Here is a 69,117-nt window from a genome sequence, read left to right on the forward strand (position 1 = left end):
ACCACAGCTCCGTTGCGCTTTTTGGTGCTTTGCAAAGAGCTTGAGTAAATATTGAAACATGTTGATGCTCTGCGTAATTTCTATAACAATAGCTGACTGCTAATAGTGTTGTTTCCTCCTTGAGGGAGCATTATTTGAAATGAAATTGCAATGAAAATTATTAGCATTGTGTTTTCAACTGTCTCTTTAGTGGGAAATTTGCATTATTCATGATGCTTTCCAATCCACAGAAGTTGCCCGTGCAAGAAATAACTTGCAAATTCTTACTCGATTTCCAAAAATGTGGGAAAGTTTATTTATTTCTCCATGCATTCCTGATTCGCAATGTGCTCTCTAAAAATGTCGCTAAGATTTAGGCTAACCAAGCTCATGCTAAATTTAGCAACTATATTTTAAATAAACATTCTTTACGCTTTACTGAACTGGCTTTGAAGCTGGCTTAAAACAAATTGCGTTCACATGAACATTAACAATGTTTTACTTTGGACTAAGTGAACATCTGAATAAGTAATAATGTATTATTCAGTATAATCTGAAAATGAGATTTAACAGATCTAATTCAGCCAATTTAGGGAAGATTCCTGTAAGGAATACCGAACCAGACTTGTATTTATTTCTGGAAGAGTCCATTCTGTTCTCCTTGACCACACAAAACTTTCTTCTGGTGTCTTATTAGACACTGGAAGCTACGAGCCTCGGTGAAATCAGCTGTGACTTAGCACGCATTGCATTTGAGGAATCTGGCCCATTTTAAAGCACTTAATGATTTGTCTGGATAAAGCACTAAAAATATACTGTGGGGAGCAATTATGCAATGTCCAGACTGATGGATTGCATAACCCCATAGACCTTTTCCATCTGTAACTTCTCTAATTCTGTGATCTTGTCTTCTTGCTCTTTCACTTAAAATCAAATATGTGATCTGTTTAATATCCAAAATGCTGTCTCCCAGGAGATCTGTGTGCTGGGTGTGCAGGGCTATGAATCAAGTGAAGAAGCAGATCCTTCTCCCCCTCTCGCTTCAGGAATTGGCTGCTCTTCACAACAGGCTTAGGAGCAATTAGCGCAAGGCCAGTGGGTTTTGGTGTGAAAAGGGATGCTCTCCCCGTTGTGTGTCTTCCTTGGTAAAGGATAGAAAGAGAGTTACTATTAAAAAGGGGTGGGGGGGGGAAGTTAAAGCAGTTACAAAGCCCCTTAGAGTTATGTCAGGTTGAAATCAGACATGGACAGCCATGCACTTCGAGTGACAAGTCCTGAAAGTGGCTTCTGCTCACGTGTAAATACTTGATTATTTTTTTATCTGCTATGGGACCAACTTTAAGAGAACACACACTGAGCGTATTTAAAGACTGGAAGCCCCATTTATGAGAAATTAAATTCCTGTATTTTTTTAATATGCCAAATTTTCAGTTCCTCTCATAGGAAACCTGTGTTTGGAGCGAAGCTGCTCCGTGAACTGAACGACTCTGCTATGAGCCTCTTCCACTGTGTGCTCTTCTCTGCTCCTACGAGTTAAAATTGGCTGCAGACCTCGGAGACGTGAAACCTTGCTCGGTTGGGAGAGGTCATTCCTCTCCAGTGGAACGGAAAGGCATATATATCGCCCACACAAGAAGTATGCTGTTTATACTGCATCATAGGCTATTTTCTACATTTCTTCACAGTATTTCAGACTTGTGTTTATAGCCAACCCCGAGAGGTTGGGAAAGCCAGGAGGGGGGAAGATTCCAGGGATGAGTTAAATACTGGGTGGCAGTTTTGTGTTTGGCAGCTGCTTTTTTGGGTTGTGAAACAGGTGTGAAACCATTGACATCAATTATTTGCAGCTTGTCAAGTCCTTTATATCTGTATGACACGTTGTCTGTTTTGTACTGCACAGCACCAAAATTCCCATGATGTATAGAAGATGAAAGGATGCTCAGTTACATCCAAATGGCAGGTACTGGTGTATTGACATGTACACTTATTTCTCCGCACTGAAACGCTGTTGTTTTTATTGTACCATTACTTCTTCTCCTCTATATATAAACAGATGACGTGCAAAAGCCGTGTGCGGTTAGTCATTCTGCGTGTTGGCAATAAGAGCCTTTTTCTCGGTATTCATCCCCTGCAAGTTACATCGATGGCCTGATCCCAATTAATTCCAAATTACTACTCAGAACTATTCACTTGGTTCTGAGTTCATTCAAGTTAGTGTCACTTTTGTGCAGAATGGTTTAAGTCTACTAATTTTATTCTCCCAAGTGAAACCAAAATCAGGCCCAGTGTGGCTTTTAAATACTGCAGCTATACTGGGTCCCACTCCACTACAAAAAAAAAACAGAAATAAAATCAAATGTCACCGAGTGCAAAGCTTCACAAAAAATAAATTCCCATTGCATAGAAAAAGTTAAATCTCAAAAAAAGTGTGCCTGTGGTAAAAATATACATTGTGTACAGACCGAACCGCAATCCTAATGTAAGGCTTACTCCTTCAGGGGAGGGTTTTTAAAGAAGCAAAAAGGTTTTTCTAGGAATAAACCACCTTATGACTGAGAGCGTAAATAACCACTTTCTGGGGGCAAAACCCTTCCGTGGGCCAGGCTGCAAGGAGTCCAGGGATGCAGGATCCCCACCTGTGGGAACTGGCTCTAGAGCTTGATGGAGACCCAGCTTCGCACGTCCTCGGACGCAGCGTTAACCTCCCATTTCACACACGTGCTCAACTCCTAGCACGTGCCAGCAGCTGGGGGTGGAGAGATGATTTGAGGTCTCTGCCGGGCAAGAACTAAGCTGGGATTTTATTTAAATAAAGTCTGTCTTGTAAATCTATATAAAAAGCCCCTTTCTCCTTTTTTATTCTCTTTTTTTCACAGTGAGAAGCTGTAGCTCTGCCTATCCAGGGATCTGCCTATGAGCATCTTTCTTTTGGGAAACTCAACATCAGTTCCCACCTTTTGGAGGTTTTCTGTACTTCTCCACGTGAGAGCTCTTTGCCTTGTGTTGAGATGAACCCCCCTGAGCTCCTGGTCCAGATGTGAAGGCAGTTTGATGCTGGCCTTCTGCTGCAAAAGCTGAATCACAACTCACCTGAGAAATTTCCAATAGTCCGGGTGCTGATTTAAGGACAGGCTTTGCTAGTGAGACGGGCTGGGATGGAGGGAGAGGAGGGAAGGAGAAGCAGAATCATTTTGGGAAACATTATCTCAGCCACAAGGAATGGTAATTTCCCAGGCTCATGTTTTTAGCCTCTCCCACCTTTTCCCTCCTGGCAGCGCTGTGCATCATGCCATCACCAGCATATTTGCACCAGAGCTCGCTGCTGCGTCCAGCAGCAGGCTCCGCTCCTCGGCCCTCCGGCTGCACGAGCCGAGGGCTGTTTTACAACGCATGAGCCACAGTCCTGAACAAAATACTTTTATTGGATATAGGTTTGTTTCATAATGAAAATTGAGAATATAGATTTTTTTTTCCAAACGGGCATTTATCCACTAATATACAAAAAGCCTCTATTTATGGCAAAAAAAAAAAAAAAATTCCTGATTGCTTGTAACGTGTCTGGATTCTTCCTTCTTTAAGAAAAAAGAAAACTTTAGAAATATAGCTGATTTTTTTTTTTTCCTGGTAGTTGTCCGGGTTGTTAACACAGCTACTTCAAAATGCCAAGACCAGCCTCCACAACTCAGCTTCAGTCTTTTTTGGTCGAAGCAACTGATGCCAGCAAGACATGGAAACTGGCCGCATCTCCACGTTCACAACGTGTTTGCTCATCCGTACCCCTCTCTCTGGCCACATCAGTGAGACAGAAACGCTATCACGATACTCGAGAAGCACAAGTGCTAGGCAGGAAACCAGCTTGCGTTAACGCCATGAGTTATATACAGTGCTGAGTCAAAGCAAGCAGGATTGTGCAGAATGAGCCTGGATTGTTTGCTCTGCCCTTATTTCAGCTCCGGTTACCCACTCGGAGGACTGGGCCGGTAGGGCAATATCAGGAATTATTCTGTGCAGGCACCCGTGGATATTAATGGCAAAACAAAACTCAGCCTCCTCCCCCAGGGATGGAAGGGGCGGGTTTGGTTTTCAAAAGAAAACCGGAGACCCGAAGGACTCGGCAGAAACCAGGTCTGAGAAACCTGAGGGATGCAAAGACTAAAGGTGCAGAGCAAACCCGACGGGGCTCAGAGGCCAGCGTGGGACCACCCCCCCCCCCCCACGCTGCCTGCCTCTGTACCTCCACCACCCACGGGAAAAGAAAACCCTTTTACCTTTCAAAGTCGATCTGGTAGGGGTGGGAGGCAATCGCTAAAGAGAGCTCCGCAGCCAGGCCTGCCTTGAAAATGCCCTGAAATCCTGAGTCACCTTTAACATCGCTTTTTTTGGGGGGGGTTTGGTCTTTACCCTCTTGCTGAGGTCTGAGTCCGGTTTCCCCCTCCCATCGCGCCCCGGAGCAGCAACTGGGGCGGGGGGGGAGGGGGGGGGACGGGTATAATTATGGGGCAACTACTGGAAATTAAATACCGTCTCGGAGAAGTGGAGAGGAAAGCAGGAGAGGAAGGGGATGCCGATGTGGTAAAGCCTCCCGTGCACCTGGGAGTCGAGCATGAGGGAGGCATTGAGGGCCGGGCCGAAGCCACCGCTGGCGACCAGGGAGCCGCCGAGGCAACCGACGGGGCTCTCCCGGGCCGCCTTGGGGGATGCCCCGGGGGGCGGCTGCCGCAGCCCCTGGGCCAGGATGCTCTCGATGCTGAAGCTGCGGCCCCGCGGGCCACTCTTGTGCGGCGGGGCGGCGGCGGCGGCGGCGGCGGGGGGCGGTCGGGGCGCGGCGGGGGCCAGGGCGCCGCCGCAGCGGGGCGGACCCCCGGGGGGAGCCGCTTCCCCCCCGCCCGGCCTGGGGACCCCCTCGTCGCCCGAGTCCGCCGCCGCGCTGCTCCCCTTGGCCCTCTTGGGCTCGTCGGGGCGAGCGGCCGGCCCCGGTTGCCCGCCGTCGGCGGGGGCCGCGCTACCCTTCGCCTCCGGTGGCCCCGGGGCTTTGGGCTTCCTCTTCCTCCGGCGGTAGTTGCCGTTCTCGAACATGTCCAGGCAGCGGGGGTCCAGGGTCCAGTAGCTGCCCTTGCCGGGCCGTCCCTTCTCCCGCGGCACCTTGACGAAGCAGTCGTTGAGGGAGAGGTTGTGGCGGATGCTGTTCTGCCAGCCCTGCTTGTTGTCGTGATAGAAAGGGAAGCGGTCCATGATGAACTGGTAGATGCCGCTGAGGGTCACCTTCTGCTCCGGAGCTTCTTTGATGGCCATGGCGATGAGGGCGATGTAGCTGTAGGGGGGCTTCTGTGGGGGGTCCTGCCGGGAGATGGCAGCGCTAGGGGCGAAGCTGAGGGCCGCCGGGAGGTACACCATGGAGGGGCTGCCCATGGGGGAGAGGTGGCTGCCGTAGATGTGGCTCATCGCCGGCGGGCTCTGAGCTCCGGGTCTTCCCCCTCGGAGCCGAGCGAAGGGACGGGGCAGGGCAGGAACCTGGGACGAGTCCACCGGGGAGCTATTTGTGCGAGCTCAGACCTCAGCCCTGCCTGAAGGAGCTCGCTCTGCCTCTGTCCCTGCTTCATAGCTCTTAAAAAAAAAAAAAAAGGAGAAGAAAAAAAAAAAGTTAAATAATTGTTGTAAGTTTGCTATTATATGTTGACTTAGCACTGGAAAATAAATTGTCTCTGATAAACAGTCGTTTGTGTTCTCAGCCCACCCACATTAATTAAAATTTCATTGCTACAAAACTCCAAGCTCTCTCCACGTGTCTTGCTGGTACCAGCCAATGGTCTCCGGGTTATTCCTTCATTTGTTTATAGAATTAGTCTGTTGATAAGTCTGCCCACCCAAGTCGAATCAAGCTGTGTTTATTTGGAAAAATTTCCGGGCACCCAATATATAAACGCACTGATCTGATGTTTGAAATATCACGTCCACCCTTTGACGCTGTAAGCACACACAGCAGAGCAGGATGTACACTGCTGGAGCTCGGGGAGGAGCGGGCAAGGATCCCCGCAGGAAAACTGGGGCATTAAACAACAAAAAAATCGCTAAAATTGAAAAAAAAAAAAAAAAAAGGAGGAAGAAGGGGATGGATGAGAAGAGAAGGCAGCGCTACGACGGGGAGGAAGGAGAAGGGACAGTCTGGCGTCCGGAGGAAGGGGGTCCCAGGTGTGGCGGGGGTCCCCGGCCGGACCCTGCACCTCCCCGTGCGGGGACCCTGCTCGGAGCGGCGACCGGGCCCGGCCCTGTCCCCCCCCCCCGGGCCCGCGTTGCGACGGGCCACCCGGGAGCGGGCGGAGGGCGAGCCCCGGGCTCAGCCGCGGGCAGGCAGGGCTACGCCGGGGGAGACGCCCGGGGGCTGCAGCGAGCTTCGTAAAAGGGGAATTTGGCAGGCGCGGGGAGGAGGGTCAGTATTTGTGAATGCGGGCCTGTTGCTTTATATTATGTACTTTCCTGTTTATAACAAGGAGGGGGATTATAACAACTTTACAAGTGCACACAGCTGGCCGGTGCTTACATTAGGAATTTGTGATGCTCTTTTTCTGTATAAACGTCCAGGTTTGGGGCTGTGTCTTCTGTTGTTGGATTTTTTTTTTTTTAGTTTACTGATGTAACATTTTTAATCCGAGGCCCCGAGGGATTCCGATGCTGTTGGACGTGTCGGCTGTTTCCCCAGCCCCCCGCGGCTCAGACCTGCGTTAGACCCCGGGGAGACCCTGTTCCGTGGAGCATCATTTCTCCGGGGGAGGGAAGAGGAGGCCTGAGGGGGTTCCCTTTCTTCTTCAGAGAGAAATATTCCATCAGTGCAGCTCCCACGACCGTGGTGGGACTTTTACCTGTCAGGGGAAGAAGTAAAAGCTGGGCTCCGGGGTGTCCCCCAGCACCGCCCGGCCCTGGCGATGTCCCCCCGACCCGGACCTCCCTGCAAGCTCCCCTTCACTCGTGGGGTTTCTCGCCCACTTTTGCTCCCGTTCTGCCGTTCCCCCAGCAAACCATGGGGCGAAGGGGTTTCACCCCCGGGGTAAAAACTAGCGCGATAGCTGTGGAGCCGCAGATGAGTCCTAAAGGCTGCGAGCCGCCATGCGAGCCTGGGAAATACAGCCGGGGCGCGGAGGGAGGTGGCTTCTCGGGCGAGGGATCTCCCCGCTCACTGGCTGGCCCCACGCGTGGGAGGGAAACCCACCCCTCTAACACCGCCCTTGCCGGTCATGCGGCATCCCTCCCCCGCGGTGCACACACCCGCGGGCCCCCGGGAGCTGCAGGACCCATCCATAATGAGCGCCATAAATGCAATAAACCCGCAAATAAATTGAAAAAGGGGAGGCAGAGGAAGGGTTTGGGCAGGGCGGGGGTTCCCCTCGTCTCGACACTAGGGACCAGCACTCCCGGGCACCCCGCCTGTAGCATCCTCGCCGGGGAGGGGTGAGGCAGAGCCCGGCTGCTCTCACCCGCCCGACGCATCTTCAGGGCAGCCTGCCGAGGGCTGCCGCCCCCCGCTCCCCCGCACAGCCCCCTCCTCTGCCCACCTCGGGGAGTCCCCCGCTCCTTGGGACACTCCAAGCACGGATTATTAAAACAATAAATACTCGCGTGTACGGCAGGAGACAGGCACACGGGCTCCCGCTCACTCCCTGAGCTCCCTCCCCCAGTAAAATTCTTGCTTCCTCCTTGTTTTCCCCTCTTCGCGGTAGGAAGTCCTTGGAGGTGGGGATGTGGCTTTTCTCTCTGTTCCTTCTTCCCAGCTCGTGTGCTGCCTGCTGTCCCTCTCCTGCCGGCGGCATCGCTGGAGCTCGCTGCGTTATCTGCCCGGGAGCAGCCCCCCGAGCGGCTCCGACGGCTGCGGGGGGGCCGGGGAAGCGAGCGGCGCGGCCGAGAGGGGGGTGGTTGTTGTTGTTATCATCGCTCTTTCCCTGAACGGAAAAAAAAAAAACCGCGGAGCCGGCGATGGAGGCGCTCCTGGACGTGTTTCCCCTCCTCTCCAGCTGACAAGCCCCTTTTAAAGCAGCAGCGAGGAGCGCTCCCGCCCGGGGCCCCCGGGGGGAAGCGGGACGTAAATCAGTGCTCCCCATTCCTGCTGCATCCCGGCCCGAGGGGAGCGTGGCGTAAATCAGTGCTCCCCGCTCCCGCTGCATCCCGGCCCGAGGGGAGCAGGGGTGTAAATCAGTGCTCCCCACTCCCGCCGCGGCCCGGCCAGAGGGGAGCAGGGGTGTATAAATCAGCGCTCCCCACTCCCGTTGCATCCCGGCCCGAGGGGAGCAGGGGTGTAAATCAGTGCTCCCCACTCCTCAGTGCTCCCCACTCCCGCCGCGGCCCGGCCCGGGGGGAGCAGGGGTGTAGATCAGCGCTCCCCACTCCCGCCGCAGCCCGGCCTGGGCTCCCTTAGACACGACCTCCCGGAGGGGCCCGGCGTGAGCTGCCCAGCCCTCACCCCCTCGCCGTGCTCGGCGCTGTACAGTTGCGCAGTCGCTGGATACTGACGCGGGGTTTGGGGTATAGTTCCTTCTCTCCCGGCCTTTCAGCGCCTGGTACGGACTTTCTGCAAAGTCCCCTCCAAAGTGACAGAAGAGCTGGTGGCCTTCCCAAAAAACCTCTTGTCCGGCGCCTTCTCACCGCGCGTTGCCGAGATCCAGGGGAGGCGGGATGGCTTGGGGGGGACAAGACAGCTCCGTGCCTGGGTTGTGCAGAGGCCTGGGGGGCTTCCTAACGGGAGCGTGTTTTATCCGGGTCCTGCAGCACCAGGGAAACGCTCCTTTGGCCGGGCTACGGGGACACCCTGCGCGGGGATCTTCCCGGCGGGGACGAGCTGGAAAACCGCCGTCCTTTCCCCTCCCGAAACCCGGAGCTGTCTGGGCTTTCGGACAGGTTTGCAAACCCGTAGGTTAATAGCAGTGCAGCAAGAAAGAAAAAAAAAAAAAAAGAAGCCAACCCAAAAAACTCCATCCACCATCCTCATCCGCTACCCGGACCGCGCTGGGCTCCGGCCGGGTGCAACCGGCCAAGCAGCAGCTTCAGCCAGCCCCCCCTGGGGCAGAGCTTGGCCCTCCTGATCTGCTACGGGGGGGGTTTATGCTGGTCCTTCAGCTGCGAGGGCCTGCGCGGCCCGATCCGGCCGCGGCTATCTGTAGCAACTACCCTGGGCCTTCCTCCTTCCTTCCTTCCTCCCCCTCTGCTCCGGTCGGGCTGAAGTCACCTGTCGCGACAGACTCCTATCGCGTTATCGACCTCTGTATCACTGCTTTGAAATCCAGCCCCGAAAAGGTCCCCGCATCCCCACTTTGCTCTCACCTCGGCTGTGAAATAAAGGCTCCCCTTGGAAAGTCGGGGGGGGACTGGGGCTCGACGGAGAGGGGCAGATGGGGACTGACCCCCCCCCCATACCCGCCCCAGAGGAGGGGGGGCACAGCAAAGGGAGGCCGCTCTCAGCCCCTGGGAGGGGGCTGGATGCCCACCCTGCCCCGGATGCGGTTCCCGGCCGGCGGGAAGGCCTGATCCTGCCAGCTCCCGGGCCCGCACCACTCTCAGCACCTAATAGAAGGCTTTTCTTTTTCTGCCAAGCTCCTGAAATCCTGAAATCCTGAAATTCTGCCATCTCCGAAGCCGGAGTGCAGCAGGGAGGGGAGGGGGAGAGGGGCCGGGAGCAGCGCAGACCCCACGGGGGAGCGTCCCACCGGGACGGAGTGGGGAAAAAACCCACCAACAAGGGGTTGTGGGGGGTGAGGGGACCCCCAAGCCCGGCTCAAGCTGCGACCCCCCCAGGAACTGTCCAGCAACAGCGGGGAGGAGGTTGCAGAGCCCCAGGGGGACGCCCCGACCTCCAGCACCGCACCCCTCGGCATCCCTGCCCGCCGTCGAGGGGAAGGGTCCCCGCGTGCCCAGCGCCCTTAGCCGGCGTGGGGATTTCTCGACGCGTGTGGGAAAACCCACAGCAGCCACCTGACTGCAGCCACCTCCGGGAGGGCAGGCACCCACCCGGCGCTCCCCCGCCGCCGGACTCCACGCGGGGAAGTGGGCTGAGCCGGGGGGAGAATTCTTCCCCACTTTATTTTTTCTTACCCTTTTACCTTATAACTTTTTTTCACGCTTTTACCCTATTTATTTTCTTTTTACCCTTTTACCCTATTTTTTATTACCCTTTACTCTATTTATTTTCTCTCTTTAAAATAGCACTTTGGATTTTGTTGCATTAAAAAAAAAATAAAAAAAAAAAACTGAAAAACACCCTCTGAGAGCCAGGAAAAAAGGCAAGAGTTTTACAAGAATGTTCCTTAAAATCCAGATCAAGTGAGGCTCAGACATTTTTTCTCATTTAAACCGAGAATTTCAGTACTTTTTGCCAGCTTTCTAGCGCATGCAAAATTTACCCGATCAAAACCAATTTATATCATCGATTTTAACAGCCTACCACGGGTATAACCGCTTCCTAACCCAGCCAGGGCTACGAGGGATATTGGGGGGCTGCGAGGGGTGGAAGGGGGGGCACGGCCGGGAAATGTCTCCGGGAAATGTTGGACGGCTGAAGCTCTGCAGCGTCTGGGCAGCTGGGAAAGGAGCCGGGCTTGAAAAGTCCCAGAGAGCCCTCCTAAACTCTGCTTCAGGCTTTACCGGCATTTCCACGCCGTTACACTGCTATTCCCCTGCGCTTCTGCGCTAAGTTAAAGCTGCTTTAACAAGTTAGGGTTGATTTGGGGAAAAGGCACATCTGTCAGTGCCCGGCCTTGCGAATAGGAGCTTAAACAGATAAAGAGAAGGTTAAAACCAGCCAAATCTTCATACCGGAGAGGATTTTAAAGCTTGAGATGATTCTTAAATGAACTTTCCGCCTTCTTTTAGACTCCGCAGTGAGTTCGGGTTTAAACGATCGCTCTTATCACCCGCACCCACTCGTAGCCTTTCGGGTTTCCTTTAAAAAAAAAAAAAAAAGGGAAGGATTTTTGTTTGTTTTCTGTTGTGGAAAGAGCCGGCTCCGGGCGCTGAGACACACCAAGCACCGCACAAGGCCTGCGCTTGCAGGGACGGGGCAAGGGAAGCAGAAATCCTCCTCCCTGCAGCTCCTTTTTTTTTCCCCCCTTCTCCCCGTCGGAGGCCTGGGAAATTTCCCCAAATTTCCCCTGGCCAAGAATTTGGGATTGAGGGTGCTCAGACCCGGCCTCCCCCGCGGTGCCACATTCGTTTTCCCCTCGCAGTTGTATAATTTCCAGCTCTCCACGTGAACTAAACCTTTTATCAAATCATAATAATAAACCTTTAGGCTCCAGGAAAAGGACTTGGTTTTAAAAACAACCAGTTTTCCGCATGAAGGAAAGGTGAAGGGAGAAAAAACTGCAAAAACCCACGTATATACACAGACAAGCGCCAGACTTGGAGCAGAAAAAAACAGCATGGATTTATTTTAAGGTAAGTACAACAATTAGGACCACATAAGACAAACGAACTTTGAAGCAGGTTAAAGCAAATAGTCCTTAGGAATGGTCAGGGTGAAATCTATTATACAAAACATCACACGTCGTAAATAATAATAAAAAAGTATCAGATACTTTGTCTTTTTTTTTTCCTTTCAAAAAAAATCCACCGGCAAAAAATAAATTATTTCCTCGTCTTGCGAAAAGAACAGCTCTAAAACGAAAGAGACTCTATTGCATAATTGTACACAGAAGAAGAAGAAATCACTTATCATTAATTTGGAAGTTAGGACTCGTTGGGCGAGACAAAAATAATCCAGTGAACTCAACTTTAAATATTATATTAATGGCTCTGAAAATCAGCCTGATTAGAAATCCACACATTTTTTACAGCACAACAGAGAATAAAAAATACCCAGGACATATATTTATATATATATATTTATATACTTTTTTTCTTTTAAAACATATAAATGGTCGTTGTGATATTGGTCCATAACTTATTTTTCTGAGACCCCCTATACTTTAGCATATAAAATTTGCCACTTTTAGATAAACATATATATATAGAATTATTCCTTTTTTTTTTTTCCCCCCTTTTTTTTTTTTTTAGGAGAGATCCCCCTTTTCAAGTAGAATTTACTTGCCTGGAATTTAAGGAGGCCCGAAACGGGTCTTGGGATCTACAAACTCTGTGGCCCCCAGGTCCACGGGGAAGCTGTCAGATTATTATTTTTCCTGCGTCTGAAGCGTTTGGTGTGGTTTTATTCCTCCTGATTTTTTTTTTCCATAATTATTATTAATAATAATTTTTTTTTTTTTGGAATTTTTTTTTTCTGTTGGCGGATGGCCCTAAGCGGGGGGTGGCGGCTACTCAGTACTTAGTGCAGTCGTAGGAGTAGGGGGCGGCGTGGCGGTATAGGGAGGGCGCGGATCTGTAGGGGATCTGACAGGCGGAGTTGCTGCTCACCTGGTGGTCGCTGAGCGAGGCGCTCTCCATCCCCAGCCGGTGCGAGGTGAACATTTCCCGGACGTTGGGAAAAGTCTGCTGCTGAGAACCAAAAGTATGCCCGGGCAGGTGGCTCAGCTCAGCCCCGTGGTTGAGGTACCAGGAGGCGCTGGGCTGCCCTCCCGCCGCCCCACCGCCGCCGTGGGGGTGCCCGGCCCCCAGCGCACCCTCCTGCCCCGACGGCAGGCTCAGGGTGCCGAGGGGCGATGGGGCACCGGTGGGATGCTCGGCCAGACCCTCCTCCAGCGGTGCGGGGGGCACGCACATGTGGCCCGGCCTCTCGCCGCTGTAGAGGCTCATGGCCCGCATGCTGCAGTGGTAGCTCCCACTAGTGTCCAGGGCCTGGCTGCACGCCGCGCTGTAGCCCGACGGTTGCCCCGGTGGGTAGCCCAACGGCATACCGGCTCCCGTCCTGCCCGAGGCGGCACTCACCGGGCTGAGATCCCCCGCGGGGGAAGTCCGCAGGGTCATGATGCTCTCCACGCTGAAGCCCGGTAGCCCGTTGCCGGCGGGGTGATGCTCGGGCAGTGAGCCCTCGGGGGAGGCGGCGGCGGGGGGCGAGGCGGCGCTGCGGGGGCTGTCCCGCAAAGCCCCGCCGCTGGCCGGGCTCAGCGTCTCCACCTTGGTGATCACCGGTAGCTCGGGAGATGCCGTCTCGCTCTTGATCACCACCTTCTTCTCGGAGGCCGGCGCCGAGCCGGAGGAAGAGGAAGAGGAGGAGGAGGCTTCCTTCGGGAGGTCGGCGCCGGGCAGCCCGGGGGGTTTGGGCTGCTCCTTCAGCAGCCGCTCCCGGGCCTCCTCCTTCTCCTTGGAGACATCCTTCTTCTTGAAGCGTCTCCGGCGGCGCAGGAAGCTGCCGTTCTCGAACATGTTGTAGGAGTCGGGGTCCAGGGTCCAGTAGCTGCCCTTGCCCGGCTTCTTGTCGTCGCGGGGCACCTTGACGAAGCACTCGTTGAGGGAGAGGTTGTGACGGATGCTGTTCTGCCAGCCCTGCTTGTTCTCGCGGTAGAAAGGGAAGCGGTCCATGATGAACTGGTAAATCCCATTGAGCGTGATCTTCTTGTCAGGGGCGTTCTGGATGGCCATGGTGATGAGGGCGATGTAGCTGTAAGGTGGCTTCACCAGGTCCTTGGGGGCGGCGGGTTGGTGGGGGTGGTAGGGTCCGTAGGAGCGCCCCATGCCCGCCGCGTACTGCTCGGCGTGGCCCGAGTAGACGCTCATGGGGTTGCCCATGCCGCCGTACGTCCCCGCCGTCCGGTAGTAGTTCTGCTCGCTTAAATACGGCACCACTCCCAAAGCGTTGGGGTCCGAGACGGAGTAGCGAGCCTGCATCATGGAGAGGGGCTTCCCGCGGCCGGGGAGGAGAGGAAGAGGAGGAGGAGGAAGAGGGTGGAAGGGCCTCACCCCCGTCCGGGACCCCTCTGCGGAGAAGGGAGAGAGGGAGAGAGAGAAAGAGAGAGTCTCGGAGACGAGCTAAATCCCAGCGTGTCCTCTAGCAGCGGCACCGCAGCAGCATCCTCCGGGTCGCCGGGGCAGGGTGGTCTCTGGCGGCCTCTCCCTCCCTCTTTATTACTGTGATTCTTGTATACACACCTATGCCCCGCGGCGGGCACTGCTGCGGAGCGGGAGGCGGGGAGCGGGGCGGGGGAGGGGGGGGTGTCTGTTCTCGCAGGAAAAGGGAATGATATTAAAAAAAAAAAAGTAATAAAAAAGGAAAAATTAAAAAAAAAAAAAAAAGCAGCCTTTGCGGAAACCCAGTTCTTGTCACAACAACCGCCCGAAATCTTCCGGAGCCAGCGGGGCCCCGCCGGCTCCTGGCGAAGGGTGCGCGGGGGCGCAGGGTGCGCGGAGCCGCCGAGCTCCTCGGCCGCGCTGCGGAGCTTCAAAACTCGCCCCGCGCCGCCGACGCGCTTTTACTCCCCGCTGGCCCCGCCCCCCGCCGCCACCACCCGCCAATGGCGGAGCGCGCACCCGCCGCCCCAGCCAATGGGAGAGCGGCGGCGGGATGCCGTGGCGATTGCGAGCATCACACGCAGGCACACGCCACACACACACACACGCGCGCGCGCGTCCGCCTCGCCTTACTCTAAAATTATATATACACACATAAAAAATTATATACATCCCCCCTTCTATAATTTTAACGTTTTGGCCCTAAAAGGAGCCAACGCCGAGCGGCTCTGGCCGGGGGCTCTGCTCGCCCGCGGCACCTTCCCTCGCGCTTCATCAAAAACCGAAGTTTTTAAGCACTTTTTTTGAGCCAGGTTGATCTCAAGGACCGCGGGAATCGCGACAGCGCGCTCATCCCCGTATAGCCCCGCGATGCCGACGTAACGGTGCCCCTGTGCCGGGCAGGTCCTTCCTCCCCCTTTTGTAAATATATTTATTTTTTAAGTGACATAGCCCGGCGGTTCCTCGCCTGACGCCGGGAAAGGCCACCGGGTCCCGGGTGGCACCTCGCCCCGCTTTGTCCCTCGCCCCCCGACCCTGCCGTCGCTGGGGGCTGAGAGGTTCCTCGGCAGCTTTGGGGGAGTTTGAGGTTATTTTATCATTATTTTTTTTTTTTTAAAAAGAAAACAGGGAGCGCACTTAAGTGGCTATTTTTTTCGTTCCGGCCATCACGGTGGATTTTCTTGTGCATGTGAAATCCGCCCCTCTGCCTTTTCTCTAATGATTTCATTAGAGGCAATCAGAGTGGGACAATTAGGGACGCATGGTGACCAAGTGTAAACTCAGGTATTGGGAAAACTGCTGCCAGTTGCCCTGTCCCACCCGGGAGAAGCGTGGATCTGCCCAGAGAAGAAATGAAGGTGGGAAACAGCGATTTCCCCCACACTCGCTCCGCAAAAAAAAAAAAAAAAGAAAAAAGAAAAAAAAATTAATCACTGCAAAATCGAATCGAGCCCGAAGAGACCAAGATAAGGTTGAAATTAATTAGCTGTCACTTCGGCAGGGCTCCTTCCCGCTGCCTCCCCCGAGCCCGGCTGCTCCTGCTCTGATTTCTAAGCGGTGATTTTTTGGTTTCTTACACTGTAATTCTGCCTTCCCCTCCTTGCAATTTGTGTGGCTTCGTAAGGCTTTAAACAAAGATTTTTTTTTTTTCCCCCAAAGTCAGATTGTGATTTTTGCTGGCTGCCGGGGCGCAGGGTCCCTTCCCCGCTCCCAGCCGGGGCGGTGGGGACGAGACCGCAGCCGGCTCCGGCCGTGGGAACTCGGCGGTGCTTTAATTACCGGAGATTTTCTTAATAAGAAAGGAAACGATTTTATGCGATAGCCAGGGAAAAAAAAAAAAGAAAAAAAAAGAGGCAGCTCCTCTACAAGGAGGTATGGCTAAAAATTATCTACGATGGAAAAATTGTTTGGAAAGTTTCGCCGGACGCTGCGAAATTTTTGTTTAATTTTGATGGAAATAAATGTAAATGTTCTGGGACGGTTTCATCAACCGAGCAAACGTCCGGGGGACTTTTTATGAAAACCAATAGTAAATTCTGAGAGGTCTGCTGATACTTTTCAAGTAAATGTACGACTATCGAGAAAACATTTTTTTTTTTCTGGAATAATTTGAGAACGACTTCACATTTTTATCTTCGGTTTTCAAAGAAATCATTTTTCTCATAAAAACTAAGGCGTTTTCTTAGCGTACATAAGCACACAGGATTTCTTAAACAGTATAGCTTTTTAAAAGGCAGGAATTTTTAAATGCAAAAGCTTGACCAAAGCCACCCCTGCGGCGTCCTAGAGCTGTCCCTTCCTAGAAGCCTGGTACGCTCTCGAGAAATAACCTTGATTGAATCTTACCTCTCCTCGGCTGAAAACTTTACCGAGATGAATTTCTAGAGAAAACCAAGAAGCAGCAATAGGTCTTTGCTTGCTGCAGCTGGGAACTTAACAGAGACTAAATCGACGGGCTCGGGAAAGCCCGAACTTCAAATTGCAGGAAGAAAAAAAAAAACAACCATCATCATTATGAAAAATAGCCAGCTTCCAAGCGGGGGAGCGCAACGAGAGGAGTCCTTTCAAGAGAGGGGGCGGAAGGCACGGGGGACACGCTCTCTCTTCCCGGGCACGGCGGGTTCTCTCCCCCTTCCTCTGCGGGACCCCGGGAGCGGCGTTTGCCCGGGTTACAGCCCGCCGCGGGCGGGGAGGCGGCGGTTTTCCCTCCGCAGTTTTTATTTGCCTTTGGCGAGCACCCGAGAGCCACAACCTGAACCTTTCCCCTGCTCGGGGCTCTCCCCACACCGGCTGCCCGGGCCCCCGGGCGGGCGGTGCTCGGCGCGGCCGGTGCCGGCGGCCGGTGCCCGGCGGCGGGCGCAGCGCTCACCTGCCCGCCCCGGGGCTCTGCGCGGCGTGTGCTGCCACCCAGGGGACACCGAAGGGCTTGCAGGGCCGCACGGGCACCGCACCGGCCCCGCACCGGCACCGGCTGCCCGCCCCCGGTCCCCGGTTGTGCGGGAGCACCGGGCGGGGGAGGAGGAGAGGGGAGCCGGGGAGAGGGAAGGAGAGATGGGGAGAAAGGAGGCGAGGGAAAAAACGAGAGAGGGAAAACGAGACGGAGGATCACGTACAAAGGGGGCGAGGAGTGAGCCGGCAAAAAAGAAAGAGCGAGAAGCGTGTGAGAGAGAATGGAGAATGGGAACGGGAGAGAAAGAAAGCATGAAGGTGGCAGAAAGAGAGAGGGAAAGAGAGAGAGAGGGAAAGGAAGAGGGAAAGAGAGGGAAGGAAGGATGGAAAGAAGGAAAGATGAACAGAAAGAGAGGAGGAAAGAGAGAGAAAAGAAGAAAGAAAGAAGGGAAAGACGGAAAGAGGGAAAGAAAAAAAGAAAAAGAAAGAAAGAAGAAGAGAGAAAGAAAGAAAAAAAGAAGGCAGGAAGGAAGGAGAGAAAGACAAAGAAAGGAAGAAAGAAGGAAAGAGAAGGAAAGAGAGAAAAAGAGAAAGGAAGAAAGGAAGAAAGGAGGAAAGGAGAAAAGAAAGAAGGAAAGAAAGAAAGAAAGGAAGGAAAGGAAAAGCTATGTCTTGGCAATGCAAACAGTGGCATCAGTCCAGCTAAGACCCACCGACGCACACAGCTTCCTGCTCGTTCACCAGTTTTGCATCTGTACTGGTGACCACCCCAGGAGAGGGCACCCACCGCTGGCTACAGGGGGCTGACACAAACCCCACACCTATTTTCCAGCAGCAGGCGATGTGGCTGGGCTCAAACAGGTCAGCCCGGGCCAGCCCCACCTGCTCTAACGTGCCCCCCTTTGCCAGGTTACTTCGTAAGCACAAAAATTCGGTCATACATTGTTTATTCACACATGGAAATCCATTTCACAGTGGTCCGAAAGACCAGTTTCTAGTACCCGGCTAACATGCTGTATGAATGAAAACCTCATTAAAAACTGTTGCCTTTAAAATCTGTAGCTTATTCTTAATTTTCAACATTGAAAACCAAGCAGAGTGGTAGCGCTGGTTCAGCGCTCCTCTTTGGGTGCATTTCGTCTGCTTTCCGTGGCTGCCCTTGTGTGTTCAGCCTGCACTGCAGAGAAATGATTCCCGCGGCACAAGGAGCTCCTGCATTGTTCACAGGGTTTGTAATCCTGGGCTGGATTAATCTAGCACTCTTTTCCTAGGTGTTTTCACAAGTTTGGGTGTTTCAAGAAAGAGCTGCGTTTTGTCTTCTGTATGAAACACCGGGATCCTTTTTTAACCTCTTTCACTAGCGTGTTTTACTCAGTTTGGTGAAATGGGTATTAGAAGTGATTCAGGCACCTCCAATAGACTAATTCCATTTACAAGGACGTTGGTGGCCCTGTCGGCTTCCCGCTGAAAAGAGAGGCTCTCCAGCGGCATCCGTACGAGCCACATCAGGCTGCTAGAGCTAATGCTAAAGGCTGCAGTACGCGTGAATAGAAGAGACCCTGGAAAAGTAATTTGGAGCAAATTTCAGACCTGTAGAATCAAAGCAGAGAATTGAACCAGCAGAAGAGACGTCACCTATTAGTAAACTCCTCATTTTTAGGCGAAGTACCCTGATTTCTATAAAGCCAGCTCGGGCCCTCATATTTGGAAGCCAAATTCACGTAAGGAACAGCTTTACTGAGCATCTTGCATGGAGGTTGGAGGGAGATGTAGGTGGTCTGGTAGGATCTCAGCCCCCCTTGATTCTTAATGTATTAATTAACGGCACTGTTACTACCTCACTCGCTTTCCCTTCCTCAAAGGAGAGGAGGAAGAGAGCGTGTTGGAGAGGAGACAAGTCCCACGAGCTGCAGCGTGGCGATTCTGGGTGACAGCAGACAGACGGACAGCGCTGGCACTCGCAGCCCGGCAGTGCAAATCGCAACGCTGAGTTACAGAGAGGTTGTAAATTGCTCACCAAAGGCCCGATCCTGAACTCCCCGCAGAGATATCAAAATCGCCGGGAGTTTTCCGTGAGTAGGAAGTGAAGGAATGAGCTTCAAACATTTAGGCCCAGCTCCACATGGGTGGTCTATTATGCCTGGATGGATTCCCACTGACTCCAGCAGCACTCTGAGGTAGTGAAAAGGCTCTTCCTAAATGCACCCCGTTGCAGAACCAGGGCTCTAAGTACTTTCTTTGAATGCTTACGAGGGACTTTGGTGGAAAGGTGAAGCCTCAGGCTCACCGCAGCTGCTCCGCAGCGTTTAGCCCAATATGTTGATATTAATCTGAGTTCGAAAAAACACACATAGTTGGAGGGGGAAAGACTCCTGAACCCAGCGGAGTCCTGGCCTTTGATTCGCACTGTGAAAAAAACAGTTCAGCAATCAACAGCAGCCACAGAGAGAAAATGCGTTTGCATCTGCCCAGCTACATCTGTAACTATTCAGAGAAGAGCATCCGAATTTGTTCCGCTTTTTGGTTGGCAGAGCAACAGTCAGCTCTCATGGTGGATGTGTATCGGTAGCATCCAAGCCAAGCAGATTAGAAACCAAATTCAAAAGCCTTTTCCCCCCCTTCCCCGACACACTTTAAAATAAACCTCCGTTTCATTGTTCCCATGACCCTTCCATCCCACTCCGCTCAGGAATGTCGGGATTCTCAACGACCTCCCTCTTCTTGGGGTAATTGTCAAATACATTAATTCTATAAATAATAAATCACGCAAACAAACCATTTACTATCCTATTAAATGCAAGCGAGAAGCGTACTTTCTGAAAGCTGGCAGACTTGGAAGCCCACGTAAAGGCTGGTTATTGCTTTATTCACGACCGGCCAATTTTAGACGGAAAAAATAACTGATTTGGGAGTTTATTGTATGAAGAGTGGGGTGTTTTTCCCCCAGCTATAACACGTGATCGAAAGACCACGGTATTTCTATAACCTTGGGGGCACTCTCACGGTGTTAATGGTGCGGCACGCCCCTTCCTCTGTTTAACTTGAGGAAGATGGGTGATGCTGTTGCAGACTTTGGGGTGTGCGACCCCGAGCCCCGAGCCCCGGCAAGCAGAGGCCTGGCAGCCCCCTGCTGCAGGGCACCATTTTACAGCCTGCCCGCCCTCAGAGAAGGGAGCCCAGACACACGCTGTGTGAAGCGGTGTTTTCCTCAGCGCACACCCGGCCCCTCAAACCAGGCCCGACCCCCTGAGGAAAGGACCCTCCGTTAGGCCCAGGTTCCCTCACGGCCTTTACACTGCACTGACGGGGGATCACGGGCTCCCCCGTCCCCGGGGGCTCTCCTCGCCCAGGCCGCGGACCAAGAGCCGCCCTTCCCCGGCCCGGACAGCCCCACGGCCCCCATCACCGCACGCCATCCCCACTCCTCCTCCGCTTCGCCTTCTAGGCTTTTTGGCCCCTCCGCGCCGCCGTAGACGCGTGCGGGAGGGGCGGGGCTAAGGCAGAGACTCCTCCTCTCCCTGCCGCCGGTCGCGCCGCCATGGAGGGGGGCGCGGGTGAGCGGCGCGCGCGGAGGGGCGGGGCGGCGGGCTACGTCACGGCGTGGGCGGGGGTCGCGAGCGCGGCCGTTGCGGGCGACCGTTGGGCTGAGGGAGGGGGCTGGAGGGGCCGGCCCGGCCCGGCGGCGGTGGCAGCGCTCCCCCGTGAGGTGCCCGCCCGTGCCCTCAGCCCTGCCCTCCTCCAGGTGCCTCCAAGTGGGACGTCCGGGAGAAGGTGTGGGACTACCTGGAGGCCAGCGGCCTGGCCGATTTCCCGCGGCCTGTGCACCGCCGCATCCCCAACTTCAAGGTACGGCAGAGCCGGCTGCGGGTCTGGGCCGCTTCCTTACTCTTCCCCCAGCCTCGGGCCCCGCCGGGCTCCGGAGCCCAGGCCGGCAGGGCCCGCCCACCAGCTCCCCTGCCTGCTCCCCGCCTGTCGCTGCAGCCCTCCAGTAGGCAACCGGGAACCGCAGGTTCCTGCGGGCTGTGCGGGTGGTGAGGGGCGGTGGAGGGTGGCAGAGCTCTGAAAAACGCCACCATGCAAACAGCACAATATAATTTACAGCGAGTAAAGAAGTGCGCGTATCTCTGCCTGACAAGACATAGCAGCTGTGTGCTGCGTTTTAATCGGTGGATACAAAACCACTTTGTGAATGAGATAAATGTATTTATGGGTGAGGAAACTGAGGAGTTCGAAACTGGATTTCGCTCCCCAGAGCCTTCAGCAGGTCCATTGGGATGGAAACCCGTCTTGTAGGACTTAGCCTGGGAACGAACATACAGCGTGCTGCTGAATGGTGGCCAAGCTGCTGCTGGCAAAGTGTTGCTGGGCAGTGGTGGGAGAACCCTTCCTCCTGCTCCAGCTTCATTGTGTCCCTGGTTTGATGGGTGGGAGGAAGAAATAAGAGGACTTTCAAGTACTCAGTTACTTAGACCACCACTTTACCGTCTGCCTGTTTTAATCCAAGCTGAAGGTATGCAGCCACATATCTGCCATGTATTAAAGAAATGATGACCAAAATGGCATTGTGGGGATGTGTGTTGGGTGTTTTAGCCCAGGAGCAGCATTAGGAGACTGGCTTTGCTTTTACTCAAAGGACTGGCAGAAACATTCTGCCTTAGTTTTGAGCTGAGGTAAAATAGGTGCTGAAGCGGCTGGAGGAAGCTTGAGGCTTTATCACGCCCTTAAGAAGTGAATCTTCTGAGTTCAGTATAGTCTCTGTAAAGAGAGAGCCTTGTCCAGAAAGTCTTCGCCTAAAAGAGTCTCTGACTATGGCTTGTGTTTAAAGGAATCTATTTGTATTCGTTGACTAAAAAGGGAAATTGGTCTCCAGCTTTGAGTTGGGTGTGAATGAGGGTGAAGTCAGGCAAAGTGAGTGTACTTGGATCCCCTCTTTTTCTGAGGCCTGCAAGGTACTAAGTGAAGCCCTCAGCATTGGTATGTGAGAGTTTCCCATAGAAAACATCACAAAATTAATAGTATGTTCCTCATATTTAAAATCTGGGAAATCAGCCTCTCTATAGGATGAAAGACTCTAAATTTCCCATCTCTGCTGTGAACTCCTTGGTGATGCACTGATATCTTACAAAAACAGGGTGCCTCCCATGCTGCGACAAGGCTTCTGTGCTTACAGGAGTTCAAAGCTGCCAATACTGTAAAAATAAATCCCGATGCTCCCCAGAAGAACGCTCGCTTTCTAACGCTGGAAGTAAGTGAACGTGTTCTCTTCTCTCGATTCCTTTCTTCACGCAGGGGTCTCGCCAGGCTTGCTGCTCTATTAAAGAGCTGGATGTGTTCAACAGAGCAAGTGAGATTAAAGTGGATCCCGACAAACCTCTAGAAGGTGTTCGGCTGGCTGCGCTGCAGGTACCAGCACCTTTGCACCCCCGAGGAGGAGAGTGGGACAGCAGCGCAGTGCTTGGCGGCACCCCATGGCCAGCGCCTGCCATTTCTCTGGCGGGAGCGTTACGAGTCCTAAGCCTCATGAGGTTGCTCATGTAAGGATGTCTTTGCCTTTTTGGCAAATGGCAAAGGTGCAGGTAGGGTTTGGGGAAATTAGTACGTTTCTGTGGAGCAATAGCCGTTTCACCGTCATTGTATTCCTACTCCCCGAAACATGTAAGGTAGTATTGCCTCAAACTGCCTTACGTTTATCACCACATGGACGTGTGACAGACTTACCTCAGACCTATGCATGTTCACTAGCTTGTATGTGTAGCTCATTTGTGGACATGCACTTTAGATCAACCTATATCTCTTGCCATCTATTTCTTAAATAAAATCTTGTCTGGAATTTTGCTGTACTGGAGGAGATTGATCTACACAATCAACAACACTAACTACTCTAGAGCAAGTAAGGTGATTGACCACATAGAGACCTATGGGACACTAAAATTATTTCTTTAATGGCCCACCTCCTTTTAATGTAATAACTTTTTTTGTTACACAGGCGAGGAAGACTTTGTTGGTTCCCACGCCACGTCTGAGAACTGGGCTGTTCAATAAGATTGTTCCACCTTCAGGTGCAACTAAGGAGATCCTGCGAATATGCGCTACGTCTCAGGTAGGAATGAAGAATGGGGGAGGACTGAATTAACTTGTAGAAGAGTGTTGTGTGTCCAGCTAGAGGTGGCAAAACCAGATGCTACCTGAAACACTGTTCTGCTAGTATGTTATTTCTGGTTTTGTGTACACATCCACCATTAATATTTTTTTTGTTGGTACTTAAGTCATGAGGAAATTTAGTCTTTTTGCTCCATTTTATTAGCAGAATGGTATTGATATTTTGTGAACGCTTTTTAGAACATTATGAGCAACTTTCATAGGTGACTTAGATCTTTAGGTTTCTAATAAATAGTACTCCTATATTCTTCTGCAGTTCTAAGCTAGTGAACCCTATAAGGAACATCTTAGTGTTTACAGTTTTTGCATGATCTGGTCAAGAAAATATTAGTTTTTACTAGATAGGAAAGATCAGTTCTTTCAGAATCCTAAGTCTAAAGAAACATTAATTCTGTCATTTGCATCCACCGAGGTACAAAAATGTATTAACAGTTTTCTTTTGAAACATGGTATGTTGCTGCCCTCTGGTGTTAAAATACCATACTGTACAGCTGAACTAATTCAGCAGAGAAACCTGTGTTATTTTATACGTATCTTTATTTGATGTGAAAATGTAACTTGTACAAAATGAATGGGCCAGCCATGTAGGTTTTATTTCGTTCTTTATCTCCTGCTAAAGGCAATAAAGTTCTACAGTAATCCTGTGTACAACTGAGGGTTGTAAATGGATGGTAATTAGTAGCGACTTTCTTTGTTGGAACTTCTATTAAAGTCATTAACTAATTAAGCTTTTCAGGGTTGAAAAGCACTTTTGAAAGAGACCTTTCTCTTGACCTGCTTCAGGCCTCATATCTGATCTGTGATCTTACCACCATGTGTCTGGTTTTTCCCCCAACGAATAAATGCTATTAGCAGTTTATATTTACAAAGCACTGTGCAAACAATTCTTACCACGCTGCTGTGAAGTGGATAATGAGCATTATGACTGATAGTCAGCCACAAACTACTGATCTTTTTGGTTTTGTGCTCTACACAGAAAATATTTGGCTTTTTATTGTGAGGATTAACTTAGCACAAAGTTGAGCTTTTGTGAAGAGGATTTACGTTATGCTGTACATATGTATTAAGAGTGAATGAATCATAAGATATCTTTCGAAAAGTTTTAAACCTCTGATGTTTGAAAGCCCAAGTAAACACCATTTTTAATTTCTGCAGCTCTGTACAGAATTTTGTTAGGATATGTTCTTTAGAGAGGAGCCTGAAGAGAGGTGGGTGGGAATGAGGGGGAAGAGAGGGGAAGAAAAAAAGGGTGACAGGGCTATGTAAGGTTTTTCTTTCCACTTGTCAGGAAGAATGGGGTTTTCTGTTCATTAGTGTCTTAGAGGGTTACAGTAAAGATAGCTTAGCTTTGCAGTGGCACATCCTGAATGATGGTCACGCAGCAAAGTGTTGAGGAATGTAGTCTCGGGGAACACGTAGGCAGCTTTGGAAGGTGCTTTTAAAGGTAAAGGTGTGGAGAAACTGGCAGTGCGGTGGATGCGGTGCGAAATGGAGAGTGTACCTGGTTGTGCTTCAGTAAAGCGTTTTGTGTGACTTCAGACAAGCAGCTTAACATCTTTATGCTGTAGCTGTCTGTGTCTAAATTAACTTTCTGAGAATTAGTTTAAGAATTTGTAGTGCTCTGAATTCCTCATGGGCATGAATTTACATATTATGACTTTAAGTTAGTAGTAGTAGTAGTAGTAGTAGGGTAGGAACTGTCATTTGCCCTCATTTTTAGAAATGAATGTCCAATAAAGGGTTTCAAAATACGAGTTTTTGATCCTAAATAAGTAACCTTGCTTAGAAAAGTGCCCACCTCCCTTAGCTCTCCTTGAAGTGTGCCAAAATTCTTGTCACTGTAGTAGGGAATGTATTCTAGGATTCCCTAGAGGATAACTTTTCAGACATGTACAGCTTGGCTATACATGGAAGAAACACTTTGAAACGTGGGGAGTTACTTGGATTTATCAAAATATTCTGGATTTCTGCCTCACTGGTTGGAAGACTGCACTCTGCGAACCGAAAATTATGTTTTTCTTGCAGGGTATAAAAGACTACAGTGTGCCTGTAGGTCTTGATGGGAAAGCACGAGTGGATTTGGTTGTTGTAGGATCAGTGGCTGTCTCTGAAAAAGGTAAGATAAAGCCTTGTAAGCTCTTCAGGAGGAGGGTCTTAAGTCACAATTCACAACGTCAGTAGGCTACACTACGTGTTCCTTTTGGCAGACCCGAACATATCTTTGGAACTGAATTACCGTCTTGAGTTCTGTCTCTTCTGTGTGACAAGTCACTGATCCCAGTCCAACTAGGAAGAATCAATGCCTGCTTTACAACAATGCCGCCAGGACTTGGTGGGCAGACAGCAGCGTGGTTTAGAGCATGCAGGCCAGTGTTTTGGCCTTCAGTAGAACTATTCAGGCAAGCAATTTTTTTTTTTTTTCCTTTTAAAAGAATCGGAGAGCTCCCTCTTCAGAGGATCTGCTCTGCTTCACAGGGTGTGTGAAAGGACATGTGTTACAGCTGCTGATTCAGTACCTATTTGGGGATCAGATTTTGCATTTTCTAGCATTTTGAAGACCACCTGGTGGTGAAAAATTTTCCACTGACTTTATCCATTGCCTAAAAATAACATGCTCTTTGTGTGTGACCCAGACTCCTCTTTACCCACATGAAGTTAACCTATGTTTGACGTGAATAGAGGGTTCTAATTACAATGGGTAGATAGGCTTCTATGTTAACTGAATTGGACTGAGTTTGATTTATTCTGAATGGGAGGCTCCTGGGATCCCTTCGGAGTTCATTGAAACTAATGTTTTATTTTACTTTCAGTGCTGATTACAAGGAAAGTTGCATTCTGTGAGAGACGCTAATCTGAATTTTTCCCGAGTTACAACTCTGTGCTTGGTTTATCTGTTGCAGACTGCTTGGTTTAATTGCATGCTTTTGACAGTTACCGGCCTTTCCACTCTGCTTTGTGGAATCACTGTTTGCATTTGTGCGTTTTAGGCTGGAGAATTGGAAAAGGGGAAGGTTATGCAGACATGGAATATGCAATGATGGTGTCAATGGGTGCAGTGCAGGCGGATACACCTGTAATTACTATTGTGCATGACTGCCAGGTAAGTCAAAATATCCACTGTCAAGTGACGAGTCAGAACTGTGTGATAGTGAATGGTATGTCTGAAAAAGAGACTTGATGTTGATATAGCATCTTTACTTTGTTTCCACTGTCATTGACAGATTTTCGTACATTGTGAGACATCAGGAATGCTGCACAATTTCAGAGAATTTACCAAGTCTCTTGTTCCTTGTAGGTGATTGACATAGCGGAAGAGCTTCTTGATGATCATGATTTAACTGTGGATTATATACTCACTCCAACAAGAACTATCAAGACTAATTGCAAGCGACCGAAACCTCAGGGAATAATATGGCATAAGGCAAGTTACCTCTGCTGACGGTGGCTTACTGGTACTGCCATTCTGTTGATAAGTCCCCTATTTTTACATATAAACACGTTTGTTGTATTAGAAATACTTGGAAAAGGAGCAAATGTGCTTGTCAGATGAAACAAAACAACAGCATATGTGTTCAGTGTGTTTTTAAGTGGTAATGGTGAGGAGGAGAAATATATTATTGAAGCTGAGGTTGCTGTATCAAATGGGTTATAGGGTGAGAGTCACTGGAAACATCGTTTGTGGATTTTTAAGATGGGCATTGTTTCTTGTAGTAGGTTGCGGTATAATAGTCTATGTAAACTGAGGGGCTTCTCCACCTTATGTGTTTTATTCCTCAGTGCTCATTGAAATTGGCTCTGTTTGTTTTCTGGAGACTCTATGGAGTACCATAGAGAGAACTTTATAGCATGAGGCTGTGTGGAATGGGTGGAATATGTGCTGCTCTGGTTGTGAAAGGAAAGCGTGACCTGGTGGCTGGTACATTGCTGTTTACATGGTGGAGGTATGGGATTAACTTTCAAAGGAGAGATGGATTTGTGGCTGGAGCTCATTTTCAGGTGGAGGAGTAGTGACTTTATACTGCTTTAAATCATGAATCATTATTTATCGATAAATACTGTTTTATGGGATTGGCCTCCCCTCCCAAGATTGTCAGAAACTTTAGCAGCTTCACAAATGGTTTCAGAAAAGCATTTAGTGAATTGTTTTACTGGAAGTTCATGCTGGGAAAACTTTTTCTTTGTCATTAGATTTTCATTCCTAAAATCATCCCGTTAGGGAGCAGACGCAATCCCGCATGATTGAGTAGCAGTAGGATCACTGAAATGAGGAACAGTATACCCATGTCTTGCAGAAACCACTGAGGAACTATTAGTGAATACTTCTAGGGAAATCAAGAGTTGTTTGTTAAGCACTTGCCAACCAGCAAAAAGAGTTAAATTTGTTAAGGTAATGTATCTACAACAAACAATTCTAGCCAGTACTATTTTTATTCCTATGGTGGGAGAGTATTTTACCCTGCCTGTGGTTGCGGATTTGAGGTTATAAATGAATAAAAGCTCTGTCTGTACTAGTGCATTTTTTCCATTGAATTATTTTTGAATCATAATTTTTTTAGGATATTATTGAATGTAATTGTTTTGAAGGCCTACCCCTTGTACTCCGTCTTGCCAACATACTTTTGATCACAGTCTGTCTGTCTTAGTGTCAGACTTCAATCTCAGTAAGTGGCCTTGCTAACACTTTTTTTCCTTTTTTTTTCTGTCTGATTCCCTTTAGCAGCAATATTTTTCAAAGGTCTGGGGAACACAGTCTGTTGCAGGGGCCGTTGAATTTTTGTGAAACTTTTGCCACTCATGAGAAGTCAGTCAGTCCCAAGCGATGTATGAAATTCGATGTTACCTTTGCATTTCTTTGCTTTTTAGAGAAAAAATCAAGATCAATGTTACAATATACACCTCATAAACTAATGAAGTATTTGCCACAGCTCCTTTGTGCTTGTGTCTAAAGCTTGAGGAGATGCTTTGTAGAGTCGTATCTAAAGCTTGCGCCACACTGACTTTAGCCAGTTTGCATGAGGCAGTGAAACTTTTTTCCTATAGTAATCTCTACATTAGTGGCATGGTCTGAAAAATACAGCTCTTCCTGAATTTTCTACAGCTTTCACATTGCACAATTAAGGATTTGTTTGAATGTTGATTTAACACCTAAAACTGCTTTTGGCTGTTCTTCAGAGCATGTGTTGATTAGATAAGAATATTGGAGAATACTAGCCAGGGCAGGGATAATCATTACATTTCTGCTGGTTTGGGACAAGAACAAAGTGTCGTGTCTATGTGAAGAAAAAAGAAGTTAGCATTATTCTTTCACAGGGAGCTGAATGACTTGTATACGTTTGTGGTTGTGGTGGTAACTGTATGATCACTCTGGCACAGAGGGTCTTGGAGGTGGGAGGTCTAGTTAATCAACAGGGTGTTAAAAATGCAGGATTTGATATGGGTTATTTAAGTGTTTGTCCTTTGACTTTTCCTGGCTGCTTCTACACCCTTTTCTCATCCTTTTCTCTTTCAAATCCTGGCTTTACTGGAGCATTCCTGTTCCTCAGAGCAAAACTAAATGAACCAAGAGGTAGTGAGTAAATAAATAACCCACTTCTAAATATGGTGTTTTGTCAACAGAAAGTAGCTTAACTTTATTGTTAAGATGTGTGATGTGTAAAATACATAGCAAAAAAGTTCATCCTTCAGGAACATGGCTGGATCAGGCCAAGACAATGATTTGAGATCTTAAATTAAAGGTGTTGGCAAACATGGGATTACCGCTAAGCATTGTTGTAAAGGATGTGCTTTCCTGAAGCTGTTAGGATAAATAGCCATTAATACATACACTCTGCTTTCAGCTCGAAAGAGGTAAGAAGGTATTTGTGCAGCAAACAAAATGCATGTCTCCAGGCTAGATTTCTGTGCTCAAAGGGGTACTGCATTTTCCTGGAGTGTTTTTGTTTGTTGTGTGCTATGTAGGAAGGAAGGGAGTGTGTCAGATATGGGGACAGGGTGAATAGGTGTTCCTCTGTGAGTAAATGATTCACTTCTTTGGGTAATTGGTGTGACTTGCCCTCAGTTGCCTCCTTTCGGTTCTTCTCAGTGCAGAATTTCCAGCTGAACTATTTCTTGCTGTCGAGGTAGTATGTTTTTCCAAACAGGAAGATGTGAATTACTTGCTGTGATTTTTGTCACAGAAATGCTGATTTAAAGCCTTCCAAGGAAGTATAAGTGCTACAATATTATTAATACCAAAGAAGCATTATGAATATCAGTGCTAGGCTCTCTAGAAACACTTCTAAATACAAAGGCAGTACTAGAGTATGTATATGGGTAAGTTTTCTGCATCTGAGTTCAGGGTTTTGAGAAATCCGTATGTGTTCTTGGAGTACAGCAAGAGCTGCTAAGAGCTCAGCACTCTGGAAAACTTTATTTGGATGCCAGTGGAGAATTATTTGGCTTCATCTGTCTTGAAAATCTAACCCATTGTTTCTGGGAACTCTAAATTCATGAAACGACTTACTTTCTCATTTAGTATTTTGTATGGGTAGCTGTGATCTTTATCTGTGACACTGTCTATTATATTTGTCACAATTATGAAGTTATTTGTGCTGTGCTTATTTTAAATTGAAACTATACAGACCAATTAAAATATATGGGGTCACGAAGAGGGAAATGAGAGTAGTTGGTGGAAAAATCACTAGATTCTAGCAAGCATTTCCTTCTGTTTCTTTAATCATTCTTTTGCTGAGAATTTTATAGAAGTAGGAAAAGATTTTTCCCAAAATGAAATGAACTGGGGGGAATCCCTGGGTCTAATGTTGAAAGAGTTTAGTACGCAGTGGCAGAGATGGAAACTATCTGACAACAAACAGCTTTTGATTCGGATCTGTGATAGAATATTTGGAAAGTAAAATTATGTTGTTTTAAAGCTCAAAAAATTCACACATTGAAGCTGGCAAAACCTTCAGCAGGGACACAGTGTTGCCATCAGAAGAAAATTACTGTCAGTTTAGCCAAGGTTTGTTTTATTTTGGTTTTTTGGAGGGATAGCGTGAGCAGGGCATGCTTCCACACATGGTTAAACATCTCAACACCTTTGCAAATCTGACCCTTGCTGCAGAGTCCATGGAATCAGTTTTTGCTGATGGATTCCAAATGTGGGTTGCATAAGTTTCTCCTGAGGGACACTAGCAGACTCCATGGGCTGCCAGCTCCCAGAAATATGCCCTCGGATTGCGTGCACATATTTGGACATTTTGTGCAAATGAATGATAAAATGTTCGACTGTGCTGGCCTGTCCTAGCTGTCTTGGCTTTGTCTGTGCTTTAAACCTCTGTGAGCTCAGTGCTCCTTGAAACAAGCAACCGATTAAGGAGACAACATGAGAAGTGGGCTCTGTCCTGGAGGCCTCTGTGAGGAGTTCAGGGCAGCGCACCCCTCAGGGTGGCCAAAGACGAATCTTTCAAACACCTTCTGCCTACCAGCCTCAGTGCTTGGAAGGGCAGGTGGATCTGCTGTAATAAAGATTGTTTGATCTTGTTTGCAGCCTTCCACGGCAGGGCAGGGCAGCAGCAGCATCTCTTTCCATCTTGAGCCAGGTGTTCTTGTATCATTGGTGTGTGCAGATGGGTAGCTGTGTGAAGCAGAATTAAATATCAGACCTAGCGTGCTCTCCAATCTATAGCTGTCCTTCCCTCATCTGCCGTACATCAGAACTGCACCGCCTCTGCTGCCAGGGAAATCAAAGTGGTGTTTGGCTTGGCCTGCGCTGTATCAGGGGTCAGCATTACTCATTCTGTCAGAGGACAAACACATCTTTCATTTTCCCCGGCAAAATATTGAAAGTGGCTACGTTCACTGTTCTGGAATAACAGAGGTTGAAGAGAGCCCCGATGTTCCAGCAGAGACGTTGCAGAAGTCCATCTGCCACTGCGTTGTTTTGGGACCAAACCAGGTGTTGTAAGAGTGGATGCTCAGGGTTAAGTGCTGGGAGATTTGTATTGGCAGTCGGCATCCAAGACTCTGTTTTCTTCAGGTTTCTGTCAGAAAGGGGCCACATTTCCCTTCTCAGCTCCTTTCCCATAGCCTGGTAATTGTGTGCCAGAAGAATTCATCTACCCTGCTGTCCTCTTTCCCCAAGGCTCTCCCAGCTATGGCAGGGAGTAGCCAGGATTGTTAAATGATTAATTGCCTTTGGTGGAGTTATTTTTAACCTGAATCACTTCAGTTACTGAGTTTATAGCGCAGACCCACAAGCACTTCTGTTGGCCAACCCCAGAGGGCTGAAGTATGGAACTGGCCTGGGAATTGGTGGTCAAGGGATAATAGGAAACTTCTTCAGCTGGCTTCACTGCCAAAGCCAATCATTTAGCTAAATCCCAACACTCAATACAAAGTTTACAAACATCAATAAAAGGTTTGGCCTTGACTTTATAGGGATGGGGGGGAGCAAGGGAAGAAGCTTCTGCCACTGGGCTTGCCCAGGTCCACATAACTGGATCCCAAGTAGAACCCAAGTCCCCTGCATCCTGGCTTAGCCTAAAGCAGTAGGCAAGACTAAGGAGGAGTGACCAGCCGGCACAGGACCAAGAAACGTGCAGCTTGTTTGAAAGAGAGGAGGAATATCTTTGGCCTCTCTCCACATGGAAATAAATCATTGCAATCCTCCACAGCTCACAAGACAAAAGAAACTTTTTGCATGATCGTAATTAGCAACACATTGTACTACCACAGAGTTCTTTTGTTTGCTATTTTGCAATGGAGCAGAGCAAGCTTTTTCCTCTCCTCTGCCACCCACTGCCCCCTTTGCCCTTTTGGATCTCACCCCCTGCACCCCAAAAAAAGGTAATGCATTGGTTTGTTGAATTGAAACTCTGAAATCCCAAACTGAGTTTCTGTCTTTCCTTGACATAAAAGTGGGGGAAAATAGGGAAGGATTTTAAAGCTTTCACCGAGCTGAAAGGTTCTCCTAAACCCCAGGGAAAACAGCCCTGAAGGTAAATCCTCTGTCTCTCTTTTGTGGCAGAAGGATGTCAGTTGACAGTGTCAGAGCTTGTCTAATGTAGGTTTTTTACAGAATGTTTTCTATTACAAACAAATCTGAGTGCCAAATCAACTGCCTTTGTTGCTTCAGTACTGTTACCTCTACAGAGGGCTGAATTTAAGGTAATGATAGGTTCGCCTCGTGGGGTGGTGTTTGATGAGCAGAGCTTCAGCTTTTATAGAAAACTAGTTCATGGCCCTTATGAAGACATATATGCTGTTGTAACTACATCTTCCTGAGTTTGCAGGGAGCCTGAAACGGTAGCTCAAAGAGCTCCAGTCAGATGCCAGAAACTACTGGTCACTCGAGTGAGAGGAGAGGCCATGTTGAAGCCTGGCCAGCTGGAGTTTCTTAGAGAGTATGCTGGCCCTTGGATTATCCAACTCCTTTCCTCGATTTGTCCTTGAAAGACTGGGAGTTCTGGAGATCATCCTCTCAGTGCCCATCTTTGATTCCCTTAATCTACAACGTGGTGAGGGTTTGCCCTTGGTAGCATTGATCTTTCTAACTAAATACCCGGTCCATGCCTTGGGAACTGAGTTTAATTTCAGGGTGAAAGGAACTGTACGTCCACTTGGTAATAGGTTGAGGTTGTGCTTTGGGCTCAGGAGTGATTAGTTGCATGAGAATAGAAAAATGTTTTTCCTGTTTGGTTTAATTAGCATAGAGCTTACATTTCACATAGAAATTTGACAGAGGACAACAAATGTTCCTAATTGTTGGCCAGTAAAAACAAAGTAAGATGGCTTCAGCCATTGGTTTGATGTTGTATCTCCCAGGGAAGGGGAGTTTGCTGTCAAACACAGCAGTCTGAATTCTTGGCTGAGAAAAACTAATCAGTCCAAGAATCCACAGAGCAATAACTCTTCAAAATCTGAAAATGGCATGTACCTTTCAGAGTGCAGAGGCTCCCAGAGCCCCAGAGGAAGTCCTTGCCTCCCTGTACTGGCTGCCAGATCAGGCCAGATTTGTTCAGAAATAGTTTTCAATCATAAAGTTTGCTTGTTTAAAAGGCCTGATCCCAAACACCTTGACTCTGGGTCTGCAGTGTGGCAGAATGGAGGTGGCCTCTGTCCGTACTGGTTAGTCCTATGATGTTTGATATTATATTAACAAGACAGAGCTAGGAGAGGCTTTATGTAAATTATATTTTTATTTAGTTTCAGTCTGAAATAAAACTTGCTTGTTCGCTTCTCAGAAGAGGAGCCCTGGGAACATCGACGAGACTTCTGTTGACTGGCTTTCCTATTACCTAAGCCTGACATTGCCCCACCCTGTCTTTGATTTTACTCAGGTCACTTCAGAGCTGGGCTATTCTCCCCAGAGATCTGTAAATTTTAGACTTGATGTGGTGCAGCCAGATCCAAACTCACTCTGACTGTAATTGTAGAACCGGGAATTCAGGGGCTCTGAGATGAGAGAGGTCTGAGCTGGGAGATCTGCAGGCATATTCTAGCCAGGATATGCTGGTGCTAGTCCAGTACAGCCTGCGGAGAAGTAGTGGCTCATAAGCTTGGGTGCAGTACCCTGCTAGAGTGGCCTGCTCTCACACTGTGTGGCCACTAGCTTGGGTCTCTGCTAGCTCAGGCATCGCTTCCCTAGGCTCTATTTTGCTCCCTAAATTTAAGAATTGGATCTTGTGTTGATGGATGTTCTGCTTGTCCAGCAGCCAAGTACGAATTATTCCTCCTTCCAACGGCAGTCTGCAAGCCAAGAGCTAGACCACATTAGCTAGGGAACCACTGTGTTTCCTGCCAGTCACTGAGCGCAGCCTGGGGCATCTCATGCCTGAGATGGATAGGGTTCAGCTGTTGAGAGGAAGAGCCCCTCCAGAAAAGCTGCTTATGAACTGGGGATGGATGGAGGGACAGAGGGTTCACAGTTTTGAAGTACAGTGTCCGGGCGCCTTTCCGTTCTGTGATCCAACCCAGCGGACTGGTGTGGGATCCGATGAGTAGCTGCGGGTGCTGCGTGAGGTCGGATGACAAGAGGGAGGCTGTGGTGATGTGCCACAGCCAGAGAACGTGCCTCCAGCTGGGCCCACACTCATAGGAGCCCCGCTACAAGGCACGCTCCCCAGCTGCAAACTTAACACCATCGTCCCTCCCCATTGTATGACCCAGCCTACGGGATATCCTGTTTTGGGGGAAAAGAGCGCAAGGAGGTCTGCAGAATGAAAGTGCCTGATGGTCTGATGAATTGTAGGCGTGTAGGATTCTGCCAGAGCAGGAGCACAGGCCCTCGGTCAAAGCAAATATTAAGGGATAACAATGAGGATGCGAATCTGAAAGCACCCTGATAAATAAATGTCGAAATCAAATAGTTCTGAGTTTGGTTTTGATTTTCCTGCTGGATCTACATTGTGCTGCTTGCTTAAAGAATAACTAATGTTTATTTTTGTCCTGCAGTGTGTATTTAGGGAGCAACTTCAGAATCGGGCCAGCAATTAGTAGCATTTTGAATGCTTTGGCACTCTGAATGGTAGCAATATAATAAGGTTCCTCTCTTTTTATGGCACAAATGGGTCCTGATGGTCTTTTCCTTTTTCTGGAAGGAGAGAAATCTCATAATTGTATCTGCCTTCCTCCTTTTTAGGTCAGCTATGAGATGCTGGAAAAAATCCCCATCCTAAAGAGTCTTCGATACAGAGAGAAGCAGACCGGCAAGGATGTTACCCTCCAAGATGAACATTCAGACTTGGCAAATGCCAACACACCAGCAGCGTTAAATGAGAAGGCGATGGCTGAAAATGCAAACCCGCAGGCTGCAATGGACTCAGCTCAAATAGGACAACATTATGTTGAAAGTGATTCTATAAGTCCCAGATTAGAGGGATCTGGCATGATTACTACTGTGTATGTGGGGAACATACCTCCCAGCGTACGAGTGAGCGAGCTGAAATGTGCTTTAAGGGAATTCCATGCAACTCCTTTACGACTGAATTGGCAAGGAGCGCAGCACAGGGCTTTTCTCGATTACAAGGATAAAGCAACCGCAGAGAGTGCTGTATCCTCTTTGAAAGGCTTGAGCCTCGGGGGTAATACTTTGCGAGTTGAGCTGGCCAAGAATCAGAGAAACAAAGGGCAAGTAGAAATCAATAGTCAGAAATGAATATGAATAGAGGAAAAAAAATAGGCGTGTTTTCATTGTTTTGTGAGAAGCCAACCTAAGTTTTCAAGGATATTAGTATATCCTCTGATTTCTGCAGGCTAAACAACAAAGTGCGAAGCCAACTTTCCGAACAAATGAGGCATACATCTCACAGCTGACTTGCCTGCCTCATTCCTGCAGTTGTACATGTAAAGTGTATTTGTCAAGACGGATGACAGAGGGCCCATTTCTCTAAACGGTTATCCACAAAGTACCCACGCTCTGTGTATTTGTTTTTCATTGGTTGGGGGTTGATTTGCTGTTCGGTGCGTAGGATTTGTTAGGCCTGGATCAAAAACCTGCCCCTTCGTAGCTGTGCACAGGTGGTTATGTTCTGTCATCTAAAGGTTGTACCTGCAAATTTGTACTCGTGAGCTTAAAAGCCAGTTGCAGAAAATCTGTCTTAAGGGTTACAGTTCTGTTTACTAAAAAATGGGGTTTGTCTGTTGGGAGTTTTCAGCATATTTTTCATAAAAATGGCCAGGGAGAGAGATTGCCCTCTTTGTGCTCTTGAAGAACAGCTGTGGAAACACTGGCTCAGCCACTGAGTTCTAGTAATAGCTGTTAACATCAGGTGGAAGAGATGGAAGCCCCTTTCTCAGCTTTGTTCTGATAATTCAGCCATTTGTAAACCTTTTATTTCTTATTTCAGTCTGGCAGAGGAAAGTGAAGACCAGTTTTCTCCTCTGCTTTTCCCCAAAACACTTCAGGTACCTTTTTCATGGATGCAGATAATTATAAAATAGATGCTTTTCCTGATTGTCTTGTCTCTTATAATTTGGTGTGATTCCATTGCCTCTGTGAAATTACATTAATATTAATCATTGTAGTGGAAATGAAAAGCAGACAGACCACGGTCAAAACTTGTGGGTGCCTAGTCTGGGATGGAGTTGTTCGAAAAGTTACTGGAGATAGTAGCAAAGCCTGTTCCTGCTGTGCCTTTGTCACCGCCAGCGTGGTCTTCCTGCACCCGCAACATCAGCCAGTGACGAGGGTTAGACAGAGTTTCATTGTGAAAGTGCTATCAAGTACTAGTAACACCCACAAATGTTCACTTACGGTGTTAAAGGACAATGATGACTGACTTGGTATGGCTTTTATTACATTTTTTTTTTCTTTGGCTTCTGATTCCTGAAAAACAAGTTGAATTTTGGCTGAACCATCCTTTCTAAACAGAAGCACTTTTGCCATTGATGCTGGGCACATAGTCAAAGTAAGCATCTAAATGGATATTTTTTTAAGTATGAGTTGGAAACTTAATTTTTAGCCAGAGGGTACTGTTAAGTGTATTTTAAGCACGTTATTATGCCTCAAGGGTCAGACATTTCTTACAGTATTAAATAAAAAGTTCTCATCGTTATCATGAGGGGGCTGAAGGAAGGCATTGCTTCAACTTCTTGTAAGGTCAACAAAGGAAAGGTTTCTGAAAAAAATTGTGCCTGCTCTAAAATGTTTTCTTTTTCTCCAGCTCAAAATCATTTTCAATATCACTTAGTCTGAATTAAAACATAAGCACTGCGGAGTCCTCTGCGTCTTGTTTCAGTAGTTCTGCACTTCAAGGGTAAGAGTCAGGGGTTATGTTACTACTTAAACATACTCATTACATCATAAGCTTAGAAAGCAGAGGAAAGAAAAGCAAAAAAATAATTATACATCACTGCCTTCCCCTTCCAAATGATGGCAAATTAAGTAACTTGATCATTTGATGTTCTTTTTGACTCTTGCAATATTGCTTGCTTTGGTGAAGATGCCCAGGTGACCTTAGCAGTTAAAAAGCAGTTATTCTGCTGGTGAAAACTTCCAGCATTTGAAACTTCCCCTGTTGCATTACAGATTGAACCAGCCTTCTCTGATCAAATTTGTGGGAATTTCATCCTCTGCCTTATTTCCTTTCTTAACATCTGAAGTTTCGGTGCAGATACGTTTACATGATACGTGGTATGTAAATGTGTTACGTTTGCTTGCTTTGCTCTCAGGACTGTGTGTGGTCAGTGGCCAGTTCTGTTTGGACAAACATGTCTAGATGGTTTTCTGTTGGCAGTTGCGGTTCTGCCTGTAACCCGCGGAGCGAGCTGTGCTCCGTCTGCTCCAGGTGGGCAGATCTCTGCAGTTCTCTTCCAGCCTGTCACTTTTTTCTGTCCTGTATTGTGAGGCCAGTACTCAGTACTCCCTAATATCTTGTTACTTCCCCAACAGGCAGTTAACAGTCCAAACCACACTATGGAGAAGATATTAACCAGACAGAGGTATGTAACCGTAGTTAGGCTCAGAGAAGAAAAATAATTACTATATGCTGCTTAAGCTAGTGGAGGATACATTAGCATTTTGAATGGACTGAAATAATGGTGATGATGCTATGACAATGTTTTTCCAACTTAAGCAGTCATTTTTGATCCAGGTTATTAATAAACGGCAAGGTCTTTTGGGCCTTGCCATCTTAAAGTCATTAAAGCGTGTTTTTAATTCAAGGTAGCAGCTGCTCCAGGTCAGAGTTTGGCAGCCTGTTGCAAACCCATCTGCACTGGCAGCTTCAGCAAATCAGTAGCAACTGAAGTGCAGGTACAAGTTCATTTCTGTCATCTCTGCTTCAAGAGCAACAACCTGCAGGGAAGGAATTAGTACAGGCAGCTGTTGAAAAGAGAGCCTGAAGCTGCAGAAGGCTCATCAGGGTTCAGAGCTTCTGCGGCGGTTTGGTAGTAAGGGCTTACATGGAAGCAAAACAGTAGTCCTCAGAAATCACCTTTGGGTTGCCATAGGATTCCCACGGGAAAAACAAGAACTTGAGTATTTACATTCTGCAAACAAGCAGAGTGGCTTGCAGCAAAGCTGTTCTATAAGCTTACCTGTGAGGAGGAGGGTATAGCTTGTGCTTTCTGAAATGCATCATGTACCAACACAGCAGGCGTTTGAGCCTGTGCACTCTGAGGTCGATGCAATTTCTGTCTTGGACAGAAAGGGAAGCAGTGACGAGGATGGGGCCCTTACTGCTGTTTGGAAAGTTGCTCATCTTTAGCTAGAAGACATTTCGATGCAAGATGCTAAATTGCTGTTTAATTAAATAATGCAAGACTGCCCAAGGCACACGCCTACATGGCTTTCTGGTGTCTTTAGCTGTATGATGTGGATTTTTTCTTGTGGGCTGACCAAGTTCCTACTTGAGGAAACAGCAGATTTTGAAGAAAAAGTGAATGGGGCAGTCTGCATCTCTTAGATCTATTGTTTCAGGCTCTCTGCATGCTCAGGAAGACATCAGTTATACATGAGTCACTTCTGACTTTTCTCTAAATCCACAAAACTCTGAAATGCAATATATTTCAGTGACTCTTGGACTCTGATCTCATAATGAAACTCGAGGAACTGAAGCCTGCTTATGTTTTACTTTGGCCCAGACCAAGATGATGCAAGGTATTTTACTGACAATCAGACCATAAAGTCTGTGCCCTGAAGAATTTGCAGTCTGAATTAACAGGCTTTAAAGCTGAGAACCTTTACTCAAGCAGTAGTTCTTCATTTTGTACCTGTTGTGGTTGTGGCCCTGCTGTTAGCCCCTAGGTTGAACCAGGCTATGTCTACGTAGAGATGCCTCATCTCAGGGGGATACTGGCCCTTACATCCCCTCTTCCTTACTGTGACTGAAGCAAGTCGAGGACTTCAGAGGCTCTCTGTAATGGCCTTTCTGTGACCACTCATGCCTGGAGCAATGGGGAGAAGGTATCCATAAGCACTTAACCCCAGTCTCTTTCTGTAAGGACAGTGGGACATCCTTGCTTCTTAAGGCTCTCACGACAAAAACATCCACAATGACAAAGTGCCTGGATGCTGCAGAAAAGTCTGAAATGCTGGTGATAGATGGGTAGTCTGCTTTTAATAGGAAATTAAGTGATCCCTAACGCAGACTTGATTTTAGTTCACTTGCAGCAGCAGAGGAGCCTGCGTTTCACTGCTGTGTGATGGGAAGAAAAGTTCAGCAGTACAATGGGAAATACTTTACTGAGCCAACTTTGTTCAGAAGTAATTAAAAATGAGGTCTTTCTATTCTCTGCGCAGCCTGATGTCCTCGCTTGTCATGTGGTTCAGTGCATTCTTTCCAGCTCCTTTCATGGCACAAACAAGTTAGGATGTTGTTATTGCATGCCCCTCTTTTTGAGGGTTCAACGGGGAAAGATGCTGAACAGCTCCGGAGGCTGGTCGGTGTGAGCAAACCCGGCTCCGCTCTCATGGCAGCTGGGAGGTGTGGGATCCAGCAGCGACCACCCTTGGTGGTACCTCATGGACGTGAGCTTCCCAGAGTGGTTCTGCCCCTCTTCCTGTCCTCGCTTGTGGGAGAGATGCGAAGAGAAAACAGTATTGGATGAATGGAGCCTCTACCAGATCCATTAGGCTGGAGAACATGGTCACTTTGGAGGGGATTTTCTTTTGTTGAATGACACTAGTCGCAGCGTGGTGTGTGGCACAGAGCAGTGAGGCAACATTGTAATCCGCTAACAATAAAAGCGAGGTGGCTGACTGCCACTCAGCGCTGAAAACTATACAGTCGTTAGGGTTTTCCTTCAGACAGCTATGTCCATGCATTTCCTGGAACAAGGGCAAGGCCACACAGCTTCAATCCACCGAAGACAACAGCGAGTAAACAAGCCGTGTTGCTGTGTAGTCTTCTCTGAGTGACAAGAGTCACAGATCGTTTGTTTCCGTGGAGAGAAAAAGGAAAAAAAAATCCTCACCATCAGGGTGGGAAGAGAGTAAAGCCCTATCCTGGCTCCCACAGCCAGGTCCCCATCCAGCCCTCCAGCATCTCCATGCCCATCAGTCCCTGATCCCCTCCCAGAAAGCAGTCTTTAACGACAGAGGCTTTAGCCCATTATCTTTGGAGACCAATAAAATATCTCAGAAAAGGGATGGTTAAACACTGTCTTCAAGTCATGTCTCTTTTTTTTTTATTTCATCATCTTCTACTGCCACAAAGGGAGAAACAAATGTTTTTTAGGGGAATGTTTCCATTGAAAGATCTAGCACTGGGGCTGCGATTTTCTCCACAACTGCAGCAAGGGGTGAGGAGGGGGAGGAAAAGCGTGTGCTGGGGTTTCTCTCATTCCGGTTCCTCAGAAGGAACAGCCCCATGCAGCAGTTCTGGCTCTGGAGGAAACATCTGTGGCTGTGGCCATGTTACTCAGGCAAACATACCCTTCGGTGAGGTAGGCTGTTGTGTATGAATGCTTTTATTTCCTCATTGCCATCTATTAAAGATTATCTCCCTACAAGAAAAGTGCACCATTTCCCATGTTTTCATGTGTAATGTCCGTGATGTCTGCTATAAACATCATGAAACGTTTCCCTGCCCCTACACTGACATAGGTATAAAAGTCACTGCTTTTCATCTTTCAAAGGGCTGCAGAAATGTTTAGGGTCGTGTATCCTGCCATTGTTCTGGGCTGGGCATCCCACTGAAGTCACTGGGAGAAATGAGTTCAGGATACGGACCTATCTAGTCAATCTTTACAGTGGCCCCAGAAACATCCATGTTTTACAGATGGGAAAAAGGAAAGGCAGAGATGGCTCCTGATAGACTAGGTCCAACTGGTAATTCCTACCACTTTGGAAAACAACTGGAGAGAACAGACTAGAAACTCATCAAAAGCTCTCAAAAAAAAACCCCAAACCCATAGCGTGGTAGCCTTTGGACTGTTCTGTGTGACAGGTACCTCATGTCCCAGACGGGCATCTTGTTGCTTCCCAACGGAGAGCTGCAGCATCGTGGTCACCCTGCCTCCACACGCCGGCCAGAGCCGCCGGCCAGCTCTGCTGTGGCTGGGAAGCGCATGGTCCTGCGGGTCCTCCTGCTGCTGTAGAGCCTTCCAGTCAAGGCACCCCACACGAGCCTCTCTCCATCCAGGAACAAACCACAGCTCTTTTGCCCTGTGAGACAAGACGTGAGATAGAAAGGGAGATGGTTTTCCCAAAACGTGCCTCCTCCAGAGGTCTAGCAGGTCACAGAAGTGTGTTACGGTCCACCCATCCCATGCAGGAACACATGGAGCTAAACCAGGGTGATTTTCTTTCTTTAAGGAATAAAGCTTACAGGACTTACAGGACGTAACATACAGGCCTGTTAGATGGGAGAAAGAAAGAGGGCAGGGAAAGAAGGGAAACATTCATGAAATGCTGCAAAAGCTTCTACATTTCTAGGCGTTAGTTAATCATTGCTGCCACTTCTTAGTATTTTTGAGTGAATAATTGTTCAGACAAGAGTAATACTTATATTTTTCCAGAGGGATATCGTGTTTTCAGAGTGCTTCCAGGCACCTGCACTGCTCACACTCCGAAGCGTGGCGTTTCCATCCCTCTGAAGGAGGCGATTACTGGGGTCGCTGGTCTGCAGCAGCTTTCCTTTACCCCCACAGAGGAACACAATTGCTGCAGCAAGGTCTGCTCCAAGTGAACTCTTGGTGCTGTAAGTCCCTGCAAAACTTTCCAGGCCCTGTCATCTTGCTTTCCCAGGTGTGTTTGCTTATTTTTTCAGTAATTAGCCTGAAGCTGAGCTGAGCCGCAGAACTGCACTTTCTGTACCATTCTGGGTCTTTCAACTCCTGCTGCTTTAAATAAAGAAACGCCTATGTTCAGGCTCATGTATTTACACCAGTGTAAGAACTACTGAAGTAAAATGGAACTGCCAGTGTCCCCGCATCTCTTTCCATAATTAAGCAGAGATGGTTTGATTGCTAGGATTGTCATTTGCTCTCTGATGCTTGTACCATCGGCCTGCAGGCTTCTTGGGATCTCTCAGAGGACCTGCGAGAAGCATCCAAGAAGAGGAGATTCACATTTACTGCACAGCAATCCACCTCAGTGAGTTTTTCTGAAGGATCTGCATCTCCCTTGCAAATGTTTAGCTCATTTTAAGATTGGGTTTAAAACGTATCAGAAGTTTGATGGATCAGAGCAACCTGTGATAATGGGAATTGGTCTCAAAGAGCTTTTTATAAGCCTGTGCAAATAGACAGATCTCCAACCCAGAAGCTCAGTAACAATAAGGTTTATTCCTTCTGTTGTCTTTCCTTAATAATATTCTGATTTTAGTTTCTTACTGGGCAAGATGAATACTGGCAGTGAAAGTTACTTAAAAAAAAAAACAACTGAGCTGCATGCCTGTCCTCACTTGTTGAGCCAATCTGATAATTGTTTCTATGAATAACATCAGCTCACGACTGCAGAGCTGCTGCTAGCACTCAGGGCATCTCCTGCTCATCAGGGGGGGCTCCTTTAGCCAAACACACACTTACCTGCATCAGGTATTTTGTTCCTGAGGATGACTCCCACTGGCAAAGATTTCTTGGCAGGGATGTGCAACTGCAAAGCCAACGGGAGCATCCCAGCAATGTCTTTTCCTGCAGAGATTGGTGTCAGTTATGCTTGTAAATATGCATGGAAAGGGAATAGATGTTCAGGTGTGGTCTTCCAAAAGCATTTCAGTGACATAGAAATCAAAGTCCCCTTTTCAAAAGCGAAAAGAACTGTGGCTCAGATCCCCTGAGGTACATAGGTCCCAAACTTCTTGGTTTTGAAGGAGAAATCAGGCACCCAATTATTCTGATGGATCTGAGCCTTTACCTGCTAAGAAGTTGGTACCAAACTCAGAACCTGGCCTTGCAAATACCCATTTAAGATTCAAGGTGTCCATTCCCACCAGTTAAGTCTCCGAGGTACCCAGTTTTCTGCTAGCCTGGGTAACCCATCTGAGAGCATCGTGTGTCTGTATTCATGAGCTACTTTATGCTATCCCATGCCAAGTACCCCCATCTGTCCCACCCGGGTGCGGAACAGGCCTGATCCAGAAGCATCCCGTAAACGAGTTCCTCCTGGCACGTTCAAGCAGCAATATTGCCACGCTAAACCTGAAGATGTGATAAAGGGCCGTTCGCCTTCAGAGCTCCGGGTGCCAGAAGGGAAGGAATAAATAAATAAAAGAAAGCAAACCTTTAACGCCCACCCCGTGGAGAAAAGGTCGGAAACCGCCAGCGCCGGCCCGGTTTTAAGCCCAATTTGGGGAAAAATCGCGGCTGGGCGGGGAGCAGCGGCGAGGCGTGGGTGGTGCCGGTCCGCCGACACCAGGTGGCGCTGTCGCCAAGGGAACGGCGCGCCCGCCCCCCCCCGGTCCCGGCTCCCCCCCACGGGGGTCCCTCCAACCCCCCCTTCCCAGAGAGACCCCTCGATGGCATCCCTGCCCAAAAAGGACCTCAGATCGCGCCGACAGGGCCCCCCCAAAATGTGTGCCCCCCGCGCAGCGAGCACCCAGCCCCACGTCTCCTTTTGCAGGGGTCCCACGGTGCGCGTCCCTGCTTTGGGGTCCCTGCATGATCCCACGCTCACTCACTCCCACGTGGGACCGTGTACCCTCATAAGCACCCCTGGGGACACAAGCCCAGGGGCAGGTGACAGCGGTGGCCCCACAAGGATGGGGGGAAGCACCCAGGGAGGAGCAGAGGGAAGCGCCGAGGCTGCCGACGCGCCCCGCCATCCGAATCCTTGCTACGGCGGGGCATGGGTCCCCCAAACCGGGGGGTACGTCTCAATCCAGGTGGAGACACCAGGCCCTGTTTCTCGTCATGCTGCAAAATTTCAGCCCTGTAGAAAACTCATGGGCTGCACAGGGCGTCTGCAATGAGAAACTCTTTCCTCTAGCAGAAACGCCAAAAAACCCCAAAGAAAACTGTGTTGGTTTATCACCTATGGATCGGGAAGCGGGTGACGAGGATACCAGTTCGCTGATACCGAACTGAGCCACAGCAGCTGACCACAGGGCAGATCTGGGCCGTTACGTGAGCAAATACCGCATTTTACCGCATTAAGCCTATGTCTCATCTCCTCTTACGAGGCTCCAACAGCATTTCTGAGCAAGCTCATATCTCCTCGCCTCCTACCAGAGCCCAACCAATCCTGCAGAGCTCGTACAAAGGGACCGCTTGTGATAGCGGCTGGGTTTTTTGCCTCTGGGACAATATATGCAGGGAAAAATCAAGTTTGTCTTGTGCAGAATAAGGGCTGGGGGCAGGAGCCTGCGGGGTTTCATCCTCTCCTCCCTGATGTAGGTGTCTGAGATGGAGAGCTGTCTGTTTAGACTGCGCTCACTGGCTTGAGGAATATGTGGCGTCCACGGTATGCTGGTGGTTCTGTTTTTCCAGGTTTGGAAACCAACAGGAGGGAGGAAAAATGAATCACGTAAAACTTTGTTGGGGACCAGCTATCAAATCCCTTCAAGCTGGACCTGAGGCTTGCAAGGTGCCTGCCTGCCCTTTCCAGCCCGGCGGAGGCCAAGCTGCGAAGGCATCGGTACTGCCCGCAAACGAGCGAGTCCAAAATTAATCTGAAGGATGAAAATGAACCTTAGGAGTGACAGTGAAACTTCAAGGAAGGAAGAACCACTTGGCAGAGACTGAACTCCTAACCCTGGGCCTTTATCTCAGCCACACCTACCGCAGATATGTGCTTCAGGAGCAAAACCCTCAGTCTTTAGCTCGTACATGAAAATCTTTAGCTCGTACATGAAAAGGACGGTAACAATGCAGCTCACCTTCCACGGGGATGGGCAGCAGCACAGGCGGTGGAGGGAAGGATCGATCCATAAAGGCATAAAAACAGGGAAACGCCAATAAATACTGCAGGTTGATTGCCGCTAGCTTAAACAGACCTAGTCTCAAAAGAAGAAAAAAACTAAAACCCCAACCCTCCCCCCCCCAAAAAAAACCCAAAACAACAACAAAAAAATCCCCACTCTCTGAGAAAGGCCTCCACCAACTCTGATAAAGCCTTTCCCACCTGCCTTAATTAAAAGAATAATTAGAATTTTTTTTGTTGTTACCAGCTAACTTTGCTTTTAATTAAGCTGATTACACACAGCTGGGCTGATTAGTGTGCGGTAACCTAATTTCCCTATATAAAGACAGAAATACACAGCCAATAATCAGATTAATTCGCCTGCATCTATTTTTTATGTGCGTGTATATTCGTAGTGTTGATATAGACATATTGGCCCACGGATTAAAGCACAATTTCCTGGATATGGTAGTATCCTTAATTAGACCAAATCAAGCCAAACTTCGCAGGAAAAGACCTATTTTGCAGACGAGCTGGGCTTGTGTCCCCACTCTCCCCTCGCTGAGGATCTATTGCTGCCCAGCGCAGGACGGTGACGGTGCAGGAATTTATCTCCTTGATTTTTATTATTTTTTTTTTCGGGCGGGGAAAAACCCGCGGGAACTTCTAGGGCGCTCCGCGGCCGCGGCCGTTACCAGTGGAGGTTCCGCGGAGCCGGGGTTGAGCCCGGCGCGGCTCCGCGGGGATGCGCGACTCGGGCTGCCCGAAAAATGCCCGTGTGCCTCCCGGGGTGGAGGAGGAGAGGAAAGGGGCGGCGGGGGCATCCCTGCAGCGACACGCCTTGTGTCCCAGCAAGAGGCAAAGGGCTGTCAAACACCGCCTTTCGCTTTCTCCTTAGGGGAAAAAAATAAAATAATCATTTAAAAAATACATAAAAATAAAAATCGCCTCCGCTTTTCCTCCCTCCTCGTTTCATTATCCTCATTTTAAATATTTCTGCGTAGAGAAGGGGGGGACCGGGACACAGGACCCCTCGGAAGCCGCAGTCAAACCCCCAAAAGGCCCTTTCGAGTCTGCACCGAGATAGGAAATGATTGCATGAAACGCACGAAGGTTTGCAGCGGCCGGGCCGGGTCCCCCGCGGCCCCTCCGCGCTCCGCGGAGCCCGGCGGAGGCCACAGACTCCTCAGATATAATTACGCGTCTTACACCGCATGCTCGTTTATTTGCTGCTCATACAATGGTGAAGCCCATGTACAAATAACATACATGTTTTATTTCGGTTCGATTTTTTTTTTTCTTTAGGGACAAAACGTACACAAAAGGGCAGGGTGAAAAAAAAAACACCACATACTTACAATTTTATACAGTGCAGAAAGAATTAAAATAGGTGTCACCGAACTGTACAAAGTCAGGGCGAAAAAAAAATATAGAGGCGGGGAGGGAGGGGAATATTCCTTCATTATATATATATTTCTATAAAAACATACGGAGGATTGTCTTTACACAGAGACCATGATCGGTTTAAAATTTACAAAGGTTAACTAAAAAAAAAAAAAAATCTATATGGCAAATATTGCCAACAGAGATTCACCGATTTAATACTGATCAACTGAGACTACTCGTGTCTCGATTATTAGCAACAACAACAAAAAAAATGTAGAATAAATAACAGAATGAGCATGGCTGTCTCTTTTCAAAGTGCCTTATTCTCTCTGCATAGGGTCTGATCCTGCAGTCTTTATGCAGGCAAAAAAAAAGAAAAATAATAGCTAAAAAAAAAAAATATTAATAGCTAAAAAAAAAAAAATATCCCTCTGAGAGATTTTTGCCCGCTGGGTGTTTGCAGGCAAAAAAAAAAAAAAAAAAGGTATTTCTTGGAAGAAGGGGCTCGAAATTTGACGGGAGCGACGGGGTTGGGGCGGGGGACCCCGGCGGAGAGCCCGCTCCTCCCCGCGGTGCAGCGCGGAGCGGCCGCGGGATGGGGTCGGGCTTTGGGGTCGGGGTCCTCACCAGCCCCCCCCGCAGCCCGCCCCGGCTCTGCGCCTACCAGCAGGGATGGTGGCATCGCTCAACGCCGTTTACAAAACTGAATCAGTAATTTAATTTTTTTTTTTTTTTTTGAAAGAAGCATCAAAACCTCATTTGTCAAACCCTTAACCCAAACTCGCAGTCGGGGTTTTCGGGGGGGGGGGGGATGGGTGGGCTGCTTTTGCTTTCCTCTCACCCCAACCCCAAGCGAAGAAGCAGAAGAAGGCAGAGACCGTCTGTGATTAAAGACCCGTGGTGGAGGCCGGGTCCGGCCGATGCTCAGCTGCGGGGTCGGCTCAGCCCCGGGGCCGCCCGCCCCGGTCCCCCGCCGCTCCCCGGGGCTCCTGTCTATACCTCCTGAACAAAGCCAGTCTGCAGAGACCCCCCTTCCACCGAAAGGGTCCTGGGGGGGGCTCGGTGCCCGGGTCAGGCCTTGCCGGCCCCAGGAGGTGTTTTTTCCGCCCCGTATCACATAACGCACGGCTTGATGTCCTGGTATGTCACTTGTTGGTGGTAATAGGAGCCGCTGCCCGCTGAATGCATGGAGGAGGAGGCCATGGCGTTGAAAGAGAAGACGAATTCCTTTCTGTCGCACATGCTCGGAGACTGGGAGTGATACCGCGGGATGCCTGCGGGACGGGGGGGGAAAGATTGTCAGCCATCGCAATTATATTTAGTAGAGGGAGTTGAGTGCGGGAGGGAGAAAGCGCCGTCTGGGGTAAAAAAAAAAACAACAACCCCAAACCACAACAAAACACACCCCAAACCCTCCGCAGCCCCCGGGTCTCAGCGCGAAATTGGGTCTATTTTTGCATGCAGACAAATAGACGGGCACTCCCGGGGCTCCGCGGGCGCGGACAGGTGCGGCGGAGGGAACCCCCGCGGCCCCGGGACGGCGCGGCCCAAGGACTCTTCGAGGAGACGGGATTTGCTTTGGCTTTAGTTTTTTTCCCCATTTTGTCCCCTTGAAGGTGCCGGCTGCTTCATCTCTCGCCTCCGCCCGTGCGGAGTGTCCGCGGGTTGCGGAGCGGGGAGCACCGGGGCGGGCGGCAGAGACCGGGCCGAGAGGCCGAGGGCGGAACGCGGCCGACAGCGGGGCTGTTCCTGCCGTTTCTGCCGCCACCCCGAGACATAAAGACACCCCGAAAATTTGGGGTGAGCTGGGGAGGAGCGCCCGGCCGGAGACCGCGCTCCCCTCCGCTCCGGCGCCGTTAATTTGGGTGTTAATCCGGAGTATTTCGGTTAAGGCCGCGGGCGGGCCCAGTGGCTCCTCGGGATGGATTTTTACTCCGTTTTCCAGCGGATCTGGGTGCGTTCACCCGGAGCTGGGACCGACCCGGGAGCAGGAGGGTGCCCGCAGGCGGGCGCTGGCCCCGGCTCGGTGCTGGGCCCGGCCGCTCCGGCCCGGCCCGGCTGATGCTTTTTCCCCGCTTCGCTTCGTGTTTTTGACCCTCTAACGCTCCGTTTCACACCCGTTTCTGCCAGGCACTTCCCGCTCCCCCGAAGGCCCGGGGTGATGTGCAGGGACCCCCCAAACCTGCCCCTTCACCCGGCCACGGCTCCCAGGGCTCCCCCGTGCCCCAAGAACTCCCCCCACACACCGCCCCGAGGTGAATTTGGGCCGCAGGACGAAGCCCAGCGCCGGCTTCGTCCCTCCCGAGGCCTTCTCCCGGCCAAAACACCATCTCCCCCCGTTCCAGGAGCCAGGGCAAATCCACCCCCGGCGGCTCCATCCCGGGGCCGGGGCTGCGGGGCGCGGGGGGCCCGGGCCACCGACTTCCGCATGGGCGGAGGAGCGGAGGGTGGAGGAAAGCGATGGGCCTGGAAAACACAACCCCGAGAGGGGCTGATGGCGGGGGCCGGGGACGGGAGAGGACGGCGGACATGCCGGTGGGGAAATCCCCTCTTTTCCTCCCTCCGGATCCCTCCAGGTCCCGATGGAGGAAAGACCCCTCGGGCCCATCCCCAGCCTCGCCTTCCCGCAGTCCCACGCCTGCCTGAGCCCACCGGTCCTAGGCCCGGGGCTGCCCCTGAGGCAGAGCAGCCGCCCGCGGGAGCAGAACCCTCGCCCGGCGGTTCCCAGCCCCGCAGCGGTGGAGAGCGGGTCCCCCCCAACGGGGTGAGCCCCGACGGCTGCCTGGTTGCCCCTGGGAAGGGAGGCGAGGAGCGGGGGGACGTCAGCCTCCTCCCCGGGGGGTGCATTAAAACTGTCCACGAAGCGGGGCGGCTATCGGCGCGGCCGGGATCCACGCGTGGCCGCGGAGCGCGACCGACCCCCGTGGCGGCGGTCTCGGGTCTCTCCCACGCGTGTCCGCGCCTTACCTTGCAGCTCGGCGGTGTTGTGGCTGTTCTGGTGCAGGTAGGACTGGTCGAGGGAGTGCGTGGAAAGGCTGGAGGAGAGCGGGTTGGCCGTGGGGTTGCAGGGCGAGAGGGGCTGCTGCTTGATGTAGGACGCGCCGGTGTTCAAGGCCGCCGAGGCGGAGGGTGCCCACGCCGAGGCCGAGCTGGAGTAAACCGAGTGGGGCTCCATCACGCCGCCGCCGGCGAGCAGCGGGGAGGCGGGCACGGAGCTCTCGTGGTGCGGGTAGTCCCCCGCCGAGGAGCCGGTACAGCTGCCCATGTAGGAGTGCCCACCGTTGGCGGGCAGGTGGGGGACGGAGTGTCCCGCGAGGCCCATCCCCTCCACGTTGCTGGACAAATGCCCGTTCATCATCCCCAAGCCCCCTTCGAGGGAGAGGCTGTTGGGGGGGCAGGAGAGCCCGCCGGCCGAGCCCTGGAAGCCGTAGCTCTCGGGGAGATGGTTGAAGCTGAGCCCGTTCATCATGCTATACATGGGCTTCAGCGCCTGGCATTTCCTCCTGAAACCGCGGGGTCGGCGGCGAAACGAGCCCTCCTCGAACATGAACTCGCTGGCCGGGTCGATGGTCCAGTAGTGGCCCTTGCCCGGGCGTCCCAGCCCCTTGGGCAGCTTGATGAAACACTCGTTAAGCGAGAGGTTATGGCGCACCGAGTTTTTCCAGCCCTGGTAGGAGCCTCGGAAGAAAGGGAAGCGGCTCTGCAAGAACTGGTAGATCTCGCTGAGGGTCAGGCGTTTGGAGGGTGAGCTCTGGATGGCCATAACGATGAGGGCGATGTAGGAATAAGGCGGTTTCTCCGGCCGCCGGATCCCGGCGTTGGTCTTCTTCGCTTTGGGACCGCCGCTGCCCGGAGCTCCGCCGCTGCCCGGAGCGCTGCCGGGCGCCCCGGCGGGCGCCGAGGAGGCGGCGTCCATGGCCGAGCTCTGCGGCTGCTTCTCGGCCACGGAGGACATGGGGCCGTAGCTGCTCTGCACCGGAGGAGGAGGGGGCTGAGAGGACAGAGCCTGCTGCGCTTCTGCAGTCATCTACGGCCAGGTCCGCGGCGGCCAGCCCCGGCCCTCCTCCGCCACCCTCCCCCCCGCGCCCCCCCAAAAGGCCACGCTGCTGGGGGCTCGCCGCCACTCACCCCCCCACCCCCGGCCTCCTCCCGGCCCCCCGGCGGGGTTTCTTTCCACCGGGAGACTTCAACCCTCCGTGGATAAACAAATGGAAGCGACACCCCCACCCCCCCCTTTCCCTCCTCCTCCCACTTTATCCCTAAATCCGAGCCCGGCTGCAGAAGGCGAGCGAAGAGGCGGAGGGTCGGGGGGGGCCGCAGGGAGGCGGGATGGGGGGGCGGGTGGAAGCGATCTGAGCTCGGCTGCTGCGAGAGAGAAGCCGGCGGCCGCCGCCGCCTCCGCCTGCCCCGCTGCCCCTCGGCGGGCCGGGCTCCCGGGGCCGCCGCCGCCGCCGCCGTGCCCCCCCTCCCCCGCCCCCGCCCCGGCTCTAGCTGGGTTGGTGCTGCGGGGAGCTGCTTCCCATCGCGGTGGCTGTCGAGTCTGCCCCCGGCCCCGCCGCTCGCCTTTTACTTTATCTCTTGCAGCGGCGTCTGCCGCTCCTTGACAGACGTAAGAGCGGAGCGGAGATCCCCGCCCCGGGCCGCTCCCCCACGCCCTCCCGGGCGGCCCCCTCCGCCGTCCTGTCCCGGCCCCCCTCCGCTCCCCGCTCCCAGCTGGTGGGCAGCTTTTAAAGAGCCCTTTCCACGCCGCCCTGCCCGACACGGGGGCTGCGCGACGCATCCCTGACCGCCGCGGGGGGCGCAGCATGTATGGGTTGTGCCACGCGTGACCGCGACGCTGCGTGGAGAGCCGCCACCACCCCCACCCCCCACCCCGCCCTGCCCCCCTTCCCCCCGCCGGCTCTGCTGAAAATCACGGGGGAGGGTGGGAAGGGCCCCACGCGGGCCGTGGAAGGGACCGGGGAGCGGCAGCTCGGGCCTGCGGGCAGCGCGGAACTTCCGCGGGAGGCGTAGGGCAGCGGAGGCGCTGCCCGCCCGCGGCCTCCGCGCAGCGCGGATCTTCACCCACTTTAAACCCCCTCTTCGTGCGCTCTTTTAAGCTCGGCGGGCCCGGGCAGGATGTTTATACTGCGCAATGTAAACACGGGCTCGGGGGTGCTTTAATAAAAAGAAATCGGCGAAAACTCCCGCTGCCTCTCGAAATGCCCTTTTCTGCCTCCGCCGCCGGTCCGGGGATGGGAACGGGCTTCGGACCCCTCGCCTGCTCCGAGGCTGCTTTAGGGATGAGAGTGGGTTGGTTGTTTGAGGGTTTTTTTGGGGGGGGGTATATAAATCTGTACTGAAGGTTTGGAGTTGAATGCCAGGAGCCTGATGCTCAGCTCCGGCGGATGCCACGGGCACACACAAGGGGTGGGGGGAAAGAGAATAGAAAGGAAGGGGGTCAGAGACCCCCTTCACCCCCCCCCAAAAAAAACCTTTTGAGCATCGCCCCATCAGGAGAGCTGTCACTCAAGGTAAGTCGCTTTAAACCTTTGTCACCTTCTTGTGGACCGCGCGTGGAAACTTGCGCTCCGGGGGGACGTTGGGGGTGGGAGGGTGGGTGGCACGGCTGCAGGAGCCTGGGCTTTCAGGGCTGCTGGCTGGGAGCGGAGCAGATGTGCTGGCTGCTGCAGCCTGCTCGCTTTCAAGATTAGGGAAAGGAAGAGAGAAAGGAAGGGAAAAAAAAAAAAAAGACGAAGAAAAAACTCCCCCCCCTGCCCCGTTGCAGGCCGCACCGCAGTGCTGTGGGTCTGTCCCGCTGCACCCTCTGCAGAGAGAGGGGGACACCCCCCCCTAGTCTTCCATATTCGCTTTTAAAGTTTTTAATGATAAGTTAATACCTTTTAAAAGAAAGATAGATACCGATCGGGTTTCCAAACTCCCTCCGCGTTATTCGCGAGCAGTTGTGAGCAGCCTCCGGGGCGCCTGTCACATCTGTGGTACAACCAAGAGGGATTTCACATCAGGGGCTGGTTTGTTTTTTTTTTTCTCCTTTCTCCTTCCCCTTCCCATCGTCTGCCCCCTCTCCGCAAAATAATTCCTCTTTCAGAAAGCACCGGCCCTCCTGTTCCCGGGTCAAGGGGGGAGCTTTGGGGATGGGGACCGGCAGCGGAGAGCCCTGGGCAAACCCCAGGCCGGGGGCAGGTACCCGGGGAGGGGGTGGGAAGCGGGGGGGGGGAGTTATTTCTGGAGCTTTTCCCTTCAGGAGGAGGAGAACGGGCTGCTCGGGCTGCCCGGGGAGGCTGCGGCCGCTGCTCCCTCCCGGCCGGGCGGCCGGGCGCGCAGCAGAGCGCGGAGCACGGCGGCTGCTCAGGGAGGGAGAAAACCACCCCCAAAATCGCTTTTTGGGGAAGCGATCACCTTCTCCGGGTGCTTACAGCCCCGCGGCGGTTGGTGAAGAATAAACCCTCCGCTTCTCGCTGGATTTCCTTTTATTTTTTGGGGGGGAGCGCATCGCTGACCCTGAGCTTTGCTCCGCATCGAATGCCCCCCCTCCCCCGCCCGCGAAAAGGGTGTTTTTCTCTGCTTTACATCGCTCTGCGACTGAATCTCCCCGACCTGCTCCCAAAACACCCCGTGATGGAGCTCGAAACACAACACAAAGAGCTCGTGTAAAACCCACGTTCAAAACCGTCGCCACCGGCAGCGTTTCCACTAGGAAATAAAATATCTCCGAGAAAAAAAAACCTCTCCGTGGAAATCAAACCATTCCCCTTCAGAGAAAATCAGTCCCGGCACGAGTGCCCTCTCCCCGCCTCGCAGTATCTTTTCGGAGCCTGAAGATTTGGTTTCCGATGTATTTATTTAATAGCCAGCAAATGTTAAAAATGGAAATATATTGCCCCGGGTTTTATAGGCCTCGCCGTGGGAATAGCAGAAACGTCGGAAGGTTTTAAACCGAGCCCGTAAATTGGGGAAAGGAGAGTTTTGGGAAGGAAAAGCCGGTCCGTGTCGTGTCCGATGTACGAGGGGGGTGATGGTGTGCGGGGCCGGCCGGACCGGGCCGGCCTTGGAGGGATGGAGGGGAGAGAAAGACGCCGGGAGAGGTGACACTTTATTGCTTATAACACCTCCTCGCAGGTCCCAGAAGCACTTTCCGATTCAAGATGGGCCTCGGATGGGTTTTTGGAGGGGGAGGACGAGAAAATTTCTGGGTTGAAGATGCGGGCTGGCCCCCGCAGATGAACGCGACTCGCTTTTGCGGTTGTTCGCTGGTGGTTTGGACGTTTTAATCAGGTCCGCTCCCAGCCCCCGGCGGGGGAGAGATGCAGGGAAGGGAAAAAAAGAAGAAGAAGAAAAATAAAAGATCATCTAGAGCAATTAGCCCTGCTAATGCCGGCACCATTCGGGGCCCGTTTTGCCGGCCCGGCCCCGCATATTCCCGCGACCACCCCCGGCCCCGCTGCGCTTCCCAACCAGCTCCTTCCCAAACCCGCTCCCCTTCCCTCCCCCTCCCCGAAACTCGGCAGTGTTTTGTGTAAAAATAGACAAATCCGAGCTTTCTTCCTTTTCCTGCGCCGAAGGTATTTTTACTAGCTAATTGCTTAAGTGAAGTCAACTTTGCAACCAGGCCGGCTGTAATCCGAGTATGGAAATGTATATAGGTGGTATTGTTATAGGCGGGCTGGGTGCTGCTCGGAGAGGGGCCGGGGTGTTTCTGCGAGCCCGGACCACCCAGGGCGAGGGGAGTGACCGCCTCATGTCCCCCTCCCCGCTGCCCCTGCTTTGCATTAACACCACTCGCAGGACACCCCCCCGCCCTTTTCCCCAGCACCAGCTTTTTTCTCTCGACTGGGTTTTTTTTTTTTTCAGTCGCGGCCATCCCCGTGGCCGCTGGCCCCAAATCCGCGGCAAATTGATCCCTAAATGTTTATTTAAGGCCGAAGGGGTGCGTTCAAGCGAGGGGCTCCAGGCTGGGGAGAGGGAGAGGGGCTCTGGGGCGGTGAACGGGCCGAGGGAGAGGTGGTATCTGGGGGGACACACGCACCCCCCCAACTATTTTTGCGGATCCATTACACGGCAACGCTTTGCCCCACGCGTGTGCGTGTGCCCGGTTGCGGGCGGGCCCTTTCCCGGTGACACCCAGAGCCCAGCCCCGGCCCCTCGCACCCCCGGGGCTCCGTGCGGGCAGAGCCCGGCCTCCAGGACCAAGCGGGATCTGGAGGAGATTTTGGGAAAGAACAAGCCGAAATTGGGAGTGGGTGCGAAGGAGAGCTGCCGAAGCGCCTGACGCGGCTGCGGGGAGGTGCGGGCTGGCTGTCAGCCGCCGTGACTCAGGCAGAAGTTCAGGCTTTGGTCATAAAGGGGGAAAAAAAAAAAAAAAAGAAAAGAAAAACCTTATACTTTTTTCCCCCCGCTTTGTCTCTCTTTTCCCCCTTCTGCCCGTCCCGAGACTGCCCCCCCGCCCAAGCCCACTTTTTCCATGACGTCCTTCGATGAAATATTGCAGCACAGGAATTTACAGCCTTCTTCAGCGCAGGATTTTTTAGGAGTTTTCTGGCAGGACCCGGTCCCTGCAATACAAATCGGTTCCAGCGATAATAAGCTCCGAGCGCTGCCACTTAGACACAATCGCTTCCCACAGAGATCTTCAAAATATCTCCGGGTATTTATATCCCTGCTCAGGGACGGATAGCTAGAATACTTTCCCGGAGGGATGCTTTTTGGCTGGCTGGGATTCAGACCCGAGGACCTGGGTACCGAGAGAAACAGCGGGGCTGAGCCGGAGCAGAGCTGGGACTCGGCGAGTGATGCTCCCTGCCATCCCTCGGCAAACAAGTTTGCCCTTAAAGGCGGCCCGAAGTGTAAATCCAGGTGTAAATCCAGGTGTAAATCCCGGCTGGCATTGCTGAGCCATCCATACCTTCTCGGACAAGTTTTCTTCCCTGGGGGGGCTCCTATAGTGACGGGGCCCGGTGCTGGGGATGCCCCCAAACCAAACAGGACCCTCGGGAAGGGGTGCCCCCCTCTCCCAGCTCTTTAGCAGAGCAGTGAAGCACTCAGACAAAATAAGAAGCCATTTCCAGCTTTTCTAGCCCCAAACTGCGGCAGGTTAATGGTAAAATGTGGACGACGGTGCCGGAGAAACATTGATGTGTCGAACTTTTTGGGATCGGGAATCGCCTCCAGCCCCCGACGTGTCCGGAGCGAAAAGCCCGGCGGGGCCGAGCCGGGCCGGGGAGTCCCCGCCAAACGGGGAGGGTGAGGGGCTTCCCCGGGGCTCAGCCTTATTTCCAGCCTTATTGAACTTTTTTCGTTGTTTTCTTCCCAACTTTAAACCAAAACCCCGTCGAAATCGCACCGCTCTGCCGGTGCTAGGGGAGCGGGGGGATTTTTAGCGTCGGGCAGGCGAGGGCCACCGGCCCCCCGTTTCGCGTTATCACACAAAATCCGTCTGCACGGAGAGGTGAGAGAAGTTAAAACGGAATTGCCCAAATCAAAGAGGAAACCGTTATTTTCTTGCACGGCTACTAAAAGCCGCGGGGACGGTATATTGTCGGGCTAAATAATAACCAGTCTGGCGGCTTCGTCTACACTTAAATATAGAGAGAGATGCTGAAAACAAACCCGACGGGGTTTGGGAAGGATTCGCCCCCCCTGTGCTGCCCCTGGGTGCTCAGTCCCGGGGGACAGCAGTGCCTGGACGTGGGGGTACCCCAGTCCCGCGGGCAGCTGGCTCCCTAAGAGGAAAACCCCGGGGGGGGATTGGGGGGACCCGCACGGTTCCTGTGACTGTGCAGAGCCCCGGCTCGGTCCCCGGTGCTGCGGATCCGTGTGGGCTCCTCGGAGGGGGAAGGGACCTTGTGCAGCACGGTCCCCCCCGGGACCACCGAGGCAGGAGCATCACCCGGTCCCAGGGGAAGAGGGGGTGCCAGCACCCGGGCGCTCCCCAGCATCGGGGTCCCCAGCAGCCACCACCCCTTCTGCCTTGTCACCTGCCGAGCGGGGAGAGGGGGCTGCGGCGGCAGAGCCATCCACGCAGGACGCGGCGGTCCCCCGTGGGGAGGGATGAGGGAAGAACAGCGGCTGCCAGCGAAGGATGCTGAGGGCAGGGCTCCCCCGGGAGAGCGGGGAAAGGCTGGCACCATCTCCGGGCCGTGACAGCGACCTGCCGGGAGGTACCGACCTGCGCAGGTACCTGGCCGGGGGGGGGGGAAGCCCCCGCCGGGTCTCGGCGTGCGAGAAGGTCCCTGGTGCAGCAGAGGGGCTTTGTCCCTCTGGTCTTTGCGCACTGAGCTCCCACGCTGCCCCGGGACCGTCCAGGTCCACCCCACCGGCAAAAGCGGCTTTTGCTGGAGGGACTCCTGGAGCATCCCTCTGGGGGAAAAAAACCCACCCGTGGGCAGTTTCCCCGGGTCTTTTGCTGCAGGGAGAGGGGTTGGGCTGCAGAGCGGCCTTGCAGTCCCCAGGCAAAGGGGCAGCACACGGCAGGCGGAGGGGGGGGGCTGCACCCGCCGAGGCAAAGGCCCGCGGCCCGGGTCGGAGGGGCTGCAGCGGGCTTTGCCCGCCCGCCCCGGGGACACCCCCCGCCCGGACCGGCTACCGCCTGTGTCCCAGGGCAACCTCCTGATATTTTTTAACCTTGTTTCTATAATAAATCCCGCAACTTCCTTCCCCCCCTTCCCCAACCCAAAGTGGGGGATTCGGGACTCATGTTCACAAACAACGTGAAAAATCCCCGCTGTAAACAACTGCAGTTCCCCTCTCCCTGCTCCCCATTTTGCAGAGACCTGGGGATGGCTTTCATTGGAAGCTCTCCCGGCAAAAAACTGCTTTCCACCGTTATTATTAATTTTTAATGAGTAAACTCCCAACTAATGGTGTATTGCTTAATTGGCGGACCCTGGCCGCTCCATAGGGCATCAGCGGGCTCTGGAGCCACACTACGGGGTGCTGCAAATTCGGGACTCCCTTTGCTTTGCAGTTACCGGCGCAGAGAGTTAAAAGACACTAAAAATTGGTTGATCATCCTTCCCACCTCCTTAGAAAAAGCAGAAGAGAGCCTCGTAAAACGATCCCTTTTGCACGACCGGTCCCTAGTTAAATATCATAAGCGACTTTTTGGGGGGCTTTAAAAATGTTCCGCAGGGAACAGCGTTGGCATTCCCAGGAAAGATGCTCAGTGGATACATGGAATGCCCGACCCAAGGTGGGAAGGCTTTCCGCAGCACTGGTTATTATGCCTCGAAGTTAACCGATTTCTGCAGCAAAGCAGTTGCTTTTTGTGAGAATCAGGCGGATAACGGGAACGGGTACATCCATCTTACCGCTGCACATCTGGGTTTCTTGGGGAAGGGGATGTGCGTGTGCGAAAGCCGGGGAGGAAAGGGGAAGAAATCTGTAAAAATAAACCCACAAAAATGGGCGCAGAACTCCCTAAAAAAATCGAAAAACGAAGCCAGAAATTGTTTTGGTTTTCCTGTTTTCAGAATCGCCCGCTGAATTGTAAAACGCCCCAGCGCGTTTTGCAGAGCACCCTCAGCTCCGCGCTCTTAATCTCCCTTAAATTCCACTTCTTAAAACATGCAAAATCATTTTGATTCTAACTCCCTTAAAATCGGTGAATGGGGAATTCCTGCCTGGCCCCCAAGGTGCGGGAAGCAAAACCCTTTCTCCCGCAGATTTGCGGGCTACCTGCGAGGGAAGATGCTGCCCGAGGGCTTAGGTTGCAGCACAATAATTTTTCTTACAGGATTATTCGTTTCTCCTTTGGAAACGATCGAATTTGAATGTTTCACTCAAAGCACCGCGGGCTCGAGGACTTTTCTCCCCCCTCGGCGGTGTTTCCCCCACCGAAGCCGGGGAAGAAGCCGCAGCCGCGGAGCTGCTGCGGGGACGGGGTCGGGGGAGCTGCCGGTGCCCGGGGCAGAGGCAGCCCCCGGTCGCCCGTGTTCCCCCCACGCGTGGGACGGGGCGATCCACGGGCGGTGCCGTCGGGGCACAGTGCTGAGCCCTTAAAGCGCATCGAAATCTGCCTGCACAGCCCTGGCGCTGGGGAGGGAGTGGGTCCGACCCACGGGGGTACTCAAACCCTCCCGATTAAGGTTAAACGGCTGTGATGAAAACAAATACAGACGTGTTGTGAAATTTGCGCTGGCATATCAGGAAAGGTCTTTTTCTTTACATCGGGAAGAGGTTTTAGAGCAGAGCTGGAGTGGAACCCGGGGTCTGGTTTCCTCCGCAGCCCCAGAAGAGGAAAACAGAAGTGCCTCCGCGTACTGAGATAGATAAATGGGTAAAGAGACACTGACCTGGAGGGGAGAGAAGGAGAGAGAACAAGAGAGTGAGGAAGAAGAAAGACAGAACAGAAGAACAGACAAAACGACATACAGAACTAACTACAGTGACACAGAAAGACAGAAAGAAAGGGGAAAAAAAGGAGAGAAAGAAAAAGAGATAAAGAACGAGAAGTAGAAAGAAAGACAGAGAATACGAAAAAGAGAGAAACAAAGAGAAAGGAGAGAGAAAAAGAGAGAAATTAAGACAGAGAAATGAATAGAGAGCGAGAAAGGAAGGGTGAAAGAAAGAAACGGAGAAACAGGGAAACAGAGAGACCAAAAAAAAGGGAAACAAAACCTAAGAAAAATAAAGAGAAAGAGAAAAACAAAGAGAAGGAGGAAATAAAGGAAAGAAGGAAAGAAAGAAAAAGAAAGAAAAAGAGAGAGAAAAGGACAAAGAAAGAAAGGGAGAAAGGGAGAAAGAAAGAAAGAGAAAAAGAGAAAGAAAAGAGCGAGAGAGCAAGAGAGCAAGAAAGAAAGAAGAAAGAAAGAAAGAAAATGGAAGGAAGGAAGAGAGAAAGAGAGAGAGAAAGGAAGGAAGAAAAAGAGAAAAAGAAAAAAGTGAAAAAGAGAAAAAGAGAAAGATTAAAAGAGCAAAAGAAAAGAGAAAGAAAAAACGCAAGAAAAGAGGGAAAGGCAGAAAAGGGGAGAGGGAAAGCACAAAAGCAAAAAAAAAAAAAAAACAAGAAAGAAACCAAGTACGAAAAGGGAAATGAATTTCCTACAAAACCAATAATAAGACATAGACAATATAATTTTCCCTCGGAAAACAGGGGTGAGCCGGGAGGAAAACGCTCCCGCGGGCAGAGCAGCCGGCGCCGGGCGCTGCCCGTCCCGTCCCGGTACCCGCCGCCCCGACGGCGGCAGCCCGCGCCCGTGCCCGGTGCCGTTAACCGCGCCCCTGGACACCACGGAACGGAGGGAAGAAAGAATAACAGCCCGGGTTTGGGTAGGGGGGATTTGGTGCCGTGTTTTATTGTTTCCCTCATCTTTTCCCGGAGAGAGGAGTCGGCGGTGCGTGAACGGCTCTGCCCGTACACCCCCCCCGGGGCAGGGACACGAACGAGAACACAGGTTGAACACCGATTTCCGCGTGGGTTTTCCACGCAGCTCCTGCCCCGCGGCTCGCGGGGATGCGCGGCCGCTGCGCGCCCGTTAAACCCGGCTTAATACCCGCGCCGAAAGCGGCGCGACCGGCTCCTCATTTACTTCACCGGCTTAGTAGGTGGCCGTGTATATTTTTGTTGAAGTAGTGTTTATGTTAATGAAAAAGGCTGAGATTACAAACAGACCACTGAATGCCCGGGATGTTGCTGCCGGATTGGTCTAAGCTGTGTACTTTAAACCTAATCAGTTTTTGGGAGCAAATATGATTCTTTTTTTTTTTTGGTCTTAATTTATTATTTTTAGCAGAAAGAGATTTGGGATCTTTGGGGAGCCCCGTGCTGCCCCTTCCCCCTGGTTTTGGGGCTGCGTTTCCCGGCATAGCGGGCAGGGACGGAGGAGGGTTGCAGGGAAAAGCATCTCTAAGAATCAGCCGTAAAAACCAACGAAAACGAGCCCTGGGCTCCTGGAGGGGGGCAGAGGAAGGGGGGGTTCAATGTGCCCTCCCTGAGTCCCCCCCAACGCCACAGAGGGGTTTCCGTGTGGCAAATGGGTGCGCGGGGGGAACCGCAGGCGCGGTGGGGATGAGTCGTGCTCAGGGGTTTGTCCTTGCCGGGTGGAGTTAGGCAGAACCTGAAATCCACTCCAAAACCCCCAGTAAATTACCCATTTAGGATGGCAACAACAAAAAAAATCTATATAATTCCAGTCCTTTTAAATGCTAACTAAGCAGGAATCAATTAATGAATTTACATAAAAATACAGAAGTTTTTTTTTTGGGGGGGGGGGGCAGCAATCATCATCCTGTTACTTTGATTTCAGAGGCTGACTCCGGGGACAGTCTCATTCTGTTTTCCTTAACAAAAACCCTCTCTCCAAAATTATTCCTGCCCCTCCAACTCTTTCTGTCCCCATCTGCATTTGCATGCTTGAACTATTGATAGCGATAGTTAAAAAAAGCAGATTTTTGCAGACTTGTTTTCCCCACTCGATAATTTCCCAGCGTGGAGGGATCCCAGCGAGTGGGTTTCTCCCCCCAGGAGCTCTGCGAGCAAACGTGCGTGCAGCGTTTGGCATCTCGCTCCTTTTCAACACTTTCCTTTTGTGGGCAAAAGCTCTCGGCGGAGGAGCCTCTCCGGCAGAGCCAGGCAGACCTGGAGGATTTGTACATTCAGATGTTTTACTACTGTTATGATTCCTCATTGACTAAAGCACAAAGAAAATCGGAGCGTAAACAAGTCGCTGTTGGAAGGGGATGCGAACAGAATTCGGGGCAAGTGAAACTTTAGCAGGGAAGGGATTCAAGAAAACAACGGGAAAAAAGAGAAAATGAGAAAACCCTACCCAAAGTTTTCCCCATACAAAGGTTGAGCTGCACTAAAGCTGCGGGGGGGATTTCCCCCTGGGTTTGGGGGGCAGAGGAGCACTCTGAAAACAGGTTTTTCTCCCTTAAAATATCTTTAGGGGGTCAAGCTGTCTCCCTGCGGAAAGGGGAGATTCCCAGTGCAGGGTTTAGAGCGGGTTTCTTTGTTCTTTCCTCACACCTGGAATTAGCCTTTATTCCATGATGCTTTTTTTTCCTCTTTTTTTTTTTTTTTTAGGGGGGGAAATGTTGGTTTTTTCCCACTGATGTTAAGTGATTCTGTAGGAGGGATTGTCAGGGCAAAAAAAAACCCCAAACCCAGTAGAGTAGATGGCTTTGGAGAAAATGTCACCAAAAGTAAGCCTGTGCTGTTAGAGCCAGGTAGGCCCTGCAGAGGTGCCTGGGGTGGGGGGCAGCAGGGCAGGGGGTCCCCCAAACACACAGCCCCTCGCTGGCACTCACCCTGAAGCAGGGACAGCCCTTGGGCTGGTCACCGTGGGCAGCCCCTGCCCACCAAAGGGTGGGCACAAAGGGCTGTCCCCTACCCCGACAGACACACACGTGTGCTTGCACACACACACGTACACGCACTCACAGACACCCCCCGGCTCCTCTAACCCCCACATCCGACCGCGCCGCTCTCTAGAAGCACTAATGATGCCGCAGAACCAGCTATGCGGTGTGAGGCAAAAGCAGATGAAAGTGATGTCACATTAATGTCAGCTCACAACTCGAGCCCACACAGCCTTGATTGCTCTTATTAATCTTGCCAATTTGTCTGTCAGCACTTGGCTAATCCCTAAATAGCCTCCCAACAGGTGCTTTATGCTTCCGCCACATCCCTGCTCCCCGGCACCCCCCAGGAGCCCTGCTCGCCCTCCTCAGTGACACCGGCTTTCTCCTGTCCATCTGGGACCGGCTCTTTTCCCCCGGGAGGGCTGGAGGGGAGAGAGGCGACTTTGCAGATGTTGTTTAGTCTGTCCAAAGAGGGGTCGGAGCTTTGGGCTTCCCAAAAGGAAGTGATGACCCGGGGGGAGAGGAGATGCTGGAGAAACTGGGGAGGTGGCAGAGGAGAATTACCTGGTGGTAACGGGGGGTGAGAAAACCCTCCACATGCGGTTAGCCCCACATCGCAATTAGAAAACACATTTACGGCACCCTCCGCCTCAACTATTGCACCATAGCGAGCTGCGTTGCTTTTATTTGTCATGGGTTTGGTGGTTTTATTGAGAGGGGAGAGAAGATGAAAACAAAAGGTGCGAACTGAAGTTGTACTGGAAAAGTCGCATTGCAACCTAAGCAGTCTGATCCTGTAGTTAAGCTGAGGGTCGATTATTTTCTTTACGACACTATCAGAATTATTATAGTGTATGTTTAGCCATAAAGTACCAGCCGTGTATTGAGTAAAGACTAAAATTATTGTGTTGCAAGGCTTAATCTTCCTAACGTTATTATTTAGCACAGTAGTCTTAATCACAAAACACAGATTTTGTGTTTAAGACTATTAACTGCTAAGCCCAATTAACTACTAAACCCTATTAACTGCTAAAGCGGAGTCCAGGCTCCTTTCCTCTCTCTGCATTAAGATTAAAAAAAAAGTTTTATTTCTGTTTGGCAACTCTGCTGCATTAAATGGTTTGCACGCAGATTACAAGCCCTGCGCCTTGCAGTGGTCTCCTCCGGTGGTTCACCTGGGAGATGCTCTGGTCTGGAGGAAGAGCTGCCAAACCCGGTTCGGTGCAGCAGGCTCCTATTTCATATCCAAAGTTGGCTCGGGCTATTTCCAACAGCAGGAAGGAAGAGCTTTCAGGAGCATCTTCAACCATTTCTCCGAGAGCCTGGTCCAAAGTGGTCCGAGTCACTAAGGGAAGTATAGCCACTAACTGAGCTGAGGGCTGTTCACCATTAACCCTTGGGTTGTTCGGATCAGATCCTAAAAGCTCTCTAAAAATACCATTCACGACTGCAAGCTGTTTCACTCCATCCTGACCTGGATTTATTATCAGGAGACAGAGAGATTTTTGTTTTCTTTCTCCCCAAGCCATTTATTTCATCCAATAAGACTATCCATCACGGTGCGCTGGAACCGACCTACGATCCGAGGATATTCTTAGATACGCAGCATGTCAGGAAACGGCTAGCAGCCCCGCATGATGCAAATATTTGGACGACCGAGAGGTAGGAAGGATTGTCCAAATGTTTACTAAAGGCTGTTGATAGCCTAAGGATTTATAACTGGTGTATAATGTCTGCCCCCACACAGCTCCTCTAGCAGGTGCATCCAGTTTCAACATGACACATGGTATGTGTGTGCTCTGGGAAAGGGGATGCAGGAGAAAGCCTGTTTCATAGGTCTCGGCTCCCTTTTCCCAGCTCTGCTAAGCTGCTTACAGGTTTGGAGCCCACAGAACAGCAAGACGGGAGCCCAGGATCCACTCCCATGATGTGTACCCCTGATAGCAATTCAAACCATTACTAACGTTAAAAAAAACCCCACAAGCATCAAGCATGTTTAGTTGGAATTTCCTAAGTGAAACCAATGCTCTGAATTATTTAGGTCCATCAAAATATTCCCTGTCACACTCCTTCGGTGGTGTGGTGGAGGAAATTCATGACATTGTTCTAGTTATTGTTCTTGGCATTTCACTTCCTAATTTCCACCGCTGGGATTTGATCTCTTCTGTCTCACAGTAAGCCCTAATTGCTGCTACAGGCATATCAGAAGTGCTAACAGATCAGTTTTAACCATTTCTGGTGTTCAAATAGCTACAGCTTTCCAGCGGTGGTGCAGACCCCACTGGAAATGCCCCATACCTGTTGCCAGGTAGCCTCTACCTCTGCCCTTCCAGCCAAAAGTGTGTACATCCAATATAGACCAGGCTGACTGACTAGAGCTGGAAATAATAGTCAAGGGAAGATTTACTACCTTGCCCAAAGCCAGCTCTGGTGCCTTGATACCCCATCCTGTAACCTACCGTCCTGATGCCACTGCCTCAGCAGCTAGCTGCATGATCCAGAGAGACCTCAGAGGGCTCCAGCCCAACCTTCTGCTCAAAGCAGGAGCATCACCAGCGCTAGATCAGGTCAGCCATGGCTTTGTTTAGCTGAGCCTTGACAACCTCCAAGGACAGAGTCCAACAACCATGAATATTGATGGTCCAGGTAGCAGAGGAGCTGTCAGTGCACTTGCGTCCATCCAACCAGGTTGTGAAGCTCTGCTATCAAAGCAGCAGCAGTTTTGGCTGTAAGCGTTCCTGCTACCACGTTATTGAGAAACAATATCCTACGAAACAGGAGAAATCAGCTTAGAGTTGAGTCCCTCAAGTCTGGTAATCACCTTCCCCTCCACTATTTTGCAAGTTTTGACTACGCTGGGAATATGAACGCATGCATTTAGCATGCTGCAGACACCCAGACAACGTGCTTTTCTTAGTAACGAACAGCAATCGTATCTGCTGCAGAAAAGCCTTTAATTCATTACAGCCCTGGACTAGCAGAGTTTACCAACTGCTCAGATGGGGAATACAATGGCCCTATTGTTTTGCCAAGGGAAGATTTCTTAGTTGCATGCTGTTGCGTAAACTGTATGTTTTCTATTTGTTACCTGATACATCTCAATGAGCTTCCTCAGACAGGGTTAAGAGCATTTGTCATCCCGCGCTGAAGCAACGAAAGAAACTGTCGCAGGCTGTGGAGCAGATTACTAGTATTACCTCTTTTGGTTTGTTTAAAAAACTAAAAAGAAAACTTGGTGTTAGTCTAGGGAGAAGAAATTGCGTAATAAAATATATGGGAAAAAAGAAGTAAGTGCTCAAATTCCAAAGTCATCTGCTGTGCTCGATGAAGGTTTTTTATATATTAAAAGAATTCAGTCCTGGGTTTGATGTCACATTCTCAGTGTGACCTTAGATGTGGAGTCATAACTCAGACTAATCTGGAGTCCTCTCTCCTTGAACGTATTTCTCAACAGTTACCCACCAGCGCTGGAAACGCGGTTCCTAGGCAAGGATCTTGAGCCATCGGCTGGCTCCAAGCCAGAGCGATGCGAGGAAGAACCAGTTGCATCTGGTAAATTGCCTGGTAACTCCAAGTTCTCACTGGGGCTGGTGGCATCTGGACCGGGTGTCCCAGAGACCAGCATTGCAGGTGTAGAGAGATCAGAGGCAGAGTGTTAACTGCGGCATTGCTTTTACTGCAAGAGTGCCTGTTTCTGCAAATGCATGTGCTCCTTATCTTGTGGTCATACTGTGCACAGCCCAAAACTTTCTTGACAGCCATGCCAACCATGCTCAGACATCAATATCTCCAGTTTTTCTTAGCTGTGAGCCTTGGGATTATATTTGCACTCCGGTGGGGATGTGCTATGGGGCTGGAAGAGTCTTCCTGCAGGTCTCCCTCCACGGAGACTGGCTAGGGGGATTGCATGCCGGTGTGGCTGGGTCTCCCCTTTCCCCAGACCCAGAGCTGGCTTGGTGGGTGCAGCATGGTGGGAATGTGAGAGATCAGGTGAAGGAAATGGCAGGCTGCGCTGGTGGGCACATATACACCATCCTCCCGCCGAGCTGCCTGAAGAAATTCCCCCTGGAGAGAGAATTCAGACTCTAGCTGTGTTATCTTTCCATACTGCTGGGCCTCTGGGTTGGGAACTCATACCCTCTTTTCCAGCCAGCTGTTTTGTGGCTGGGTTATGACTTTTCAAATCCTGTAGATACAGTAATTTTAAGATATAAAAAAATGGTAAAAAGATTGGATATAAGTCATTCCAGCCCAGAACTGCAATCCTAAAACCTCAGGTTGCCTGTTGTCTGAACCTAGAAGCACCCACATTGCATGGGGGCAATTGCAGTCTCGAACCTCTCCAGCAGAAGAACCTGCTGCTGACCCATTGCAGGTCCATTCTCTAGAGTTTGTGTCTCAGCAGTTTTAGGAGAGAAAGGCCACCGATACCAGCTTTCAGAGCGGGTGTTGAGGGATGGAGGCCACTCTTCTGTTTTAGCATTCACTGCTCTCTTCCCAGCTGGCCCAAAGCAGCTGTGCTTGGAGTTGCTGGCTTTAGGTAGGTATATGCTCACTTTGGTGGGGGAGATCAATTCATTTTTGAAGTCCTGACCCTCCTCAGACCCCGAACAGGGACTTTAATCACCTCACACTTGGAAGCACTGCTGCTCTTTGTCCTACCTTTTCTACTGAAGTCCAACCAGGAGAAGGTTGCAAAACCAGTAGGATTTGGCCCAGGGTTAACCGAAGCAGATAAATGAGCTCAGTCCCTGGTACGTTCCAGTGCGTTTGGGCTTGGAGACTGTGAGCGATGGCTTGTGGTCCAGACCAGCATGGTGCTTTTAGCAATACGTAATTACATGTTTTTCTAAAGCAAACCATTACTGACAGATTTAAAGGTTTTTATTCTACAGGATTTTTCCTGCCTCAGCTGACAGGGAACATGCAGGATTCACTCAAACTCCGTTTCCTTGGAGTAAATCACAGCGTGGGGCTGCCTTATCTCAACCAGAGACCCTGTACAGGAATGTTGCACTGTCCAGCCCTCGGGCCACCCACCCCTGATCCCAGGCATCAGCATCTGCTCCAGGCCCAAGCTCCGACCCTTCAGAGACATATTTTTGCAAGGTCAGGAGGTTGGGTGGTAAAAGGGGAGTGGGGAATAGCAGAGAGACAGTTGAGGCTGGCTCTGCAAAGAGATTTCAGGGGGATGTTTACACTGGCCATTAAGTGCAGACTTGAGCCTGTTCTCTCCAGATTTGCTGCCTATCTGCATTGTTTGCATGCAAACGTGCGTCAGGCACAGACGTAGTCCCAGCTTCAAAGTCTTCTGGACGAGGGTGGCCCATGCATGCTCTGCACCCTTGGTCATGCAACTTGGTCCAAGTGGACCAAGGAAGGATTGGGTAAGGCAGCCAGCCCTGCTAGGCATCATCTTATCCCTGGTTTCTTCACAGGGCAATGAATATGCTTTTAGCACGAGCTGCAACTGAGATGCTGTGGTATAACCAAAGGGAAGTATAAATAAGCAGAAAAGCCATATGTCAGGAGGGCACGTAGGAGAAGGGGAGAAAGAGCTCTGTCAGATGGAAGTAGATGGATGTCCATCTCCAATGGATGGAGATACAGCTCTGTGTATGGCTTTCATCCATCACAGAACATTTCTTTTCATGTCATGTTGTGGTGATTCACCACCTGCTAGCTTGTCAGCAGAAAGGATTACAGAAAATACCGTTGCATTGGACAGCTACGGTCCATTTTGTATACTTCGATGAACCATTTCCCCCGGTGTGGAAACATTGTCCTTTGGGATCAGGTCAAAAAATGATTTCACGTGAAGTTTCTCTGTGAAATTTCTGTTGCGTTTGTCTGGAAGGGCCAACCAACTGGCTTCATCCAAGGAACAGCTGAGGAAGGGGTCACTGAGTGTGATCTGACTGTCCATCAGGAACAGGGAGATTGTTTCTATGTGCATCGCACCACTTTCACAAGATATATTTCAATAACGAGAGGGAAAGAGGAAAAAAGAGAATGCTCCCAGCAAAATTCTGATTTTCTTAAGTTCCTAAACTGAAATCAGGTTATTATTTTTTGCACAACCACTTGTGTATAAATCCTTCTTGAATGAAGGGGAAAACTTCATTTCCTTTTCTCTAGGCGCTGGTTTCCACAAAGACTCCAATCCATTGCCCAGTGAAATAAGGATTCAGGGTCCAATATAGAGGGTTGCATGGTGAATTCTTCCCTAACTAGTCATTAAAATAAGCGACTCCAACTCCTACTAAGCCTTTTAAGCAAGTGGCTCATTTTCAGAACTGAATTACTAAGCCTGGAGTCCGGGAAGTCAGCTCTGCCCATCACCCAGCCCAGGCTGCACCTCCTTGCGACCCTGTCCCTGTCCCACTGAAGAGCCTCAGGGCTGAGCCACCCACCGCAGCGTCCCTGAATTAAATTCCCGTTTCAGCCCTCGCTTTCCTCCATGGCAGAGCATAGGAGTCTCCCTTCCTCCCTCCCTCCCTCCCTCCCTCCCTCGCCGTGCAGCTGCTGGGGTCTGCGAGGGAAAGGCTCCCAGATGTGCTTGGGAGGGAGCGGGCAGAGTCCTGAATTCCACTCCGTGCCGGGTGGACTCTTTGTATATTTTGTTTTAAGGAGAAAATATGTAGAGAGTCCTTGGAGAAAGGCCGGGGATCAGGCACGTCCCTGTGAGCACACGAACCACAGGGCTAGGAGGTCCTGCAAGTCATCTGCCCTTGGCTTGCCTTTGCCTGCAAGATGGACCGGCGGCTGACGGGCAGCTGTCGGCATCGTCGGCAGCTGAAGTCCATCTGCATCACACAACAGGTCCCTAAACCCTTTCCTGGAGATGGCTCAAGGCGACCAGATCCTTTGAGAAAATGAGGCTTTACTCAAAAGCCAGTAAGCACTGCAACACCTAAACACCTACGTTTGGTATTTTTGGTATTTTTGGCTCATAAATGATGTGCCATATCAGATCAATAAATATTCGCACACTCGTAAGTGTTTTACGGAGCTGGTTTCATTGCATTTTAAGTGCATTTAGCTGTGGTACTTGGTAGCTACTTGATTATTGCATGAGACAACACATTTATGAAGTATTTGCCTTCATTTAGTTAATCATTTCATTGAAGTGTAATACAAAAATGGTATGAAACTAATTGTTTCCATGGAAACAGGAACCCAGCAAGTGATTTCATATCACAGCTTGGCAAAAGAAAAAGAAGAAACTTCTGTAATTGTTCCCATTAACCCAGCGCAAAGGATTCATGCTCAATCTCTGCTACACTCTGCTTCACTTCTGCTGTGAATTAGGAGACGAAAAGTCAGCACAGAACCACATAAAAAAGCACCGAAACAAGCTGTGCTTTATTGAGTATTTGTAGTTCTGCCACCAAAACCATTTCCCTTCTGCTTTACAGGTTTCTGGCCAGCAACACCAACGACTGTCACGGCCAACCCGCTAATTTGGAGATATCATGCACAGGGGCTTTAACCATGCACGAGCCGAGTACGTGCAGGAGGAGGGAGGACATGCCTGACCATGCTGCAGGACTGAGCTGTGGGTTGGAGACAGGACAACCCTCACCTCAAGGGTGAGTGCTTAGAAAGTGTAGGTAAAGCTAACTTTTGGAGCAAGTAATTGGAGCAACCCTCCCCAGCCCCGGGCAACCGAGATGCCATGCAAATCAGTCTGTCTGTGCACGAAATAACCCAAACCTCATCTTTACTGAGGTTTTCCCCTCTTCTTCTCTAGGACGTAC

The 69,117-nt window shown here is 50.8% G+C and overlaps 4 protein-coding genes across 6 annotated transcripts; 1 reads left to right on the forward strand and 3 right to left on the reverse strand.

Annotated features, from left to right (window-relative positions):
* Window positions 1-4,482: 4,482 nt before the first annotated feature.
* On the reverse strand, window positions 4,483-10,415 carry FOXL1 (forkhead box L1). Its single transcript, XM_075160730.1, has one exon. The coding sequence runs from the start codon at window positions 5,419-5,421 to the stop codon at window positions 4,483-4,485; it is 939 nt and encodes a 312-aa protein (XP_075016831.1). The 5' UTR covers window positions 5,422-10,415.
* Window positions 10,416-11,388: 973 nt separating this feature from the next.
* Window positions 11,389-14,508, reverse strand: FOXC2 (forkhead box C2). Its single transcript, XM_075161526.1, has one exon. It carries the CDS (start codon window positions 13,741-13,743, stop codon window positions 12,274-12,276), a length of 1,470 nt encoding a protein of 489 aa, XP_075017627.1. The 5' UTR covers window positions 13,744-14,508; the 3' UTR covers window positions 11,389-12,273.
* Window positions 14,509-20,236: 5,728 nt separating this feature from the next.
* Window positions 20,237-40,421, forward strand: MTHFSD (methenyltetrahydrofolate synthetase domain containing). 3 transcript variants are annotated; one of them, XR_012675427.1, is made up of 9 exons: window positions 20,286-20,303; window positions 20,492-20,595; window positions 22,039-22,152; window positions 22,736-22,849; window positions 24,934-25,024; window positions 25,896-26,008; window positions 26,204-26,329; window positions 34,529-35,793; window positions 36,552-40,421. XR_012675427.1 is itself a non-coding variant. In XM_075161527.1 (8 exons), the coding sequence occupies exons 1-8, from the start codon at window positions 20,288-20,290 to the stop codon at window positions 35,042-35,044; spliced, it is 1,194 nt and encodes a 397-aa protein (XP_075017628.1). In that variant the 5' UTR covers window positions 20,237-20,287; the 3' UTR covers window positions 35,045-35,843. The 3 variants fall into 3 exon arrangements, 2 of the variants coding, with proteins under 2 accessions (XP_075017628.1, XP_075017630.1); XM_075161527.1 differs by lacking the exon at window positions 36,552-40,421 and having other exon boundaries at window positions 20,237-20,303; window positions 34,529-35,843; XM_075161529.1 differs by lacking the exons at window positions 22,039-22,152; window positions 36,552-40,421 and adding an exon at window positions 21,881-21,994 and having other exon boundaries at window positions 34,529-35,843.
* Window positions 40,422-47,170: 6,749 nt separating this feature from the next.
* FOXF1 (forkhead box F1) lies at window positions 47,171-50,084 on the reverse strand. The gene is made up of 2 exons (XM_075160731.1): window positions 49,025-50,084; window positions 47,171-47,331 (listed from the first exon to the last, which is right to left on the reverse strand). Exons 1-2 carry the CDS (start codon window positions 50,082-50,084, stop codon window positions 47,171-47,173), a joined length of 1,221 nt encoding a protein of 406 aa, XP_075016832.1.
* Between the last annotated feature and the right edge of the window lie 19,033 nt (window positions 50,085-69,117).

Source organism: Calonectris borealis, chromosome 12 (assembly GCF_964195595.1).
Source record: "Calonectris borealis chromosome 12, bCalBor7.hap1.2, whole genome shotgun sequence".
Taxonomy (NCBI): domain Eukaryota; kingdom Metazoa; phylum Chordata; class Aves; order Procellariiformes; family Procellariidae; genus Calonectris; species Calonectris borealis.

Excerpts from the sequence above, each read along its gene's own strand:
- FOXF1 (XM_075160731.1), bottom strand. The coding sequence starts at position 50,084 with ATGACTGCAGAAGCGCAGCAGGCTCTGTCCTCTCAGCCCCCTCCTCCT. Across the intron at positions 47,332-49,024 it reads CAACACCGCCGAGCTGCAAG|GCATCCCGCGGTATCACTCC; the intron begins GTAAGGCGCGGA and ends CCCGTCCCGCAG.
- FOXC2 (XM_075161526.1), bottom strand. The coding sequence starts at position 13,743 with ATGATGCAGGCTCGCTACTCCGTCTCGGACCCCAACGCTTTGGGAGTG.
- FOXL1 (XM_075160730.1), bottom strand. The coding sequence starts at position 5,421 with ATGAGCCACATCTACGGCAGCCACCTCTCCCCCATGGGCAGCCCCTCC.
- MTHFSD (XM_075161527.1), top strand. Across the intron at positions 22,153-22,735 it reads TTCGGCTGGCTGCGCTGCAG|GCGAGGAAGACTTTGTTGGT; the intron begins GTACCAGCACCT and ends TTTGTTACACAG. Across the intron at positions 26,330-34,528 it reads AGGGAATAATATGGCATAAG|GTCAGCTATGAGATGCTGGA; the intron begins GCAAGTTACCTC and ends CCTCCTTTTTAG.